The sequence below is a fragment of the Lethenteron reissneri genome, unplaced genomic scaffold, assembly GCF_015708825.2.
Source record: "Lethenteron reissneri isolate LAM-NWPU_2019-01 unplaced genomic scaffold, ASM1570882v1 scaffold_115, whole genome shotgun sequence".
NCBI classification, from domain to species: Eukaryota; Metazoa; Chordata; class Hyperoartia; order Petromyzontiformes; family Petromyzontidae; genus Lethenteron; species Lethenteron reissneri.
The window spans coordinates 65,961-127,447 of NW_026890838.1; the positions used below are offsets into that span (position 1 = coordinate 65,961).

General features: G+C 50.6%; 1 pseudogene; it reads left to right on the forward strand.

The window, feature by feature from the left end:
- The first annotated feature begins 7,341 nt into the window (after positions 1 to 7,341).
- LOC133361592 (zinc finger protein 271-like) lies at positions 7,342 to 53,319 on the forward strand (annotated as a pseudogene).
- Positions 53,320 to 61,487: the final 8,168 nt, after the last annotated feature.

Sequence of the window (61,487 nt, forward strand, 5' to 3'; positions counted from 1 at the left end):
GTCTTCGCTGGTTTAAGCTAATACTCGACCTCGAGCCCTCCGGCTCACCACCTTTTATAGTACTCGGCCCCCCAGGAGGGGCCCGTGGGGGATGCAGGTGCGGACGTCGGTGTGAGCACCTCCTCTGTGTACGGCTCTAACCACGCCCCTTGTGTTTGTTAGCCATCCATGCCCATGCACAATTACACCTCTACATCACCCCCCCCTGTACAGCTCGCAGCCGTCCCAGGCTGCAACAAAATCAGAATAAAGGTGCATCCCTCCCCAAAACTGTGTGTGCCTCGCGTAATTTTAACAAGAACAAGAACAATAACAACAGGAAACAAAAAAAAAACCCGGCGCACCTCCCCTGAATAAATACCCAATTCCGCAAAAAAACAACATATATACACGCACTCCGGATGCCCCCCCTTTCATCTGCAAGGGCCCCCCAACGGCCGACCTCACAAAAGTCTGCGCGTTTTGGCGCGCGTTCTCACGGCGGGCCCGTCACAAGGGTCCGCCCCAGCTCGCCCAGTGGCGGGTGTCGACAGTCCGGGTGCGAAAGTGTCTGGCATCGCTGCCGGGTGACCCCCGACCCCCCCGGGAGGGGTTGGCGGTCGTGGACCCGTCACTCCTGTTGCACCTGGAGATGGGACAGTGGATGTCAGGTTAGGCGAAAGCAGCGACGTCGGGGAGTCGGCGGACCCATCACACGTTTGGCCATGCGTGTGTGTGTGCGAACCACGGGGCGGTGCAATGAACGGTTTCAGCCTGGAGGGGTGCACGTACCACCGACGCCTCCCCCATTTGACGCATACACATTGCGGTCGCAAGACCTGTACGACCTCCACGGGCCCCCGCCACGGCCGTACCAATTTTGACGAGGTCGCCAGTGGCACCTGGGGACAGTGCAACCATGCCCTGTCCCCCGGTTTCCATTTGAACACATGTACCCGCCCCAGCCTAAGCCTCTCGTTCGCCTTCTGGCGGAGTTCAGAATTTTGCACGGCTGCTTCCCGCGCCTCGGTTAATTTTCTGATGTTAAATTTAACGTGTTCGGACAATGTAGACTTCGCCTGAGGCGCCGAGAGCTTCAGCTGAGCCGTCACAGGCGGGTTAGCCTCGCGGCCATACATTAAAAAGAAAGGTGAAAATCCGGTGGCCGCATGGGGAGCCATCCTGTAGGCTTGTAACACACCGGCAATGCGAAGGTCCCAATCTGTCTGGGATTCCGATACCTGCTGGGACAGCATGGACGTGATAGTCCGATGCAGCCGTTCCACCATCCCGTCAGTTTGTGGGTGATATGGGGAGGTCCGAATTTTCTCCGTACCCAAGAGGTCGCACACCTCGCGGAGGAGTTTCCCCGAAAAATTCTTACCCTGGTCAGTCAGCAGCCGTTCCGGAGCACCCTTGTCGAGGACATAGCCCTGGACAAAGGCCTCCGTGATGGCTGCTGCCGACTGGTTGGCCAGGGGCCAGGCCATGGGCCATCTCGTGAAGTATTCGACCACTGTCAATAAATACCTATTTCCCCTGGGTGTAGCGGGAAATGGCCCGAGAATATCCAGAGCAACGAGCTCGTTAATCCGGGAAACCTTTATGGACTGCAGCGGAGGGTTGGACCTCCTCGCCGGTGGCTTTCGCTGCGCGCATTGCGTGCACGACCCCAGGGGATCCCCCACGTCCTTTGCCATGCCCGGCCAGAAGAAATCGAGCTGGAGCATGGCAAGGGTTTTGTGAGTCCCCAAGTGCAGGAGCCGCTCATGCGCAGCCCATACCACCTTACCCCTCAATGCTGCAGGCACCACGAGCCGTTGGCGGCGGGATTTCCCGTCCCAGTGCATTAAAAGCCCCTGGAACAACCCCCACGAGTCAACGTTCGCCACCCCCTGACCAACCCCCCCGGTGCGACGGCGCAGAGCGAGGAGGGAGGTGTCCTCCATTTGGAGGCGTCCCCACTCCGCAACCGACAACCCCAGCAACGAATCCTTCCCTTCTTGCTCGATAGGACCCGAAGCTGAAGGCGCATCGGCGGCGGCCACGAGGACCGAATCGGTGGTCACGTTCGGGGGCCTACAACGCCCCGAATCCAAGAGGCAAGCGCACTCCGAAGTGAGTGGCAACCGCGACAGGGCGTCAGCGTTCGTGTGGCGGACGCCCTTACGATATGTGGTGACAAAGTCGTAGTCTTGAAGAATCTCCAACCATCGAGACAACTGCCCCGATGGTTGTTGAACCCGCAGGGCATACTGCAGAGCCGCATAATCTGTATGGACGGTGAAACGTCGACCGTACAGATACGGGCAGTACTGCTGAACGAAATAAACAATTGCCAATAATTCCCGACGGGTAACGCAGTACCGTTGTTCCGCCGGAGACAGTACCCGACTACCGCAAGCCACCACATGCTCTACGCCACCAATGAGCTGGGACAGCACGCCCCCAATGCCCGTGTTACTTGTGTCTGTATCGAGCAAGAAGGGTTGTGAGAAATCGGGATAATTCAACGGCGGAGCCCCCACCAGGGCATTCCGGAGGGCGCGAAAAGCAGCCTCCTCCTCCGGCCCCCAATGAAACCTGACCCCCTTGGACGTCAAGGCATGCAATGGTTTCGCGATCGTAGCGAAGTCAGCCACAAACCGTCGGTAGTACGACACGAACCCAATGAAACTCCTGACCTCTCCCACCGAGGTGGGAGTCGGCCAGGAGCTGACACATTCCGTTTTGGCGGGATCAGTGGATATCCCCAAGCGTCCAACAATATGACCCAAATACCACACCGATTCGCGGAGCAAATGGCACTTCTGCGGTTTAAATTTCAAATTGGCAGCCCGCATTTTGAGAAAAACAGCACGCAACCTCTGGAGGTGTTCATCGAATGATTTGCTAAAGACGATGACATCGTCCAAGTAAATTAAACACGAATCCCATTGCAAGCCCGCCAAGACCAGTTCCATTAACCGCTGAAAAGTTGCTGGCACAGAATGTAAGCCCATCGGCAAGCGGTTAAATTGGAAGAGGCCTTGCGGTGTACGGAAAGCAGTCTTAGGTTGGGATTCGTCATCCAGAGGAAGCTGCCAGAATCCAGAAAGTAAATCCAGGGTGGAAAAGAATCGCGCCCCCGCCAAGGCATCGAGCGACTCATCCATTCGAGGAAGCGGGTACGCATCTGCCACAGAAATTTTGTTCAATCGCCGAAAGTCGACACAAAACCGCAGTGAGCTGTCGTGTTTTTTCACCAAAACGATCGGCGCGCCCCACGGGCTGTTGGAAGGGGAAATGATATCGGCGGCTAGCATGTCATCAACGTCCGATTTGACATGATCCTTTTCGGCGGGACTCAACCGAAAGGGATTTTGGCGGATTGGCGCGCTGTCACCCGTGTCAATATGGTGTCGCAGCAATTTAGTACAACCAATATCAAATTTGTGTTGACTAAAAACGTCGGCAAATTCTTTCAGGAGAACTCGCAGCTGCGCACGCTGCGAGTCGGACAGGTGCACTGATCCCGCGCAAAGCGCATCCAGCCATCCGTCATCACAGTCCGAATGCGGTCGCGATGGAGGATCGGTGCTTACCTGACCCACGAGTGGTTCCTCATAGGGTGCCGGCGTTGCGTGTGCAAGCACGGTCTCTTGAGGAACCACGGCCGTTCGCGATCCTACATTAAGGACTGCAATGAAGGGGTCCCCATCCCCTTTCACCATGGTCTGAGCCTCTAGCAAATCGGGTCCATTGACCCCGGCCCGAGATGGTCCCAACAAGACCCCCCGATCCGCAACCCCCTCAGCAAACGGCCGACGCAACCTAAGAGGGACGAGCATCTGAGCCCCCGGGGGTACGCGCACAGTTTTTGCCACGAGCGCCTGCACGGTCGCAAACGCCCGACGCTCCGTGGTGGGGGAAGACAAAAACGTTACACGTCGGCCCGACGGGAGCTCGATGCACCCCTGGTCGATCGAGATACGAATGGGCATTTTGGCCAAGAAATCCGTCCCCAACAGGCACGGAACCGCCAGTGAGGAGGAAACCAAAACAGGCCCGGATAATTTAATGTCTCCAATGCAAATTTTGGCGCGGATTTGCCCAATGATGCCCAGCGAGCCCCCGTTAGCAGCATAGCATGGCACGTCAATGGGGAGCAAGGGACGACTTTGAACGGGAAGGATGTTATAAATCAAATCAGATATAATGGTCGCCGATGCCCCTGTGTCAATTAAAATCCGCACCTCTACCCCATCAATATGACCGACTACGACCGACGATCCCGCCGACGCTGCAACGACACGATGGGCGAGCTCCGACCACTGACCCGGTTGGAGCGCTCGCCGCATTTCAGAACAATCCGACGCAACGACCGTCGATTTGCGAGCCCTGTTCATTTCAGCGCGTGAGTGTGTGTCGGATGTGTGCATGGGCCAAACGTGTGAGGTGCCACGACTCGCCGTATTTCTCTGCTGGAGCTTGGGTGGAGACGGCGTGGCGTCCTGACGAGGTGTCGCCCCGCGCTGACGGGGAGCCCGGCATCCTGAAGCAACGTGGCCTTGAAGGCCACAGTTGTAGCAGCGTGTGAGCGCCCCAGATGGCCTGGGCTGCTCCTGGCGGCTCGGTCCATTCCGAGCCTGTGGTCCCGCCGATCTCCATTCCCCCCGCTGCTCCACCCCGCAGACCTCCTCCGATGGGAGGGTGGTAGCCGCCATGGCATGGCCGGCCACCCCCTTGGTAGCCTTGCGACGCAGGGACCGCAAGCTTCTGTGAATATGGCGCGCGACCAGCAAGGAAGACATCTCTGTGTCGTCTTGAGCCAAGACGGCGACGTCCAGCTCGTCCGCGAGGAGCAACAGCTTTTCAGCCACCATAGCGTCCACTCCCTCCTTGTCCATCCGCGGAAAAGCTGCCTTCGCCAGGGCCAGGAGAGCCGTCCGGAAGGCCAGGGGCGATTCGTTGGCGCCCCGATGACGATCGTGGAACAGCTGCCTGCAGTCCGAAGGTGGACCGTAGACAGCTGACAGCAGCTGCAGCGCCAAGTGCAGCGTGGCGCGCTTTTCCTTAGGCGCCGAGGTAAGGGTAGGCAGGGCGTCGTTGTCCAGCATCGCCGGCAGCGCGCGTAGTGCTTCGGCGTCCGTCCAGTTGGCCATCTCCTGATGAGCGATGAACCGTCTCTTGAAGCCGCCCCAGTCCCCGTCCGCGCCCACGAATTCTTTGAGAGGCGGCAGTCGCTGCTGTAACGCGACGTCCGTGGCTGCGGATCGCGCTCCGTTGTTCCCAGCAGACGTTACAGTGTGGGCGGGCTGTGAGCATGGCATCGCCGGTCGCTCCGTTATTGACGCGCTGGCCGGTGTTGATGATGTCACGGCTTGGGCTTGGCCCTCAGCAGTCACCTGACGTGGGCCGGCCCCGCCCTCTGCTCCCACTGTAGTGAAGGCGGGAAATTTAACCGCGAGCCGCGTCGGCGTGGCGGGAAACGGCGCCGCGCGTCGGCTGCCGTCGTCGTCCCACGCAGCCCCTCCAGCCCCCAGCCGCGTGATCTCCTCCAACGTGGCGGCCGCAGCGTAGAGCAACTCCGCCAGGCGGGAGTGAGCCAGCCGAAGTCCCTCGGCCGACGCATCCCTCCCTTCCTGTCGTAGCGGCGCGGGTGTACTCGGCCCCGGCTGCTCCGATCCGACCTCGGCCATCTCTGGTGCCGGTTCGGCCGAGGTGTCCTCCATCTCCGACTCCCTGGTACGTGTCGTCCCTCGTGTGTCCATCGTTGAACGTTCACTTCTGACCCCAGATGTAGTAAGTATTCAGGAGGCTTGACGACGTGGTTGGAGGCACACTTATTTATTAATACCAACTTGTGTACAGTAACGGGAATACACAGCACTTGAAGGGGTATCGTGCCCTTCACTCGTCTAACAGGGAGACACAACGTCTAACCCCGCTAACCTACGCCCGAGTCCTCCACTACAGAGCTAGGGGAGGCTACCTATCCCAGCCCTGGTCAAGCTGGGATCCCGGCACCCTGAGTCTCCAAACCGGCTCTGATAAGAACGTCAATCTGGGCTCTCGGGGCCACGCCACCGGCTTGCCCTGGTCGGCCCTGACAAGGACAGCGAGCCAGGGGAGCTCCGGGGCCTATTCTAGCTGGTCTTCACTCTTCGCTGGTTAAAGCTAATACTCGACCTCGAGCCCTCCGGCTCACCACCTTTTATAGCACTCGGCCCCCGGGAGGGGCCCATGGGGGATGCAGGTGCGGACGTCGGTGTGAGCACCTCCTCTGTGTACGGCCCAAACCACGCCCCTTGTGTTTGTTAGCCATCCGTGCCCATACACAATTACACCTCTACACCTCTACAAGTATCTCCGGAACCCATTACACATGCAGTGTAGACGTATTGTGTACACACAATGTATATACAGCGTACAAACAGTCTGCAGATACACTGTATACACAAACACACTAACAAAAACAACGACTGCCATTCGCCAATACGTGGTGGTGATGTCACCATGGCGCTTGTGCCAGGCTATGTGCATGTTAAGGCCAGGTGAAGTGTCGAACTCCCGCCAGCAGGAGGTCACAGGGCAGACTCAGGTGCCATGGTTCAACTGAGATGACTGGCCGATGCACCACCTGTGCCCCCTACTGTGCCAACAGTATACAAACACACACACGGTGTGTGTGTGTACACTGTGCATTGAGATGATTTAGAAAATCATTAAGTGCATCTTTACCATGTGGCCAGACAACCAAAGTGTCATCAACATATCTAAACCAAAAGGATGGTTTTAATGTACTCGAAGCAAGTGCTCTTGTTTCTAAGTTCTCCATGTACAGATTGGCTATAAATAACGCGATCTGACACAAAAACCTATATTATGAATAATATTGATCGCGGAAGCCTGCTACGTGTTAAATTAAGTAGAACGTGTTGTCTATTGATATTTAAGTTCCGCATTTTGATGTGACGTCACATTTATCACCCCCCTCCCCCATCGTCACACATCGTCACAAATGTCTGACCGCCCCCTCCCCAGTTGCGTGACGTCATTTATGGACGTCCCCACACACTGTTTACACAGTTTGTACACACACACACTGTATACACAGTTTGTACACACAATGTTCACGTTGTTGAGCTCACGCACACAAAGGGTCAATGTTCAATAGAGGGATCAATGGAATAGGAATCTTAATGAACTTAAACTCGAACGCCGCTCTCTGACGTCACCACTGCATTACCTCATCAGCGTGAGGGGGAGGTGAACCCCGCTAGTGACGTCATGTCACCTGCTGCCGCGTGACGTCACGAGACACCAGGAAGCTGCCGATCCGCGCGCGCGCTCACTGAGATCCGAGGTGAGAAGTTCACATCGTGGTGGTTGATGTTGTTGTTGTCGTGGTGGTTGTTGTTGTTTACTCAGGTAGAGCCTCGCTCCTCTCGGAGGGATATCAATTGAGTAGCAGCGAGTATGGAATCGATGTCCAGGTTGGAACATTACAACGCGGGGTCTAGCCATGCGGGGCCTTGCCTCCTGCCCTCGCCTGATTGCATTTGCTTTAATTCTCTGTTTAAGTTAAATTTGTCTTCATCTGGCTCACTACTCTGAAACTTTGTTTCTTTTAAGTATTTAGTTTTTTTATTATCCTACCAGGCCAAGCCCACTTGAGCTGCTATACCGCTCTTGTTTTCAGAAGCGACCTGCCCACAACAAAGTGGCTTAACAACGTGTGGAAATGTCTGTCGGTCAAGTACTGTAAACGCGTGGTGATGTTGACTCTAAATGTGGAGGGAAAACCCTGAGGATCCGGAGGAAAATCCACGCGACCACGGGGAGAGAGACGCGCAAACTCCAAACATACAGGAGGGGTCGGGATCGAACCCACCACCTCCTGTATTCCAGGAGAGGCAGTTAACATCTCCCAGCCACCATGGTGCACACTCGAGTACATGACCACAATGAGTCTCAGCACTCTAATTCAGGAGCGTTCTGCCGGGTTGGTTTTGCTGATGCACCCTTTAGACCGATGAACAACTATTTTTATATTACCAACCAAGGCTCACAGAGCTGTTAGATCTTTTGTCAGAAGCCACCTGGCCATAGATGATAGCTCAACGAAATGGCTTTTCAAGTGGAAGATTGTAGCAGCCAAATAATCTAAATGCATGTTACTAAATGTGGGGGGGAAAATCGAAGGACCCGGAGAAAAAATAATCCGAGTGAGCGAGTGTACTCATCTGTGTGAGTGTACTCCGTGAGCGTACTCTGCGTGCGTGAGTTCGATTCCAACCCTGACGCATTTATAATTGCAGTTTACTTTTTTTTCTCTCCCTGTAGTGGCATTGATTTTTCTCCACATTTAGAAACATGCATTTTGAGAATTTTGCTGCAATACATTTCCATATTTTAACCCACTAAGTTGAGCTATCATTTGTGTCCAGGTCGATTCTGAAAAAGAGCTATGCAGCTCAGATGGCCTCACCTGGTAAAATAAAAATAGTGTACTGTGTTTGAGGGTTTTCCAATTTAATTTCTTATTTAGCAGTTAAAGATTATGTTTCAGGAGGGTCCTGCATTGGACTGTTTGACCACCTCCAAATATATTTTGAGTTTGGGTTTGGGAGAAAAACGGAAAACCCAATGGAACACCAATGCCGACGGTGACGGCCGACGCCAGGATAGCGGCCACGGGCTCGAAGCGGGGGCAACCCGGCTCTTGTCCCAAGAAAGGAATCTGCTCCCCGCTGCCCTCCACGGTGGCGCATCGCCGGCGGGGCTGCACGCTGAGCCCCAACTTTTCCAGGAGGTCGGTACCAGCAATACACTCGTGGCATAACACGCTCGACACGTATAACTCCTGGTTACTCACCTGGTGTCCGAGGCGACCCTTAAGGGTGACCCTCCCCAGCAGTCCCATCCCACTTCCACTTGCAGTGTGCAGCGCACGATCCGGGGCCTGTCGGCGGCCCACTTCAACCCCGACCACGCTGCAATGTGTTGCACTCACGAGTGACATTACCGCCCCACGTGTCCAGCAGAATCCGGGTTTGCCGCCTGTTCACCTGCCCTTCCACGAGCGACGTGGCCCCCATTATTCCTGCCACCAGCTCCCGCAGCCAGTCACCCGCAGTCGCCACATTCTGGGGTGTTGTCAATATCTGCGTGGGGGTCATTCGTCACCATTATCATGACAGTTTATTTGTGTTGGGACCACGTGGATTGCACCTCTCTGTGGTCCCCTCTTTAGGGAGGCCTTGGTGTTTAACCCTGGTGCTTCTCTCGCGCGGCGATCTGGGGACTGTCTCTCACGAGATGCCCCCATTGGTCGCATAGATAGCACGCACGGGGAAGGGCGGTGGCTCCATAAGAGGCCCCTTTCCCACTCCCCCTTACCCTCCCAGTGCGCATTTGTTCGAGTTCTGCCTCTTATTGAGATACTCGCCTGGTTAGCCCCCCGACCATGGAGCGCAGCCCTCCCACCTCGGACTGGACTATCTCCGCTGTGGACTACAGCTTGGTCACATTCAGGTGTACTTGGGTCACCTCCTTGCGTACTTGGGTTACATGGCCTGTGATCTCCTATGCCGGTCTGTATCCCTGCCACCCATCCTGGGGTTGTCTCACGGGATCCCGGAGGCTCCCTCGTCCCCCCCCCCTCACCTCCTCCTCTGGAAGAAGACTTGCAATGGTGCTATCCCGTCCCAGCCGTCGGAATTCCGCACGCTCGCGAGCAAATCTCTCACACACACACGTGCGCGTGCTCGGCAAGGGTGTTAGATGGGGGATATGGGCAGTTCGCATCTGGCTGCCACCCCGTTGTGCTTGTCAGATGCTGCTGAACTTTCTCGGCGGCAAGGTCATCGATGATCTCGGCAGTGTATCCCGGCCGTGCGCTCTGTGTTAGCAAGCGTGATTTATTTTCGTGCACGCTCACGGAGATCTGAAGTGAGAAGTTCACATCGTGGTTATTGTTGTCGTGGTGGTAGTTGTTGTTTACCCAGGTAGAGCCTCGCTCATTTTCTGTCTTGTAGGGAGGCCGCTTTGGATTGCACTACTCTTCGATTTCACATTAACATGCTAATTTATTACATTAACATCACTAGCCCCGGCCACTTCTTTATGACCCTTGGGCTACACCCATTTCGAACCTTTTACAACAGTCTGCCTCAGCAGCAGACCATGCATTTTCTATCAGTGTTTTTGTTCGCATTCTGACCACAAGTACAGTGATACCTCGGTTCCCGAACTTAATTCGTGAACTGACTCTGGTCGTGAACCGAATTGGTCGTGAACCGAGGCACATTTTCCCATAGGGTTCAATGTAAATCCGGTTAATCCGTTCTGACCTTTTTTTTTGGTTTTTGAAGCACAAAAATATGAAACAAATGACAATACACATTACTGTAGTACTGTACAGTATAGTAATGTATAAAGAGAGAACACTAACCTTGCTTGAGATGACTTCTGGCATGGAGGAAGGCAGGTGGGAGGCGGTTATTGTTTGGGAGTCCAGTACAGTAAGCACTCAAACGGGTGAACTGTACAATACAGTAAGTACAGTATAGTACAGTAGTACAGTACAGTACTGCATGTGCTAAAAAGCACACCAAAAATCAAAAAGTCACTGAAAGTGTCTTCACAGTACTCACAGTACTTCTTTCTGCGTCTCTTCTTCTCTCCACGATCTTCCTACAGGAAGTCACGACCATGTGACAGCCTGGAATTAGCATAAAAATGGCCGCGGCTCCTGTTCGTGAACCGAAGCGGAGTTCGTGAACCGGAGCATATTTTTATGAAATTTTCTGTTCGTGAACCGAGTTGTTCGTGAACCGAAGCGTTCGTGAACCGAGGTATCACTGTATTGTGGTTAATGCACACATGATTCCTTGTAAAAGGTTTCAGTTTGGTGTTTTAACATCTTAACACCTGTTTCGTTGTCAGAAAAATGGGGAAAACCTATTCTCATATTTTAGTACTGCCAAAGGTCCCATGATAAAATATTGCAGTATATTAGAGGTGAGCCGTGCGTGTGTAGAAAGGACAGTAAGGAGCCGGAAGTTAATTAATTTTGTGGCAAAAATGCAGGCCTGATAATATGTAAGGATAATGTGGTAAATGAGAAAAATATAGCAGCAGCGGGGTGTTGGAGTGTGCAGGTGTTACAGGTGTTGAAGGTGAACAGGTAAGCTAAAAATTGTGTGAAAAACATAATAACTTACCCTTGAGTACGCATTGAATTTTTTATGTGTGTATGTGTCATTGTGTTGGCGCAATTTGGTTTTCAAAAAACACAGTAAGTCTGCTTTATTTATATACATTTATACTCATCTTGGAATTTTTTGTATACGGTTTCTCCACATTTATTTCAGTAATTTAGTTTATTGGGAATACAGTACAGTACTTATTTCAATTGTGATGTATATTTTATATGCAGTTTACCTAACCCCATTATTTAGGTAAGGCTTAAATGTTGAATATCGGCATTTTAGCTTTCGCACGGCACTTTCCAAAAATGTAACCTCCGCGCTATTCAAGGGGCTGTTGTATTTTCTGTCCATCAGCTATAGCACAGGTGTACGGATTTTCAGCAGGAACTAGATCTCTGCTTTTTTGGTGTAATTACAGCCTATAGTACCATAAAGAGGCTTGGGGTTTTGGATTATTTTTTGTTTTAGATATCTCTACCTCTGCTCACATTCGTTGAGGATTTTTATGATTTTAGGCAGGCCCGTCTAAAGCTGTGTGACCAGGAGTCGGATCCCTTTCCTGTTCAACATGGCTTGTGGCCGAAATTCCCTCTGGCCCCATGCATTACATTACGTAGCATTTTCAAATAATGATGTGTTTTGAGAAGCTCACAATGGCCCTATAAAAAAATTGCATTTCATACAGTAACAATGATACGCTAATCGATGCCTGGCTGAAGTCAAGGGATTGTCCCCTGCTGGACAACTTTGTTACGCATGTTGATGATCTGGTCATGGCTACTCAATGACATTGAGTTGGAGAATCTTGTTCTGTACCTGGAGAATTCCATGACGAAATGGGGCCTTGCATATGTTCTACAAAAAGATCACCTCCCTGGGAAAAGCTTGACTTAACGCTTTCGTGACTGCAGGAATTCATATTCTTTGGGTCTTTCGGTAAAGTGACGTGACTTTACCGAAAGACCAAAAGAACACCTCCCTGGGAATTTAATGTCATACAACACTGCACCTGCTCAGCTCTCCATGAATAATCAGGTAGTTCTACACGTGGTGGAGGAGCTCCTACACCTGGTTAATGTGTTCACGACCAGCTCTGGTTTGGCATCCAAAGTTTCACTTCAAATTAGTCTAGCAGCATTCTTTCATTAGGCTCTGTAACACTGTTGGAGCTGCCTGGACTTTTTATCTATTCCAATGTAATAAACCTTCAGACGGCTTCCGGAATCAGTCCTTTTTATTTTCAACTTCCACAGTTACACTTCACACACTCCCCGTTGCTGACAGACAATGGAAAGCGGGCAGACTTCCCGCCAAGTCCCCACCGCGCACGTGGCACCCAGAGCCCCGTACGCGCGTGACTCCTGCTCTTCTCGTTCCCAAGTCTGCTCCCGACTTCTCTCTCCCTCTCTCTCTTAATCCCTTCGTCACGTGGTACCCCCCAGCCAATCCTCCGTAGACAGCGTTGACCGTTCCCGATGGTTCCCTGTCAATCCCGGGACCACGCCTCTGATCCGGCTTCCCATTAGCTGAGGCCCCGATTGTCCAGGCCAATCACCCCTGCTAACATGCCGTGATCACGCCGAGGCCATGCTCCCTGGCTTACCCCTTATTGGCTACAAAGCGGGACCGGCAAGCCAATCCCCACGTGAACCCTCTATGGCTGTTATTACATCACACCCCCCCCCCCCCCCCCCCGGTGAAAAAAATCAGCCGTCTCGGCTGGGAAAAGGGTGATCAACCAATTCCGTAAAACATCTTATTAGGGCACCAAGGTGCATTTAACAATAAAGGGTGAAACGGCGTCCCCGCGCCGAACAACACTTAAAAACAGAGTCACCCATGAAAAAACCCGACATACATTAGGGCGCCCCTGCAGCGCGGTAACGACAGAGAAGAAACAGCTAGACGATCAAACGTTAACGAAACGGGAGTGATTTCGATCGCGTACGCGACGCGGGACCCTCTCCGCTTCCAGCGCATGGTCGCTTTGCCTTCAGATCGACAGGAGGTGGTAGGCTTGAAGAAGAAGAAGGTTGTTGGTTCTCGGTTATATCCAAGGCAGTCCCCGTTGGAGGGGGGGCAGCGGGGGCTTCCTCAGCCCTCAGAACCTGTTCATTTGTAGGAGGCACAACATAGTCCCCCTTGGGATCAACGGGCGTGGCAATCGGCGTAATCGGTACGGCAGAACCCGGCAGGTCAGCTAGTGGGGATGAGGGATCGACACGCGTACTAACATAGGGTTTAAGTCGCGAGGAATGAACATACCACCGACGTTTTCCGTACTAAACGCGGATACTCTGTGAGTTCCGAACATCCACCAGCGTTACGGGCCCCCGCCACGGCCTGTGCAGTTTAGGGGATGTGCCCACCGGCACCTGGGGGCAGTGGAGCCATGCCAGGTCTCCCACTGACCAAGGCATGCGAGTACGCGATCGACGCGCATACCGTTCGTTCCTTGCCTGGGCACGGGCCGTCGCACACCTGGCAGCCTCTCGCGCCTTCGTAACTTGTTCAAGCGAGTCCCGCACGTGATCAGGCAAGGAGCGGGACGGTTGTTTACTCGGCTTAACCAGTTGCACATCGATGGGTGGAACATTCTCACGGCCATACATCAAAAAAAATGGTGAGTATCCCGTGGACGCGTGTGGAACCATGCGATATGCCGCTAAGACGCCTGGTATGTGCAAGTCCCAATTGGTTTGGTTTTCACTGACCGTGTGACAAAGCATAGCCGAGAGGGTACGGTTGAATCGTTCCACCATACCATCCGTTTGCGGATGGTATGGTGCGGATGGTATGGGGAAGTGCGAATTTTCTTTGTGCCCAGCGCGTCACAAACCTCCTTAAGCAATTTAGAGGAGAAGTTCCGCCCTTGATCTGTGAGCAGCCTCTCAGGTGCCCCCTTATCCATGACATACCCGTTCAAGAAAGCGTCGGTGATGGACGCAGCCGTTTGGTCGGGTAGAGGCCAGGCCATCGGCCATCGAGAAAAATATTCCACCCTGACCAGAAGGTATTTATTGCCCCTAGCCGATGGGGGAAACGGGCCCAGAATGTCCAGAGAAACTAATTCGTTGATGCGGGACACCTCAATGGAACGTAATGGCGGTACATAGTGGTTCCGAGGCGGTTTCCTCTTCGCACAATCATGGCATGAGCGGACAAAGTCATTGACGTCTGCCGTCATGCCGGCCCAGAAAAAATCCTTTTGCATCGCGGCCAAAGTCTTCTGGACGCCGAGGTGCATCAACTTATCAGCGTGCAGAGCGCGAAGCAGGTCGTAGCGAAGCGAAGTAGGCACGACCAAGCGTGGTTGGTCAGAAAACCCGTCGGTGCACATTAACAGTCCCGACTTGCCTCGGAACATCTGCCACTTCCATCCCGCCAATTGAGCTTTTTGTTTCCCTATCAATTTCCGTAGCGGAGACAGCGAAGTATCAGCCTCCTGCTCACGTAACCAGACCGCGTGCGGCAGCCGTAAGGTATCATCGGTGTCCACCGACACCTTTTGGTCGTCCTCATTCGCTATCGCCCCCATAACCGGGCAGGGCGAGGTGGGCGGTGCCGCGCAGCGGTGCGTGCCCGTCAGGCAAGTGCACGGAGGAACGGGTGGCAGCCTTGAGAGCGCGTCAGCGTTCGCGTGACGGGGGCCCCCTTACGATATGTAATATGGAAGGAAAATTCCTGTAACGATTCCAACCACCGAGCCAATTGGCCTGACGGCTGGTCCAATTTCAAGGAGTATTGCAAAGCCGCATGATCAGTGCGAACGAGGAATTTCCTTCCATACAGGTACGGCCGGTACAATCGAACAAAATGCACAATCGCCAAAAGTTCCCGCCTTGTCACGCAATATCGCGTTTCCGCAGGGGACAGAACCCTGCTGCCGTACGCCACCACTCGCTCAACCCCGTCCTTACGTTGCGACAAAACGGCCCCAATGCCGATATCACTAGCATCCGTATCAAGGATGAACGGCTGTGAGAAGTTTGGGTAATCTAGCGTAGGCGCCGTGGCGAGGTGTTCCCGAAGTGATCTAAAAGAACTTTCTTCCTCCGCTCCCCATTTAAACCTTTGATTTTTGCCCGTTAGAACGTGTAATGGTTTTGCCAACGTCGCAAAGTTCTTAACGAAGCGGCGATAATAGGAAGCGAATCCAATAAACCGCCGAACATCACCCACGGAAGTGGGTGTGGGCCACTCTCGAACACATTTGGTTTTCAGAGGGTCAGTGGACACGCCGTTCGAGCTGACAATATGACCCAAGTAACCGATGGAGTGTTGCAAAAGGTGACATTTTCTAGGCTTAAACTTGAGGTCAGCCGCCCGCATTCTTTGGAAAACCATCTCCAGGCGTTGGAGGTGTCCCTCGAACGTGCGGCTGAAAACAATGATATCGTCTAAATATATGAAGCACGTTTCCCACTGTAGTCCAGCCAACACCAATTCCATGAGCCGTTGAAACGTCGCCGGAGCCGCATTCAAGCCCATAGGCAACCGATTGAATTAAAAGAGACCTTGCGGCGTGCGGAATGCCGTTTTGGCTTTTGACTCATCATCGAGGGGAAGCTGCCAAAAGCCCGAGGACAGATCAAGGGTGGAAAAGAATTTAGCACCCGATAAAGCATCCAATGAGTCATCCATCCTCGGTAAAGGGTACGCGTCCGCCACCGAAATTTTGTTCAACCGGCGGAAATCAACGCAAAATCTTGTACCACCATCTTTTTTCTTAACCAGAACGACGGGCGCGCCCCAAGGGCTGTTGGACGGCGAAATAATATCCGCCGCCAGCAATTCATCTACTGCTCCGCGCACGTGTTCCCTTTCCGCTGGGCTCATGCGATGCGGGTGCATACAGATGGGAGGTGTCGCACCGGTGTCAATATGGTGCGACAAAAGCGACGTGCGGCCGAGGTCCAAATCATTTCTGCTGAAAACATCCGCGTACCGTAGCAATAATGAACGCAGAGCATTCCTTTGCTCATTCGACAAAGAAGAATTTTCCCCGCATAAATCTGCGATCCAGCGTTCTTGCGAACAATCGTGTGGAGGCCCACCAGCGGGCATCCGGGCGCGCGGCGTTTCGTCACAAGAGGCGAAATCGGTAGTGGCGTGAGCCAGCACCGATCCCTCCGGAACAACAACGCGGTCAGGTCCCCCATTCAACACCTGTATGAAAGGTGCCTGACCTGGTCGCACGATCGTTTGTGCCGCCGCCAAGGAAAAAGATTTAGCTACCGAATTTGATGGGGATAATAGCACGCCCTTCGCATTCCTTTCAATTTGAAGGGGTTTTCGGTAACGCAGCGGAATGAGCATTTGCGCTCCCGACGGAACCTCCACCGTAGCAGCGACTACGGCAGTAACTGCGTTACCTGTAGGCGCACTGGCCAGCAGGGAAGGCAGGAACGACATCCTACGACCCCCCGGCATTTCCAAATAATCCTGGTCGACCCGTATTTTCAGCGGCATCCGGCGCAGGAAATCAGTACCAAGCAAGCATGGGACAGCTAGCGAGCGAGAGATCAACACAGGTCCTGCGGCGGTAATATTTCCGATAGCGATGCTCACATCTACCTGACGACAGATACCCATGCTACCCCCATTTGCGGCTACACACGCATCATTAACCCTGCGTATCCGCGACGTAGGAATGGACAACAAATGAAAAATAACATCTGAAATGATGGTGGCAGATGCGCCAGTGTCCATCAAAATACGGACGTCAACGCCGTCGATGGTACCCCGTACCGTCGACGAGCCTGACGCCGCAGCCACAACCCTGCGAGCCAATTTCTTCCACTGTGTAGCAGAGCGTGTAAATGGTGCAGGAGAAGTAAAATTATCTTTAGGAGTGTAAGAATGAGTGCGAGTGGATGAATGATGTGACACGACCTGCCGGGTGTCCGATTTGTGCCGACTCGCCCGAGGTTGTTGCAGTTCCGCAGCAGGTGGAGGAGATGGAGGTCCCCTTGGCGGAAGAGGCGACAGCAGAGGTCGGCAGCGGCAGTCGCGGGCGAAATGGCCTCGTCTGCCGCACTTGAAACACGCGGCTGTCGTCGGCCGGCGGTCGGATGACCCGGCCCCCGCACATGGACGGCCTGCGTAGTCACCACGCTGGTCGCGCAGCCGCCGTCCTGGAATCCCATGCGGAACAGCAGCAGCCAGCACGTCGTCGTCGTCGGAGCAGTGCACGACCTGTCGTGAAGACCACCCCAAGGGCGGCCCGTCGATTTCGGGTTTCCCCGTCCACGCCGCCATCTGGTCCCAGCGCTTGATGTTAAACTTAGCGTCCAGGCAGCGCGCCACCCATCGCGATGTAAGCGGTTCGTGGCCGCACACTGGTAGAGAAATGTTGAGCTCCTGAGACAACTCCAGCATCCAGCATACGGGAAAGGATGAGAGGATCCAAATGATCGGCCGTCGCGTCGGGATAGGCAGCCATGGCCAGCGCCATCAACGTCCCCAGATAAGCCAAAGGCGACTCCTCCGATCCTCGGTGATGCGACATAAATTTTCTGGTGGCTGACATCGGTGGGTCGTAAAATTCCGCCATCTCTGCGAATGCATCTCGCAGTGTCTTCTTCTTGGACGCCGGGATGGAGCGGAAGACCCCCAGAGAAACATCATCAAGCAGTGTAGGTAGCGCTCCCAGCGCCTCCTCCTCCGTCCAATGCACGGATATAAAGGCTGACTCGAAGCGCCACGTAAAAGCACTCCAATCGCCCCCGGCGAGAAATTCTTTAATCTGTGGAAGGCGATGTCTGCGGTGGCAAGCGCGCGCCGCGGGCGTCTCCGACTGCGGTTCCCGCGCTCCACCCATCGCAGGCAAAATGGCGTCTGGCGGCCGCGTGGCGGCAGGCGCGCCCAAAATGGCGGCCGACGGCTCCAGCGCAGCCGCCCCGCCAAAAACGTCGGCTTCTTCCCGCGTGGCAGGAGCAATGGCGGACTCCGATTCTTTTGTAGGACCCCTTCCCGCGGCGTCCAGCTGATCCGCAATCTGGCGACCCACGGCTGGTGAGGACGCTACCGCGGTCACCAGACTCAGCAGAATGGCGCGTAATGACTCGATCTGCTCCGCCATCAGCCGCCATCCGTCTTTCGTTCCTGCGGTGGTCGCATCTTCTCCCAGTCGACGCTGAGAGGCGTCGAGGAGAGCAGTATCAGCAGGCGGCATAGGGGCTGTAGCCCCCAACAGCTCATCTTCGTCCGTCTCGGCCTCTTCCTCCGATGGAGGCTCGGGCAGGTTCTTTTTTCTGAGGTGCTTGGTCATCTTGACGATCGTCCAAACGGTCGCAGAAGAACTTCTGACACCAATGTACAAAACCTTCTTGAGACGGCTTCCGGAATCAGTCCTTTTTCATTTTCAACTTCCACAGTTACACTTCACACACTCCCCGTTGCTGACAGACAACGGAAAGCGGGCAGACTTCCCGCCAAGTCCCCACCGCGCACGTGGCACCCAGAGCCCCGTACGCGCGTGACTCCTGCTCTTCTCGTTCCCAAGTCTGCTCCCGACTTCTCTCTCCCTCTCTCTCTTAATCCCTTCGTCACGTGGTACCCCCCAGCCAATCCTCCGTAGACAGCGTTGACCGTTCCCGATGGTTCCCTGTCAATCCCGGGACCACGCCTCTGATCCGGCTTCCCATTAGCTGAGGCCCCGATTGTCCAGGCCAATCACCCCTGCTAACATGCCGTGATCACGCCGAGGCCATGCTCCCTGGCTCACCCCTTATTGGCTACAAAGCGGGACCGGCAAGCCAATCCCCACGTGAACCCTCTATGGCTGTTATTACACAAAGCTGTGAGTGTCCATCGCCAAGGTCTAGTCCATTGCAAAGGTCTCGTCAAAAAAACAGGCAATAGTCTACATTATAGACTGCCAATACACTCGCCGAGGTTAAGAACCAGGCTACAGTCTACATTAGTCGTTTTTTTTTCTTCTATTCACTTTATTTGTATTATTATTTTCTATCTATGTGACTTTACCGAAATAACCAGAGAATATGAATTCCTGCTGTCACGAAAGTTTTAAGTCAAGATTTTCCCAGGGAGGTGATCTTTTTCTAGAACATATGCAAGGCCCCATTTCATCATGGAATTCAACAGGTACAGAACAAAATTTTATAAGAATGGAAACAGTCAGGAAATTAACACTGCACATATGCAGCTAAAGTTAGATCTGTTCATCCTCGCATTCAAGCTCATCTGAGCCTGGCTTCACACCTCTAAGTTGCAAATGAACATTAATTTATACATTTCTGCATAATACAAATAGTATTCTTTTCAACAGCCTTTGCTATGTTAGCTAATTTTTCTTAAATAAATATTCCTGTTGTAGCTAGACAACCAAAATTGTGTGCTTGGAGTTTTTGGTAAACATTAATTTTGAAGACACTAGGGTGTCCAGGCATATCTATGACCATTTGCCCTCGCATTGTGTGCCATAACAGCCCGTGTGATGAATTGGGGAATCTCTTTCACTATATCATGAAAATATGAATATGTATAGATGTGTAAGTCATGTGTGACTGTGTATATATGCATTCCTCTGTGCCTCAATACTCACATAGATGGTGTGGACATGCTTTTCTGTTTGCAGCTGACGCTCTCTCTGCAGAATTGGCCTGATGGAGCAAAGGCACTCAGCGCAGTTCAGTACAAGAAGGAAACAATGCGACCAGCATGCAAACAGCACGGATCGTACTGGAAACTTGACACAGCACCAGAGAACACACACAGGAGAGAAACTCTCAGAGTGCTGTGTGTGTGGGAAGGCATTTTCAGATTCATCTACTCTTAAACAACACCAGAGACACACACAGGAGATAAACCTTTTAAGTGCACTCTGTGTGGGAAGGCATTTACAAAGTCATCAAATCTTAAGACCCACCAGAGAACACACACAGGAAAGAAACCTTTCAAGTGCACTGTGTGTGAGAAGGCGTTTGCACAGTCATCACATCTTCAAAGACACCAGAGAACACACACAGGAGAGAAACCCTTCAAGTGCACTGTGTGTGAGAAGGCATTTTCATGGTCGTCATATCTTCAGACCCACCAAAGAACACACACAGGAGAGAAACCTTTTAAGTGCAGTGTGTGTGGGAAGGCGTTTGCAAAGTCATCAATTCTTAAATCACACCAGAGAACACACACAGGAGAGAAACCTTTCAAGTGCACTATGTGTGAGAAGGCGTTTGCACGGTCATCCATTCTTAAATCACACCAGAGAACACACACAGGAGAGAAACCTTTTAAGTGCACTCTGTGTGGGAAGGCGTTTGCATTGTCATCAAATCTTAAGATCCACCAGAAAACACACACAGGAGAGAAACGTTTTAAGTGCACTCTGTGTGGGAAGGCGTTTGCAAAGTCATCAAATCTTCAAACCCACCAGAGAACACACACAGGAGATAAGCCCTTCAAGTGCAGTGTGTGTGAGAAGGCGTTTTCAGATTCATCTGCTCTTCGACGACACCAGAGAACACACACAGGAGATAAACCCTTCAAGTGCATTGTGTGTGGGAAGACATTTTAGATTCATCTACTCTTCAACAACACCAGAGAACACACACAGGAGAGAAACTCTTCAAGTGCAGTGTTTGTGGGAAAGCGTTTGCACATTCATCAAATCTTAAAAAACACCAGAGAACACGCACGCATCAGAAAATCCACAAGAAGTGTAATCTGAAATAAGCTTGTGAAAGTCAAAGTGCTGCAATGACCCCATTGTTCATGAAACAAGAACCAGAAGACAATCGCAGCCTGGACACTTTGAAAGGTATCAAGGTGAAATATGAAGAGGCGAAAGTGAAATGTGAAGAAGTAACAGTGAAGAGCGTAGAAGTGAAGGTTAAATTTGAAGATTATTCAACTCCAAAATCGGACCTTCACATAGATGGAGGCAGTGTGAAACAGGAACTAAATTCTGACTGTGAGGCAGAGCGAGGCAACTCCCAGGAGTTTGTGGATGTGGAGGTGTGGGTGGACTTCTTAGACAATACAAAGTCAAATGGAGACCAGGTAGATGTGCAAGCTTCAGACAATTAAGCTCCAATGGATGCACCTTTGTCACAGGCCTTTCTAATGAATCTATATATATAAAATCGTGAATCTGTCTGTCTGTGTGTCTCCGGACCATACGCACTTTCATTGGACGCCGGTTGCCCCTGCCAACGGCTAGCGACGCCTTCGCCGCTTTCATTGGACCTGGCAACGGCTAGCGACGCCTTCGCCAAGGGCTGCAGTTTCATTGGACGGCGGTTGCCCCTGCCAACGGCTAGCCACGCCTTCGCCACTTTCATAGGCTCTGTAATTAATTAAATAATAGCCATTACTCAGTATTGTTCGAGCGCTAGGGGGGGGGGGGGGACCGGCACCCGTACCCAGCGTCAGCCGGGTGGGAAAATCAGGCGAGGCGGGAGGCTCTGCACGGTGCTAGGCCTCGACACCCACCACGCGAATCTAAGGTAAATTCATAAAAGTTTCACGTCCTCTACAGAGTCGTGAGGGAGGGAGAGTGGCGAGGGAGGGAGAGTGGCGAGGGAGGGACTCAGCCTCAAAACGAGTAACTGGTGTGGCGTTTTCACATCGGCACTGGGGAGACAAAGGCGGCCGGGCGTGGTGGATCCAAGTCCCGGGCGAAGCCGGGTCATGTCTATGTGTGTATGTGTTTATGTGTACGTCTGTGTGTCTCTATGTATGTGTGTATGTATGTGTTTGTGTGTTTATGTGTGTGTGTATGTATGTATGTCAGTTTTTTTATGTGTTTATGTGTATGTCTGCGTGTCTGTATGTATGTGTGTATGTACGTCTGTGTCTGTGTGTGTGTGTCTGTGTGTGTGTGTCTGTGTGTGTGCGTGTGTGGTGTGTGGGGAGCGGTAGTGTAGTGGTTAGCGTGCTGTCTGTGTGTCTGTGTGTGTGTCTGTCTGTGTGTGTCTGCGTGTGTCTGTGTGTGTGTCTGTGTGTGTGTCTGTGCGTGTGTGGTGTGTGAGGAGCGGTGGGTGTAGTGGTTAACGCTACGCTGCGCTACAAACCCGGCGAACCGAGTTCGATTCCCGCTCACGGCCACCACCGGTGACGATTATTTGAACCTCCCCTAGGTCGACTCAGCCTCAAACGATTAACTGGTGTGGTGTATTAACATCGCCACTGGGGAGACAAAGGCGGCCGGGCGTGAGTGGTGAGGGAGGGAAAGTGGTGAGGGAGGGAGAGTGGTGAGGGAGGGAGAGTGGTGAGGGAGGCAGAGTGGTGAGGGAGGGACTCTGCCTCAAAACGAGTAACTGGTGTGGCGTATTAACATCGCCACTGGGGAGACAAAGGCGGCCGGTCGTGGTGGATACAAGTCCCGGGCGAAGCCGGGTAGTACAGCTAGTATAATGTGAAGTTGAACACTCAATTTCTAGGTTCAAACTGCAGTGTAAGCGTGGCCAGTATTGGTGAACCTGTGGGTTGGGGCGATCTCTAACCAGGAGTGACTCAAGTGTTTTGTATCATATCTCATCTTAGACACTCGATGGGTGCCCATAATGGGCATCTGCCCCTGTGTGCCACAATGTGACCGTTCACTGGCCTGCATGTGGATATGAGTTTGTAAGTCGGGGGAGATGATTGATATGCCAGTCGGATTTGAACCTTGAACCTCTGCAATAAATAGAGAATGTACTACTACTTGGCTTCCCTCTGAGAGTGCTGCACATATAGGCCTCATCTCGGCAGAGATCAACTTGTAAATACGTTGCAACGTGACGCAGTACATTTCAGTATAGTAATAAAATGTTGCCAATGTGCCCTTTGATTATTTTGAATCATAATTGAAAGAATACCTGTCTGATTTTGTACATACATACAACATTTTGTGTATTAATGTCAAACATGGAATATGTGCTGTCAGGACAAAGTATCTGTTTTGGTGGTAACCTGTACAAAAACTCACGTGAGAGCTGTTATTTTTGTGATACGAGTCAAAGGGTATTTTTGTGAATCAGGACGCATCTGACTGGGGCAACTCATTGTCTTTGAAATCGGGAGCATAGTCGGATCATTCATCAGTTAAGGTATGCCACTTATAAGTTACATATAGGAGATACATTTTCCACAAGAACACTAATTATCATTTTGTATTACGTATACATTTTGTCGAACTGAGACTTGAAATGGACCTTGCCGATGAACATCAGTTGAAGCAAGCCGGACTGTTGAGACATTGTACACCAAAACCAGTCCACAGGTGGCTTGTACTGAACACATGTGTAGTGCCATAAGAGAGGAGGGGCTGCTGGGGGCTCTAAGATCCTTGGCAGATAAGCCCTCGGTGCCAGGCGCTAGGATCCCAGGCACCCCAAACAGTTAAGCCCCTTGACGCCACCAACGGGGGGAGGGGCTGTGCGTGCTTTGTGGGATATCTGGGGGCGCACACAACCCCACCCCTCGTTCGTTGGGGACGAGGCATAAAAGGGCAGCTCCCTGGCCGATCGGGGGCAGTTGCAGCTCAAGACCCAATATCAGCCAGCTTAGGACTCTGGACCCCCTCGTCCCGCTTGTCCTTTTAAGGGCCGGGACGCTGTGAGGGCCAGTGGTGGGACTCTGGGACTCCTGGCTCTACGTCCTTGTAAGGGCGAATTCCGAGGAAGCCAGAGTCCAGACCCGCACCTTGGCTGGGTCGGGTCAATTAGCCTCCCCTAGGGTAATTGCAGCCGGAGGAGCCCAGAGCGTAGCCAGAGTAGTGTATCTAGGCTGTGTACCTAGGCTGTAACAGTGTCAGGACTGTTGGAGTGTTGTATTGTAATAAAGAAGATACCTCTACAAGTGTCTCCGGAACCCATTACACATGCATTCCTAAAAGGCCGTGGTATTTACAGTTTGTGTAAAACATTCCTTTGTTTCGTGTAGAGAACGTTGAATGAAAGATGTCTGCCGATCTGTTTTTTCGCAAGGAGGTACTTTAAAGAGCACATTTGAAGGCATCGTGGATTTTTGTTACAGATTTGTATTCTAGCCTAGGTTTTATTGAATTTTAACTTCTATTTAAATAAAACTTTAGACATATCTGTCTGCATTGATATCCCACCTTGTTTACCACATGTTTACTTAAATATGTAGACGCTCCCTCTGAAGACGTCACCTCAAATTAACGAGTGGGTTACGTCAGGGCCTCCCCCTCTCTCTGGCTTGTGATGTCACCAAGAGCAGAACTCGCCTCCACGGAATCTAACGACTGCACTGTCTTGGAATGCATTTACACAGTAATCAAATCTTCACAACTGCCAGGGAACACACATTAAAAACCACTTAATGTACACTTGGAAGGCCTTTTGAATTGTTTTGAAACTGAAACACGCGTAAGGAGGTGTACAAGGAGCAGAGTCTGAGATTGACGTGTGAAATTTGAAGTTCCATAAGCCCATATTTTGTGATGCAAGGACCCAATAAAGATGGCAGCTGGGAAACGTCACCATTCGTGAAGGTGACCTGTGAAGGCTCTAGGGTTTGACTTCCAGGTCACTAATGGAGCCCGAGACAAATCACATCCATTTGTGGATGTGGAGTTTTGGGAGGACTTTTCGGACAAGGTCGAGTAGAAGCAGACAGCATGTGTGACCATAAGTGTTAACCAAAAGCATGAGACACGGTTTCCCAATGTTTATTTAAATTGTTTAATTTTTAGTTGATTTGGAATACAGTACGTATTTCCAATGTGATGTAAATTTTAGTTGACGTTTACCTAACGCCATTACTTGGGTAAGGCTTAAGTATTGAATATCGCGTTTTTAGCTGTCGCGCGGCATTTTCCAAGAACGTAACCTACGATATTCAAGGGGCGGCTGTATTTTCTGTCGATCGAGTACAGCAGGCCTATGGTACCCTAAATAGACTTGGTGCTTTGGGTTCCTTGATTTCGATGTCTCTGCCTCTGCTCACATTCGTTGAGGATTTTTATGATTTTGTGCAGGCCCATCTAAAGCTGCGTGACCAGGAGTTGGAACCATTTCCTGTTCAACTCGGCTTGTGACAGAAATTCACTCTGGCCCAATGCATTACATTTGTAATGTGAGGTTACGCCTGGATAATAATGATGGGCTCTGCCGGCCTCAGCCCGCAACCAATGGGGAGTCGAGTTAGGGGCGTGGCCCTGGAGCCGTACATTAGCTTCGGGAAAGTTCCAGGGGTGTGGCTGAGGATTGGCTGCGGGGCATCACGTGGGCCAGGGATTTAAAGGAGCAGAGAAGCCACGTGGCTGGTGCCGTGGTCCGGAGCCTGCCACATGGCGGGCCGCCGCAGTCTCTCTCTCACGCTGTCAGCCAACAGCGTGAAGGAGCAAGGGAACTGGAGGAACGAATGTGGTGGAAGCTGTGAACGAAACTGAATAAAGAATTCTCAATTGACGACGTCTCAACGGGGTTTATTACACATTACATAGCATGTTCAATAATTATGTAGTTTGAGGAGCTCACAATGGCCGTATAAATAAATTGCATTCGTCGCGGTTAAAAATAATATGCTTATCGATGACTGGTTATAGTTAAGGGATTATACTGGTAGGAACGAAGTGAACCAGCCTACAATAGATTATATCGTCCCTCCGTCCGATTACGTGTAGCAACATCGCCCCCTACTGCAAACACTTGGCAGGACCCAACAAAACCCTTTAGACTCAGTGAGGCTTTCCTGGCTAAACAAGTGTAACATTCCCTTATAATTACCTGAGATAGTTTAAAATTAACTCACAGCGGCCTAAAGCCTACAGCTAGGCCTAAAGCCTAGAACTAGGCCTCAAACTCTCCCTTCGTATCGTACCCCCGCCATTTCATTTTTTTATAGCCATTCATTTGTTCGTTCCTACCAGCCCACCCCGCAGGGACCTGTTTCCCTGCTGGTCAGCCCTGTTGCATCTGCTGATGATCTGGTAATGGCTACTCAATGAGATGGCTGGCTGAGGTGCCATCTCTTGTTTTGCCGGACACACACTCTCTCTGTGTGTCTCTCTCTGTGTCTGTGTGTGTGTCTCTCTCTCTGTGTCTCTCTGTGTGTCTCTCTCTCTCTCTGTGTGTCTCTCTGTGTCTGTGTGTGTGTCTCTCTCTGTGTCTGTGTGTGTCTCTCTCTGTGTCTCTCTGTGTGTCTCTCTCTCTCTGTGTCTGTGTGTGTCTATCTCTGTGTGTCTGTGTGTGTGTCTATCTCTGTGTGTGTCTCTCTGTGTGTCTCTCTATCTGTGTCTCTCTGTGTGTCTCTCTGTGTGTCTATCTCTGTGTGTGTCTGTGTGTGTGTCTATCTCTGTGTGTGTCTCTCTGTGTGTGTCTCTCTCTGTGTCTCTCTGTGTGTCTCTCTCTCTCTGTGTGTGTCTCTGTGTGTGTCTATCTATGTCTCTATCTCTCTGTGTGTCCCTTGCTGTATCACTTGATACAGCTGTCGTGGCTGTGACGGTTCCACCTGAAGACGGAAGCTTGTGTTGCCTCCGAAACGTCGTGATTTTTATTTTATTTTAATTTTTTTAATTTTAATGTTTTACCTACGTAGTGACTTTACCGAAAAAACCTAAGAATATGGCAATAAAAGTTGTTTAAAAGTCAAAGTCTCTCTCACTCTGTGTCTCTCTGTGTCTGTGTGTGTGTCTCTCTCTGTGTCTATCTGTGTGTCTCTCTGTGTCTGTCTCTCTGTGTGTCTCTCTCTGTGTGTGTGTCTCTCTGTGTGTCTCTCTCTGTGTGTCTCTCTCTGTGTCTGTGTGTGTGTCTCTCTCTGTGTCTCTCTGTGTCTCTCTCTGTGTGTCTCTCTCTGTGTCTGTGTGTGTGTCTTTCTCTGTGTCTCTCTCTGTGTGTGTGTCTCTCTGTGTGTCTCTCTCTGTGTGTCTCTCTCTGTGTGTCTCTCTCTGTGTCTGTGTGTGTGTCTCTCTGTGTCTGTGTGTGTGTCTCTGTGTCTCTCTGTGTGTCTCTGTGTCTGTGTGTGTGTCTCTCTGTGTCTGTGTGTGTGTCGTGTCTGTGTGTGTCTCTCTCTCTGTGTCTCTCTGTGTGTCTCTCTCTCTGTGTGTCTGTGTGTGTCTATCTCTGTGTGTCTGTGTGTGTGTCTATCTCTGTGTGTGTCTCTCTGTGTGTCTCTCTCTCTGTGTGTCTATCTCTGTGTGTGTCTCTGTGTGTGTCTATCTCTGTGTGTGTCTCTCTGTGTGTCTCTCTCTGTGTCTCTCTGTGTGTCTCTCTCTCTGTGTGTGTCTCTGTGTGTGTCTATCTGTGTCTCTATCTCTCTGTGTGTCCCTTGCTGTATCACTTGATACAGCTGTCGTGGCTGTGACGGTTCCACCTGAAGACGGAAGCTTGTGTTGCCTCCGAAACGTCGTGATTTTTATTTTATTTTACTTTTTTTTATTTTAATGTTTTACCTACGTGGTGACTTTACCGAAAAAACCTAAGAATATGGCAATAAAAGTTGTTTAAAAGTCAAAGTCTCTCTCACTCTGTCTCTCTCTGTGTGTCTCTCTCTGTGTGTCTCTCTCTGTGTCTGTGTGTGTGTCTCTCTCTGTGTCTGTGTGTGTATATCTCTGTGTGTCTCTCTCTCTCTGTGTCTCTCTCTGTGTGTCTCTCTCTCTGTCTGTGTGTGTCTCTCTGTGTCTGTGTGTGTGTCTCTCTGTGTCTGTGTGTGTGTCTCTCTGTGTCTGTGTGTGTGTCTCTCTGTGTGTCTCTCTCTGTGTGTCTCTCTCTCTGTGTGTGTGTCTCTCTCTGTGTCTCTCTGTGTGTGTGTGTCTCTCTGTGTGTCTCTCTCTGTGTGTCTCTCTCTGTGTGTCTCTCTCTGTGTCTGTGTGTGTGTCTCTCTCTGTGTCTGTGTGTGTCTCTCTTTGTGTCTCTCTCTGTGTGTCTCTCTCTCTGTGTGTCTCTCTCTGTGTCTCTCTCTGTGTGTCTCTCTCTGTGTCTGTGTGTGTCTCTCTCTGTGTCTGTGTGTGTGTCTCTCTCTCTGTGTGTCTCTCTCTGTGTGTCTCTCTCTGTGTCTGTGTGTGTGTCTCTCTGTGTCTCTCTGTGTGTCTCTCTCTGTGTCTGTGTGTGTGTCTCTTTGTGTCTGTGTGTGTGTCTCTCTCTGTGTCTGTGTGTGTCTCTCTCTCTGTGTCTCTCTCTCTGTGTCTGTGTGTGTGTCTATCTCTGTGTGTGTCTCTCTGTGTGTCTCTCTCTCTGTGTCTCTCTGTGTGTCTCTCTCTCTCTGTGTGTCTCTCTGTGTGTCTCTCTCTCTCTGTGTCTATCTCTGTGTGTGTCTCTCTGTGTGTCTCTCTCTCTGTGTCTCTCTGTGTGTCTCTCTCTCTCTCTGTGTCTCTGTGTGTGTCTATCTGTGTCTCTATCTCTCTGTGTGTCCCTTGCTGTATCACTTGATACAGCTGTCGTGGCTGTGACGGTTCCACCTGAAGACGGAAGCTTGTGTTGCCTCCGAAACGTCGTGATTTTTATTTTATTTTACTTTTTTTTATTTTAATGTTTTACCTACGTGGTGACTTTACCGAAAAAACCTAAGAATATGGCAATAAAAGTTGTTTAAAAGTCAAAGTCTCTCTCACTCTGTCTCTCTCTGTGTGTCTCTCTCTGTGTGTCTCTCTCTGTGTCTGTGTGTGTGTCTCTCTCTGTGTCTGTGTGTGTATATCTCTGTGTGTCTCTCTCTCTCTGTGTCTCTCTCTGTGTGTCTCTCTCTGTGTCTGTGTGTGTCTCTCTGTGTCTGTGTGTGTGTCTCTCTGTGTCTGTGTGTGTGTCTCTCTGTGTGTGTCTCTCTCTCTGTGTGTCTCTCTCTCTGTGTGTGTCTCTCTGTGTCTGTGTGTGTGTGTCTCTCTGTGTCTGTGTGTGTGTCTCTCTTGTGTGTCTCTGTGTGTGTCTCTCTCTGTGTGTGTCTCTCTCTCTGTGTGTGTCTCTCTGTGTGTGTGTGTCTCTCTGTGTCTGTGTGTGTGTCTCTCTGTGTGTCTCTCTCTCTGTGTGTCTCTCTCTGTGTGTCTCTCTGTGTGTCTGTGTGTGTGTGTCTCTCTGCGTCTCTCTGTGTGTGTGTGTCTCTCTGTGTGTCTCTCTCTGTGTCTCTCTCTGTGTGTCTCTCTCTGTTTCTGTGTGTGTGTCTCTCTGTGTCTCTGTGTGTGTCTCTCTCTGTGTCTCTCTCTGTGTGTGTGTCTCTCTGTGTGTCTCTCTCTGTGTCTCTCTCTGTGTGTCTCTCTCTGTGTCTGTGTGTGTCTCTCTCTGTGTCTGTGTGTGTGTCTCTCTCTGTGTCTATGTGTGTGTCTCTCTGTGTGTCTCTCTCTGTGTGTCTCTCTCTGTGTCTGTGTGTGTCTCTCTGTGTGTCTGTGTGTGTGTCTCTCTCTGTGTCTGTGTGTGTGTCTCTCTGTGTGTCTCTCTGTGTGTGTCTCTCTGTGTCTGTGTGTGTGTCTCTCTGTGTGTCTCTCTGTGTGTCTCTCTCTGTGTGTCTCTCTCTGTGTCTGTGTGTGTCTCTCTCTGTGTGTCTATCTGTGTGTCTCTCTCTGTGTCTATCTATGTGTCTCTCTGTGTGTCTATGTGTGTGTCTCTCTCTGTGTCTGTGTGTGTCTCTCTCTCTGTGTCTCTCTCTCTCTGTGTGTCTGTGTGTGTCTATCTCTGTGTGTCTGTGTGTGTGTCTATCTCTGTGTGTGTCTCTCTGTGTGTCTCTCTCTCTGTCTCTCTCTGTGTCTCTCTCTCTGTGTGTCTATCTCTGTGTGTGTCTCTGTGTGTGTCTCTGTGTGTGTCTCTCTGTGTGTCTCTCTCTCTGTGTCTCTCTGTGTGTCTCTCTCTCTGTGTGTGTCTCTGTGTGTGTCTATCTCTCTGTGTGTCCCTTGCTGTATCACTTGATACAGCTGTCGTGGCTGTGACGGTTCCACCTGAAGACGGAAGCTTGTGTTGCCTCCGAAACGTCGTGATTTTTATTTTATTTTACTTTTTTTATTTTAATGTTTTACCTACGTGGTGACTTTACCGAAAAAACCTAAGAATATGGCAATGAAAGTTGTTTAAAAGTCAAAGTCTCTCTCACTCTGTCTCTCTCTGTGTGTCTCTCTCTGTGTGTCTCTCTCTGTGTCTGTGTGTGTATATCTCTGTGTGTCTCTCTCTCTCTGTGTCTCTCTCTGTGTGTCTCTCTTGTGTCTGTGTGTGTCTCTCTGTGTCTGTGTGTGTGTCTCTCTGTGTCTGTGTGTGTGTCTCTCTGTGTGTCTCTGTGTGTGTCTCTCTCTGTGTGTCTCTCTCTCTGTGTGTGTCTCTCTGTGTCTGTGTGTGTGTCTCTCTCTGTGTCTGTGTGTGTGTCTCTCTGTGTGTCTGTGTGTGTATATCTCTGTGTGTGTCTCTCTCTGTGTGTCTCTCTCTGTGTGTCTGTGTGTGTATATCTCTGTGTGTCTCTCTCTCTGTGTGTCTCTCTCTGTGTGTCTCTCTCTGTGTCTGTGTGTGTCTCTCTGTGTCTGTGTGTGTGTCTCTCTGTGTCTGTGTGTGTGTCTCTCTGTGTGTCTCTGTGTGTGTCTCTCTCTGTGTGTCTCTCTCTCTCTCTGTGTGTCTCTTTGTGTCTGTGTGTGTGTCTCTCTCTCTGTGTCTGTGTGTGTCTCTCTGTGTGTCTCTCTCTCTCTGTGTCTTTCTCTCTCTGTGTCTCTCTCTGTGTGTCTCTCTCTGTGTCTGTGTGTGTCTCTCTGTGTCTGTGTGTGTGTCTCTCTGTGTGTCTCTCTGTGTGTCTCTGTGTGTGTCTCTCTCTGTGTGTCTCTCTCTCTGTGTGTGTCTCTCTGTGTGTGTGTCTCTCTCTGTGTCTGTGTGTGTCTCTCTGTGTGTGTCTCTCTCTGTGTGTCTCTCTCTGTGTGTCTCTCTCTGTGTCTGTGTGTCTCTCTCTGTGTGTGTGTCTCTCTGTGTGTCTCTCTGTGTGTGTCTCTCTCTGTGTCTGTGTGTGTCTCTCTCTGTGTCTGTGTGTGTGTCTCTCTGTGTGTCTCTCTCTCTGTGTGTGTCTCTCTCTGTGTGTCTCTCTGTGTGTCTGTGTGTGTGTCTCTCTCTGTGTCTCTCTGTGTGTGTGTCTCTCTCTGTGTCTGTGTGTGTCTCTCTGTGTCTGTGTGTGTGTCTCTCTGTGTCTGTGTGTGTGTCTCTCTGTGTGTCTCTGTGTGTGTCTCTCTCTGTGTGTCTCTCTCTCTCTCTCTGTGTCTCTTTGTGTCTGTGTGTGTGTCTCTCTCTCTGTGTCTGTGTGTGTCTCTCTGTGTGTCTCTCTCTCTCTCTGTGTCTCTCTCTCTCTGTGTCTCTCTCTGTGTCTGTCTGTGTGTCTCTCTGTGTCTGTGTGTGTGTCTCTCTCTGTGTCTGTGTGTGTGTCTCTCTGTGTGTCTCTCTCTCTGTGTGTCTCTCTCTGTGTGTCTCTCTCTGTGTCTGTGTGTGTCTCTCTGTGTCTGTGTGTGTCTCTCTCTGTGTGTCTCTCTGTGTGTCTCTGTGTGTGTCTCTCTCTGTGTGTCTCTCTCTCTGTGTGTGTCTCTCTGTGTGTGTGTCTCTCTCTGTGTCTGTGTGTGTCTCTCTGTGTGTCTCTCTCTCTGTGTGTCTCTCTCTGTGTGTCTCTCTCTGTGTCTGTGTGTGTGTCTCTCTCTGTGTGTGTGTCTCTCTGTGTGTCTCTCTGTGTGTGTCTCTCTCTGTGTCTGTGTGTGTCTCTCTCTGTGTCTGTGTGTGTGTCTCTCTGTGTGTCTCTCTCTCTGTGTGTCTCTCTCTGTGTGTCTCTCTCTGTGTCTGTGTGTGTGTCTCTCTCTGTGTCTCTCTGTGTGTGTGTGTCTCTCTCTGTGTCTGTGTGTGTCTCTCTCTGTGTCTGTGTGTGTGTCTCTCTGTGTGTCTCTCTCTCTCTCTGTGTCTCTCTCTGTGTGTCTCTCTCTGTGTCTGTGTGTGTGTCTCTCTGTGTCTGTGTGTGTGTCTCTCTGTGTGTCTCTCTGTGTGTCTCTCTCTCTGTGTGTCTCTCTGTGTCTGTGTGTCAATCACCCCACGTGGGCCCGGCTCATTAACATAATTTATTCATAAAAACCGCTGCTCGTTGAGGGGAGGGGATTGTGTAATGAACCCCGCTAGTGACGTCATGTCACCTCCTGCTGCCGCGTGACGTCACGACATATCCGAAAGGAGCTGCACCGCGCGCGCGCTCACTGAGATCTGAGGTGAGAAGTTCACATCGTGGTGGTTGTTGTTGTCGTGGTGGTTGTTGTTGTTTACCCAGGTAGAGCCTCGCTCCGTCTCTCTCGTAGGGATATCAATTGAGTAGCAGCGAGTATGGAATCGATGTCCAGGTTGGAACATTACAACGCGGGGCCTAGCCATGCGGGGCCTTGCCTCCTGCCCTCGCCTGATTGTATTTGCTTTAATTCTCTGCTTAAGTTTAATTTGTCTTCATCTGGCTCACTACTTTGAAACTTTGTTTCTTTTAAATATTTCTACAGTTTTTTTTATCTCACCAGGCCAAGCCCACTTCAGCTGCTATACCGCTCTTGTTTTCTGAAGCGACCAGTCCAGAACAAAGTGGCTTAATAACGTGTGGAAATGTCTGTCGGTCAAATACTCTAAACGCGTGGTGATGTTGACTCTAAATGTGGAGGGGAAAACCCTGAGGATCCGGAGGAAAATCCACGCGACCACGGGGAGAGAGAGAGACACGCAAACTCCAAATATACGTCCTTAATACAGGTTTGTTTGGGTTAGGTCGCGTAAAAATAGAAATGTGTTGGTAAACCCGACAGCCAATTGGGAAGGGGTTGTCACAAACAGCACGTGGCCAATTCGTCACTAGTGCAGCACTACACCGGCTGTGTGTTGGAGAGCGAAGCCACAACATTTACAATCTGAGTACGACGTTTCGCCAGTAATTACAACCAGCTTCAGCAGGCGACAACCAAATGCTGTGGCTTGGCTGTGTGGAAATATAAATCGGCTCACTGGGATTATAGCTCGGTATGCTAAGCGTTGCACTACCGCTCCCCACTCACGCACAAACATCATTGAAAGTATATTGATCAAACATGAGTAATGTCTTGCCATGCTGGCTTTGTTAGAATAATTGATTTCTGACAATGAAGTAGGTAAATGTGTTTTTTGTAACGGTTCTTCGGTTGTGTTATACAATCGCAGGGCTTGTTTGTTTAATAATTAGAGCAGCTTTTAAATCGTTGCCCTTGGAGAGTTTCAGGATAGACATTGTTGGATGTATTCCCATCTGATGGGTTTAATTGAATGAAGCTTAAATTTTGGCATACATGTCGACAGCAAATTGGTGAAAGAGCTCTTTGCATCTCAAGAAGATATTGAAGCCGCCGTTTCATATCATGATCCTGAAGGCAAAGACCTCCATGGCGGAAATCTTATGTTTTTTTGGCAAGCCTGTTGCTGGGTCAGTTTGGCGGAGTAGGAAATGGTAGCCATCATCACCTTGCAGGGTTTGCATCTTGGTGTTGATGACATTGTTGCAATGCTGGTGGGCCTGTCTAGTATTGTCAGACATGCAAGGAGATCTGTGAGAACAAATATAGCAGTGCAGTGGAGACACTTATGTTATGGTGAGTGCGTGGAATTGTAGTAGATAAAATGTCAAAATGAGTTTGCATGTGTGGCAAACCGAAAGTATTGAGAATGCCCCGGACTTTAACACATGGCAAGAGAAAGCGAGGGGGGGAGGTGAGGAGCGGTGGGGGGGGGGGGGTGTGCAGGTGGTATAGGTGTTGAAGGTGAGAAGGTAAGCAAAAAATTGTGCCAAAAACACACTAACTCACCCGTGAGTGTGCGTGGAAAGTTTGGGGTGTGTTGGCGCAATTTGGTTCACAAAAAATCTACACAAGCGCAAAGTCTGCTTTATCTTCATAGATTTATACTATACAATTTTTCGTCTTGGAATACTTTTTGTATACGGTGTCTTCTTTATTTCAATTGTATCATTTATTTGGAATACAGTACAATACTTAATTCAATTGTAAAATTTAGTTGACGTTTACTTAACGCCATTACTTAGGTAAGGCTTAAGTATTGAATGTCGCGCTTTTAGCTTTCGAGTGGCAATTTCCAAGAATGTAACATCCATGGTAACCTAGGGGCTGCTGTATTTTCTGTCTATTGACTACAGCAGAGGCTTACGAATTTTCAACATAAACTAAATCTCTGCATTCTTAATTAAATTAAGGCCTATAGTACTATTAAGAGGCTTGGGGATTTGGGTTGTTATTTGTATTCATATCTATGCCTCTGCTCACATTTGAGGATTTGTTTGATTTTGGGCAAGATGGTCTAACGCTGCGTGACCAGGATTCCGAGCCATTTCCTGTTCAACATGGCTTGTGACAGAAATTCACTCTGGCCCCATGCATTACATTACATAGCATATTCAATAACTATGTAGTTTGAGAAGCTCCCAAAAGTCATATACAAACCATTGCATTTGTTGCGGTTACAATGATACGCTAATCAATGCCTGGTTATAGTTAAAAGATCGCTACTCAGTGAGATGGAATTAGGGAATCTTGTTCTGTGCCTTGATAATTCCATCATGAAATGGGGCTTTGCAAATGTTCCACAAAAATAAATGACCTGCCTGGGAATTTCATGTCGTACAACACTGCACCTGCTCAACTCTACAAGTGGTGGAGGAGCTCCCATACCTGGTTAATGTGTTCACGACCAGCTCTGGTTTGGCAGCCAAAGTCTCATTTAAAATTAGTTGAGCAGCATTATTTCATTAGACTGTAACACTGTGTGGAAGGTGCCTGGACTTTTGCTCCGAACAAAGCTTTGAGTGTCTATCGCCAATGTCTAGTCCATCTGAGACCATCCCTCTCCCTGCCATACTGGCATCGCACCCGTCCCTCACCCTTCATCCTGTGGATGTTCGACACACAGGATGGCACCACTTGGCCAATTCGAGTTGGCCTGACTGAGTTGCGTGGGTCACACAGCCACGAGGCGCTTGTTTTGTGAACACAACCCCTGGGCCTGGCTCTATGGGTGATATCAATATAGAATATAAGAATGCCCCCCAATAGACTCCCCCTGGAACTCTACCAGACATGTCCCACTGGGCGAAGACCCCGGGGCTTGCCCAAGACTATGTCGCTGGGCTGGCCTGGGAACACTTTGGAATTCCCCAGGATGAGCTAGAGTCTGTCACCAGGGAAAGGAAGACCTGGACCACCCTACTCAGCATGCTGCCACCACGACCCTCACCAGGACAAGCGTTTTCAGAAACTAACGAACACAGCTGTGATTCTTCTAGTTTTACCCGGGCCCGCTCACCATCATGAAGGTCCTTAATGATCGTGAGCAGAGGGTCAGGGACTCCGAAATCACGAAAAACAACCCAGAGCCCAGGCCTACTGATGGTATCATAGGCCTTGACCAGGTCAATAAAGCAGAGATGTAGGTCTTGTTGGAATTACCTACACCTCTGCTGTAGCAGACTGACAGAAAATATGGCATCTGTGCAGGACCGCCCTTTCCTGAAACCGCATTGGTGCTCTGCAAGCCTCTCCTCGGCGTGCCTAGCAAGGCGATGTTGAATAATCCTTGCCAGGACCTTCCCTGGCACACTGAGGAGTGAGATGCCCCTGTAGTTGTTACAGTCTGTGCGGACCCCCTTCTTAAAGAGGGGAACCACCAGGGCATCCTTCCAATCCTGCGGAACCCATTCAGTGGTCCTGACTGTTGTTATGATGTCATGTACAGTGAGGGAAAAAAGTATTTGATCCCCTGCTGATTTTGTACGTTTGCCCACTGACAAAGAAATCATCAGTCTATAGTTTTAAGAGTAGGTTTATTTGAACAGTGAGAGACAGAATAACAACAAAATCTAGAAAAACGTATGTCAAAATTTGTATAAATTGATTTGCATTTTAATGAGGGAAATAAGTATTTGACCCCCCTCTCAATCAGAAAGATTTCTGGCTCCCAGGTGTTTTTTATACAGTTAACGAGCTGAGATTAGGAGCACACTCTTAAAGGGAGTGCTCCTAATCTCAGCTTGTTACCTGTGTAATAGTGTTCCAGGAGACCTTGACACCGGGGTTGGAGGCACACGTATATATTCCGTGTCGGTACAGTACAGCACTGACATACAACACTGGAGGGGGTATCGGCCCCCTCACCCGTCTAACTGGGGATACACTCTCTAGCTACGCCTAGCCTACCCCTGGGTCCTCCACTAACGGGCTAGGGGAGGCTAGCTTGCCCGACACTGGTAAGACGGGCACACGGTACCCGGAGTCCCAGACCAGCTCTTACAAGAGCACCGGCTCTGGCTCTCGGGACCACGCCACTGGCTCGATCCTGTTCGGCCCTGATAAGGGCGGCGATCCAGGGGAGTCCAGGGCTCTATCTATGACGATCTTCGGTCTTCACTGGTTAGCTTCTACATCTCTCCCTGAGCCCTCCGGCTCATCCCCTTTTATACCAAAACCCCCGCTCCGAGTCAGCCCCCCAGGCTGCCCGATGCGGACGTCGCTGGGAGCACCTTCCCGTGCACCGATATAGCCACGCCCACTGTGTTTCTTTCCCATCTGATCCCATTGTATAACAGCTCCTCCGTAACACCCCTACATCACCCCCCCCTGTACAGCTCGCAGCCGTCCCGGCTGCAACAACCAACAATAAAAGTGTATTTACCCCTTGAACTTGCGTGTGCCTCACAATTTTTTCAACAATAACAACAACAAGAACACCAACAAGAACCACAACAGCAAGAAGAGAAATAACCCGACGCACCCCCCCCCCCGAATAAATACGAATTCCGTAAGAGCACCCCATATACGATTTGCAGGAAACCACACCACACACACAACACACAATGAACACAACATATATACAATCCAATTTGCAGGAAACCACACCACACACACAACACACAGTGAACACAACATATGTACAATCCTCCGGCATCACAAAAGTCTGCGCATTTTCGCGCGTGTTCTTGCAGCAGGCCCGTCACACGGGGCAGCCCCGGATGGCGGACTGTTGGGTGGCAACCGTCCGTGTCCGAGTGAGTCACTTTCCGTTGCCGCGTGACCCTCGGCATCCCCAGGAGGGGTTGTCGGGCGTGAGCCCGTCACTCCCGGTGCACCTGGGGGCGGGACAGCCGGCAGCACGTTAGGTGAGAGCAGCGGAGACGGACCCTGTGAGTCGGTTGACCCCCCACATGTCTGGCCACGCGTGTGTGAAGTGGGAACTCGGACCGCAACGAACGGTTTCAATCTGGAGGGGTGCACAAACCACCGCCGCTTCCCCCATTTGATGCATACACACTGAGGCCGCAAAACCTGAACCACCTCCACAGGGCCCCGCCACGGCCGCACCAGTTTAGAGGAGGTTGCAAGCGGTACCTGTGGACAGTGTAACCATGCCTTGTCACCCGGTTTCCACTGCAGTACGTGCGCCCGACCCAGCCTGAGCCGCAGCCTCCCGTGCCTCTGTTAATTTAGCAATATTGAATTTAACGTGGTCGGCCAATTTAGTTTTACCCCACGGCGCGGAGATCTGCAGCTGGGTCTGAACAGGCGGGTCAGGTTCGCGGCCGTACATCAAGAAGAAGGGTGAAAATCCCATTGCCGCATGGGGAGCCATTCTATATGCTGCCAAGACCCCTTGAATTTGAAGGTCCCAATCGGTCTGTGAGTCCGAGACCTGTTGGGACAGCATCGACGTGATGGTTCGATGCAGACGCTCGACCATCCCGTCAGTTTGCGGATGATATGGGGGGGTACGAATTTTTTTGTGCCCAGGAGCTCACAGACTTCTTGGAGAAGTTTACCAGAAAAAATTTTGCCCTGGTCGGTCAGCAGCCGCTCCGGAGCACCTTTGTCCAGGACGTATCCCTGGACAAAGGCCTCCGCGATGGCTGCTGCCGACTGGTTGGCAAGGGGCCAGGCCATAGGCCAGCGCGTAAAATATTCCACCCCGGTCAATAGGTATCTATTGCCCCTGGGGGTAGCGGGGAATGGGCCCAGAATATCAAGCGCGACAAGCTCGTTGACCCTGGAAACCTTGATGGATTGCAAAGGCGGGTTAGACTCCCTTGCTGGTGGTTTACGTTGCGCACACCGAGGACATGATCCCAACAGATCCCCGACATCCCTTGTCATGCCCGGCCAAAAAAAATCTAGCTGGAGCATGGCGAGGGTTTTTTGAGTCCCCAGGTGGAGGAGGCGCTCATGAGCGGCCCACACCACCTTACCCCGCAACCCAGAAAGGACCACCAGCCTGTGTTGATGGGATCTCCCGTCCCAATGCATTAACAGACCCTGGACCATCTCCCATGAGTCGACATCAGCCCTCCCCCGCCCAGCACTTCTGACGCGACGACGCAACGCGAGGAGGGAGGTATTCTCCATCTGGAGGCGCCCCCATTCAGCAACAGTCAACCCCAAGAGGGAATCTTTTCCCTCTTGTGCAATTGAATCCGTCATCGACGTTGCGTCAGCGGCGGCCGCCAAGACCGGAACGGACATTTCACTCGGAGGCCTGCAACGTCCCGACCCCAGGAGGCATGCGCATTCGGAGGTGGTTGGCATCCGTGACAGAGCGTCCGCATTTGTGTGGCGAACGCCCTTACGGTATGTAGTTTCGAAATCGAAGTCCTGGAGAATCTCCAACCATCGAGACAATTGTCCTGATGGTTGTTGAACTCGCAGGGCGTACTGTAGTGCCGCATGATCTGTGCGGACGGTGAAATGCCGACCGTACAGATATGGGCGATACTGTTGGATGAAGTTAACAATTGCCAACAGTTCCCGACGGGTGACACAATACCTTTGCTCCGCTGGAGACAACACCCGACTACCGTACGCGACTACCCGTTCCACGCCGTCAACCACCTGCGAAAGCACGCCCCCAATACCCGTGTTGCTCGCGTCCGTGTCGAGCAAAAAGGGTGTGGAAAAATCAGGGTAAACCAAGGGAGGAGCCTTAACCAACGCGTCCCGGAGGGATCGGAAGGCAGCTTCCTCCTCCTGGCCCCAGTGGAACCGGACCCCCTTTGATGTCAAAGCGTGTAGGGGCTTTGCGATCGTTGCAAAATCCGCGACAAACCGTCGGTAATACGACGCGAAACCAACGAAACTCCTGACCTCTCCCACAGAGGTGGGAGTCGGCCAGGAGCTGACACACTGCGTTTTGGTGGGATCGGTAGCAATACCTGAGCGTCTGACGATATGTCCCAAATAACGCACGGATTCGCGTAACAAATGACATTTTTGGGGTTTAAATTTCAAATTAGCAGCCCGCATTTTGAGGAAAACCGCCCGCAACCTCTGGAGATGTTCGTCGAATGTTTTGCTAAAGACGATAACGTCATCCAAATAAATCAAGCACGAGTCCCATTGTAACCCAGCCAAAACCAATTCCATTAATCGCTGGAAAGTTGCCGGCGCTGAGTGGAGTCCCATCGGCAACCTGTTGAATTGGAACAGGCCGTGCGGTGTACGGAATGCAGTTTTGGGTTTCGAATCATCGTCCAGAGGAAGCTGCCAGAATCCCGAAAGCAAATCCAATGTGGAGAAGAATTGCGCCTCCGCCAAGGCATCAAGCGATTCGTCCATCCGTGGGAGCGGGTATGCGTCGGCAACCAAAATTTTGTTGAGGCGACGAAAATCGACGCAAAATCGCAACGAGCCGTCATGTTTTTTAACTAAGACAATCTGCGCTCCCCAAGGGCTGGTAGAAGGAGAAATGATGTCGGCGGCTAACATGTCATCAACGGCCGATTTGACATGGTCCTTTTCGGCGGGACTTAACCGAAAAGGATTCTGGCGAATTGGCGCGCTGTCACCCGTATCAATATGGTGACGCAGCAGATGAGTACAGCCCAGATCGTATTTGTTCCGACTGAAAACGTCGGAAAATTCACGCAGCAATGTCTTAAGCTTTTGACGCTCTTAAGTCCGACAGGTCCGTCGATCCCGCACAAAGCGCCTCGAGCCACCCCTCATCACTGTCCGTATGTGGTCGCGGCAGATGGGCAGCGCTCACGTGATTTACGACGGGCTCCTCACAGGGCACCGGCGTTGCGTGAGCAAGCACGGTCCCCTGTGGAACCACCACCGTCCGCGGCCCCACATTGAGGACCGCGATGAAAGGGTCCCCGTCCCCTTTAGCGATGGTCTGGGCCGGAATTAAATGAGGTCCGCTAACCCCGACCCTAGATGGCCCCAGCAGAACCCCCTGGTCCCCAATCCCTTTAGCGAAAGGCCGACGTAATTTAAGAGGCACCAGCATCTGGGCCCCCGGCGGTACGCGTACCGTTCTGTCAACGAGCGCCGGTACCGTTGCGAACGCCGTCCGACCCGCAGAGGGAGACGGTAGAAATGCCATACGTCGGCCCGACGGGAGCTCAATACAGCCCTGGTCGATTAAGATACGTATCGGCATTTTGCCCAGGAAGTCCGTCCCCAGCAGGCACGGAACCGCCAGCGAGGAGGAGACAAAAATTGGGCCCGATAATTTGATATCTCCGATACAAATTTGCGCTCGAATTTGTCCAATGATGCCCAGTGAGCCCCCGTTAGCAGCATAGAACGGAACATCAACGGGCAGCAAAGGACAGCTTTGAACGGGAAGAATGTTGTAAATCAATTCCGAAATAATGGTCGCCGATGCTCCCGTATCGACCAGGATGCGCACCTCAACCCCATCAATGTGCCCCACAACGGCTGACGACCCCGACGACGCGGCCACAATGCGATGGGCCAACACGGACCACTGGCTGGGTTGGATATTAGTCCCCACAGTGGTACGTGTTGGCGCGACGGTGTGCAATCTCGGCCCCCCGTTCGTTGCGGTGCGTGAGTGTGTGACGGGTGTGTGCGTGGGCCAAACATGAGGGGTGCCGCGACTCGCCGGGTTATGTTGGAGCTTGGGAGGAGGCGCGGCGTCCTGTCGATGCGTCGCCCCGCGCTGCCGAGGAGAGCGGCATCCCGAGGCGACATGACCCCGGAGGCCGCACTTGTAGCAGCGCGGGAGCGCTGCCGATGACGATTGCTGGTCGAGGCGGCTCGGTTCGTCCCGAGCCGGCCGTACTCCCGCTCTCCACTCCAGCTGACGGTCGATGGCGCAGATTTCCTCCGCCGGGAGGGTGGCTGCAGCCACAGCACGGCCGGTCGCCGCCTTGCTGGCCTTTCGTCGCTGCGATAGTAGGTTGGCGTGGAGGTGTTGTGCGGCCCGGAGGGAAGACATCTCAGCGTCGTCCTGCGCCACGACGACGATGTCCAATTCGTCAGCCAGCAAGAGGGTCTTTTCGGTGACCATGGCGTCCACTCCTTCGTCGTCCATTCGCGGGAAAGCCGTTCTTGCAAGCGCCAGGAGACTCGTGCGATACGCCAGGGGCGACTCCTTTGCACCCCGCTGACGATCGTAAAATAGCTGTCTGCAGTCAGACGGTGGTCCGTAGACTGCAGCCAGCAACTGAAGTGCCATCTGCAGCGTGGCGCGCTTGTCTTTCGGCGCCGAGGTGAGAGTGGCGAGGGCATCGCTGTCGAGCAGCGCCGGTAGCGCGCGGAGAGCTTCGGCATCGGTCCACTGCGCCATCTCCTGGTGTGCGAGGAAGCGCCGCTGGAAGCCGCCCCAGTCTCCATCCTCGCCCACAAACTCTTTGAGGGGAGGTAGACGTTGGTGTAATGCAGCGGCCGCAGTGGAAGGTCGCTCCCGTCACTCGTCTCGGCTTCGGCTTCGGCGTGAACGACGAGTGGCATCGCCGGTCGCACCACTGGTGACGCGCTGGCCGCTGTCGATGACGTTGCAGCCACTGTACGGCCGACGTCGGACGCGAGGCTCAGCCCGGCCACGCCCTCTGCAGCTGCTGCGGCGATGGCGGGAGAATCAAACTCCGGCTCCGTCGAAATGGCGGGAACCCGTGCTGGTCGTTGGCTGTTGTCGCTCCGTGGCGGTCCACCAGCCCCCAACCGCGTAATTTGGTCGAGCGTGGTGGCAGCAGCGTAGAGCAGCTTCGCCAGTCTCGCGTGAGCCTGCCGCAGTCCATCTGCTGACGGCTCCCCTCCATCCAGACGCTGCGGTGTGGACGTATCCGGCCCCGGATGCTCGGCGTCGCCTTCAGCCATCTCGGGCTCAACCTCTGCAGCGTTGTCCTCCGCCCCCGGTACCCTGGCACGAGCTGTCCGTCGCGTGTCCATGTTCGTGGATGATCACTTCTAACACCAGATGTAATAGTGTTCCAGGAGACCTTGACACCGGGGTTGGAGGCACACGTATTTATTCCGTGTCGGTACAGTACAGCACTGACATACAACACTGGAGGGGGTATCGGCCCCCTCACCCGTCTAACTGGGGATACACTCTCTAGCTACGCCTAGCCTACCCCTGGGTCCTCCACTAACGGGCTAGGGGAGGCTAGCTTGCCCGACACTGGTAAGTCGGGCTCACGGTACCCGGAGTCCCAGACCAGCTCTTACAAGAGCACCGGCTCTGGCTCTCGGGACCACGCCACTGGCTCGATCCTGTTCGGCCCTGATAAGGGCGGCGATCCAGGGGAGTCCAGGGCTCTATCTATGACGATCTTCGGTCTTCACTTGTTAGCTTCAACATCTCTCCCTGAGCCCTCCGGCTCATCCCCTTTTATACCTTAACCCTCCGCTCCGAGTCAGCCCCCCAGGCTGCCCGATGCGGACGTCGCTGGGAGCACCTTCCCGTGCACCGACATAGCCACGCCCACTGTGTTTCTTTCCCATCTGATCCCATTGTATAACAGCCCCTCCGTAACACCCCTACACCTGTATAAAAGACACCTGGGAGCCAGAAGCAATCAATCAGATTCCAAACTCTCCACCATGGCCAAGACCAAAGAGCTCTCCAAGGATGTCAGGGACAAGATTGTAGACTTACACAAGGCTGGAATGGGCTACAAAACCATTGCCAAGCAGCTTGGTGAGAAGGTGACAACACTATGGGAACCTCATTTGCCAGTAAAAATATGATAATTGGTTGTTTACCCTTCTATCTGGCAACAAAACTGACACCTTTTTACAAGGAGTCATGTTTGCATAGACCGCAATACCTGCAGTCATAAAACAAACAAAAGACATAACTCTGATAATGTGCACTGTCCTTGAAGTTGATTGGTCCACACCCGAGACAGCTTTCCTTAGAGCCTAGTCTCACATGGGTTGGACCAGATGACGCCAAAAGGCGCACAACTCAAAGACAATGCACCATCAGAGTATGAGAGCTCGGGGCAAGCATCTACACTATGGGAACCTCATTTGCCAGTAAAAATATGATAATTGGTTGTTTACCCTTCTATCTGGCAACAAAACTGACACCTTTTTACAAGGAGTCATGTTTGCATAGACCGCAATACCTGCAGTCATAATACAAACAAAAGACTTGCCCCGACCTCTCATACTCTGATGGTGCATTGTCTTTGAGTTGTGCGCCTTTTGGCGTCTTCTGGTCCAACCCATGTGAGACTAGGCTCTAAGGAAAGTTGTCTCCAGTGTGGACCAATCAACTTCAAGGACAGTGCACATTATCAGAGTTATGATTTTTGTTTGTATTATGACTGCAGGTATTGCGGTCTATGCAAACATGACTCCTTGTAAAAAGGTGTCCGTTTTGTTGCCAGATAGAAGGGTAAACAACCAATTATCAAGGTGACACCAGTTGGTGCGATTATTCGCAAATGGAAGAAACACAAAATAACTGTCAATCTCCCTCAGCCTGGGGCTCCATGCAAGTTCTCACCTCGTGGAGTTGCAATCATCATGAGAACGGTGAGGAATCAGCCCAGAACTCCACGGGAGGATCTTGTCAATGATCTCAAGGCAGCTGGGACCATAATCACCAAGAAAACAGTTGGTAACACACTACGCCGTGAAGGACTGAAATCCTGCAGCGCCTGCAAGGTCCCCCTGCTCAAGAAAGCACATATACATGCCCGTCTGAAGTTTGCCAATGAACATCTGAATGATTCAGAGGACAACTGGGTGAAAGTGTTGTGGTCAGATGAGACCAAAATGGAGCTCTTTGGCATCAACTCAGGAGGAGGAATGCTGCCTATGACCCCAAGAACACCATCCCCACGGTCAAACATGGAGGTGGAAACATTATGCTTTGGGGGTGTTTTTCTGCTCAGGGGACAAGACAACTTCACCGCATGTACCGTCAAATCTAGGGTGAGAACCTCCTTCCCTCAGCCAGGGCATTGAAAATGGGTCGTGGATGGGTATTCCAGCATGACAATGACCCAAAACACACAGCCAAGGCAACAAAGGAGTGGCTCAAGAAGAAGCATATTAAGGTCCTGGAGTGCCCTAGCCAGTCTCCAGACCTTAATCCCTTAGAAAATCTGTGGAGGGAGCTGAAGGTTCGAGTTGCCAAACGTCAGCCTCGAAACCTTAATGACTTAGAGAAGATCTGCAAAGAGGAGTGGGACAAAATCCCTCCTGAGATGTGTGCAAACCTGGTAGCTAACTACAAGAAACGTCTAACCTCTGTGCTTTCCAACAAGGGTTTTGCCACCAAGTTCTAAGCCATGTTTTGCAGAGGGGTCAAATACTTATTTCCCTCATTAGAATGCAAATCAATTTATAAAAAAATTTACATACATTTTTCTGGATTTTGTTATTCTGTCTCTCAGAGTTCAAATAAACCTACCATTAAAATTATAGACTGCTCATTTCTTTGTCAGTGGGCAAACGTACAAAATCAGCAGGGGATCAAATACTTTTCTCTCTCACTATGCAGCTGAAGTTAGATCTATTCATCCGAGCATTTAAGCACATCTGAACATTAATTTATGAATTTCTGCATAATACAAATAGTATTATTTTCAACACACTTTGTTATTATAGCTGGATTTTTCTTAAATATTCCTTTCATAGCTAGACAGCCGAAATTGTGTGCGTGGAGTTTTGGGTAAACATTCATTTTGAAGATACTAGAGCATCCAGGCATATTTATGACCATTGGCCCTCTCATTGTGTGCCTTAACAGCCCGCGTGATGAATTGGCGAATTATTTTCACTATATCATGAAAATATGAATAAGTATAGATGTGTATGTCATGTGTGACTGTGTATATGCATTACTCTGTGCCTTGATATTGACGTAGATGGTGTGGATATGTTTTTCTGTCTGCAGCTGACGCTTCCTCTGACTCTTCCTCTGCAGAATTGGTCTGATGGAGCAAAGGGACTCGGCGCAGCTCGGTACAAGAAGGAAACAATGCGACCAGTATGCAGACAGCACGGATCATACTGGAAGTTTGACACAGCACCAGAGAACTCACACAGGAGAGAAACCATTCAAGTGCACTGTGTGTAACAAGGCATATGCACAGTCATCAACTCTTCAGATCCACCAGAGAACACACACGGAAGAGAAACCTTTCAAGTGCAGTTTGTGTGTAAAGGTATTTTCAGGTTCATCTCCTCTGAAACGACACCAGAAAACACACAGGGGAGAGAAACCCTTCAGGTGCCTTTTGTGCGATAAAGCATTTGCAAAGTCATCATATCTTCAAACACACCAAAGAACACACACGGGAGAGAAACCCTTCAAGTGCTTTGTGTGTGAAAAGGCATTTGCAAAGTCAAAAGATCTTAAGAAACACCAGAGAACACACACAGGAGAGAACCCCTTTAAGTGCACTGTGTGTGAGAAGGCATTTTCAACGTTATCAAATCTGAAAACACACCAGAGAATGCACACAGGAGAGAAACCCTTCAAGTGCAGTGTGTGTGAGAAGGCATTTGCAACGTTATCAAATGTTAAGCACCACCAGAGAACACACACAGAAGATAAACCCTTCAAGTGCACTGTGTGTGAGAAGGCATTTGCAACGTTTTCAAATCTTCAGACCCATCAGAGAATACACACAGGAGATAAACCCTTCAAGTGCAGTGTGTGTGGGAAGGTATTTGCACGGTCATCACATCTTCACGACCACGAAAGAACACACACAGGAGAGAAACCCTTCAAGTGCACTATGTGTGAGAAGGCATTTACAGAGTCATCAACTCTTCACGACCACCAGAGAACACACACAGGAGAGAACCCCTTCAAGTGCACTATGTGTGATAAGGCATTTGCAAAGTCATCAAATCTTCAAAGTCACCAGAGAATACACACCGGAGAGAAACCCTTCAAGTGCACTACGTGTGAGAAGGCATTTACAGAGTCATCAACTCTTCACTACCACCAGAGAACGCACACAGGAGAGAAACCCTTCAAGTGCACTGTGTGTGAGAAGGCATTTGCACGATCATCGCATCTTAAAAAACACCAGAGAACGCACACAGGAGAGAAACCCTTCAAGTGCACTATGTGTGAAAAGGCATTTGCAAAGTCATCAAATCTTCAGAGTCACCAGAGAATGCACACAGGAGAGAAACCCTTCAAGTGCACTATGTGTGAGAAGGCATTTACAGAGTCATCACATCTTAAAAAACACCAGAGAACACACACTGGAGAGAAACCATTCAAGTGCACTGTGTGTGAGAAGGCATTTGCAAAGTCATCACATCTTCAGAGTCACCAGAGAACGCACACAGGAGAGAAACCCTTCAAGTGCACTATGTGTGAGAAGGCATTTACAGAGTCATCACATCTTAAAAAACACCAGAGAACACACACAGGAGATAAACCCTTCAAGTGCAGTGTGTGTGGGAAGGTATTTGCACGGTCATCACATCTTCACGACCACGAAAGAACACACACAGGACAGAAACCCTTCAGGTGCACTATGTGTGAGAAGGCATTTACAGAGTCATCAACTCTTCACGATCACCAGAGAACACACACAGGAGAGAAACCCTTCAAGTGCACTATGTGTGAGAAGGCATTTGCAAAGTCATCAAATCTTCAAAGACACCAGAGAATACACACCGGAGAGAAACCCTTCAAGTGCACTATGTGTGAGAAGGCATTTACAGAGTCATCAACTCTTCACTACCACCAGAGAACGCACACAGGAGAGAAACCCTTCAAGTGCACTACGTGTGAGAAGGCATTTACAGAGTCATCAACTCTTCACTATCACCAGAGAACGCACACAGGAGAGAAACCCTTCAAGTGCACTGTGTGTGAGAAGGCATTTGCACGATAATCGCATCTTAAAAAACACCAGAGAACGCACACAGGAGAGAAACCCTTCAAGTGCACTATGTGTGAAAAGGCATTTGCAAAGTCATCAAATCTTCAGAGTCACCAGAGAACGCACACAGGAGAGAAACCCTTCAAGTGCACTATGTGTGAGAAGGCATTTACAGAGTCATCACATCTTAAAAAACACCAGAGAACACACACTGGAGAGAAACCATTCAAGTGCACTATGTGTGAGAAGGCATTTGCAAAGTCATCAAATCTTCAGAGTCACCAGAGAACGCACACAGGAGAGAAACCCTTCAAGTGCACTGTGTGTGAAAAGGCATATACACGATCATCGCATCTTAAAAAACACCAGAGAACGCACACAGGAGAGAACCCTTTCAAGTGCACTATGTGTGAGAAGGCATTTGCAAAGTCATCAAATCTTCAGAGTCACCAGAGAACGCACACAGGAGAGAAACCCTTCAAGTGCACTATGTGTGAGAAGGCATTTGCACAGTCATCAAATCTTCAGAGCCACCAGGGAACACACACAGGGGAGAAACCCTTCAAATGCACTGTGTGTGAGAAGGCAGTTACAGAGTCATCACATCTAAAAACACACCAGAGAACGCATACAGGGGAGAACCCCTTCATGTGTACTGTGTGTGGAAGCGCATTTGCAACATTATCAAATCTTCACGACCTCCAGAAAATACACACCGGAGAGAAACCCTTCAAGTGCACTATGCGTGAGAAGGCATTTACAGAGTCATCAAATCTTAAAAGACACCAGAGAATGCACACAGGGGAGAAACCCTTTAAGTGCACTGTGTGTGGGAAGGCATTTGCATGGTCATCACATCTTCAAAGACACCACAGAACACACAGGCATCAGAAGATCCCCAAGGAGCGGAGTCTGAAATCGGCTTGTGCAAGTCCAAGTGCTGCAATGAGCTCATCCCTGCTGAAAAAAGAACCTGAATTTAATTCCAGCTTGGACGCAATGAAATGTATCAAGGTGGATTTTGAAGAGGTGAAATGTGAAGAAGTGATGGTGAAGAGCGAAGAAGCGATGGTAAAATGTGAATATGAAGATTCAACTCCAAAATCGGACCTTCACATCGATGGAGACAACGTGAAGCAGGAGGAGAATTCTGACTGTGAGGCAGAGCGAGGCAACTCCCAGGAGTTTGTGAAAGTGGAGGTGTGGGTGGACTTCTTAGACAATACAAAGTCAAATGCAGACCCGGTAGATGTGTAAGCTTGAGACAATGAAGCTCCAATAAATGCACCTTTGTCACAGACTAAAATAACACCAAAGAAAGTACTGTCTGTGAAAAGACATTTGCACGGTCATCAGTTCTTCAGATCCACCAGAGAACACACGGAGAAACCCTTCATGTGCAGTGTGTGTGGGAAGGAATTTTCAGGTTCACCTGCTCTTAAAAATCAGCAGAGAACACAGGTGTAATGATTGTGGTGTCGCTGCTGTGTACAGACGCACACGTGTGACGTCACTGCGTTACTATCACGTGGGTCTACACACACACATGACGTCATCTCGGCTGGAGGCGGGAATGACGTCAGGGCCGGTGCTGGACACGTGACCGAATCCGCGTGGGGGGCTGGGGGCCAAGGGGGACCTCGGGGGGCACGTGGACAGCAGGGGGGCTTCGAGAGGGTGCTCGAAGGGTGGCGTGGCCGGGGTTAGGCCGGGCACGCCGAGGCCCATATAAGCAGCCTCCTCAGGGGGTTCGAGGCTGCCCGTGCTGAGAATGAAGACGCCTCGTGAAGATGCCAAGAAGAGAAGACCTACAGTGAGCGGACCGCCAGCAGCCACCTGGCTGGGTCACGCTAGAGTAGCTAAGAGAGAAGTGTGTGTTAGCTAGGGTAGGTCGGTGGTCACACCCTATGTGTAAAGTAAGAGTAACTGTTGAGTCACTGTTGTGTTCATTAAGAAATGAGTGTTGTCTCCCAAGAAGTGTGTGCGCCTAATATGAACCCATTACACAGGCATCAGAAGATCCCCAAGGAGCAGAGGCTTGTGAAAGTCAAAAGTGCTGCCAGCCGCCCATCCTTAATGATAAGAACTACAAGAAAATCCCAGCTTGGACACTTTAAAATGTATCAAGGTGAAATTTGAAGAGGCATAGGTGAAATGTGAAGATGCGGCAGTGAAGAGCGACGAAGTGATGGTAAAATGTGAAAATGAAGATTCAACTACAAAATCGGACCTTCACACCGATGGAGGCAACGTGTAGCAGGAGGAGAATTCTGACTGTGAGGCAGAGAGAGGCAACTCCCAGTAGTTTGTGGGAGTGGAGGTGTGGCTGGACTTCTTAAACAATACAAAGTCAAATGGAGACCCGGTAGATGTGTAAGCTTGAGACAATGAAGCTCCAATAGATTCACCTTTGTCACATGCCTTTAATTAAAATAACGTGAAGTTGCACACTCAATTCCTAGGTTCAACCTGCAGAGTAAGAGCAGCCAGTATTTGTGGACATATGGGTTGGGTAGATATCTAACCAGGAGTAAGAGCCAATAAGCACCCAAGCATTCACTATATTATGATAATATTTGCATTAATGTGGAGCTTAATTCCCCATAATTAGATCGCATTAATTTAAATGTTTAGTGAAACCCGCCACTACGCGATTTGTTCTCCAACACACCGGTGTGCTGTACTAGTGTAGTGTTATAACGCCGATTGTTGTCCAGCAACGGCAACTGCGGTCGACAAATAGTACACACGCCAGTGAGCATATACACCGGTGTGTCGGCAGGGAAGAAGAACTGGGGCAAGGGTCACGGAAGACCCCATCTGGAAGCTCCTGGAACCTGCTAGTGGGTTCGAGAAGGGAGGCGCGGCCAGGGCGGAGCCAGGCCACACTGGGTAGCATAAAAGCAGCTGAGAGTGGGAGCTCAGGGCTGTCAGTTTTGGGAGTGGGCTCATCTCCTCGTGGCTGTCATCTTCGCTGCCTTTGTCAATGCCGGCTTCGCTGGATAGTTGTTGGCTGTCTCGGTCAGCGCCATTGGTGTTACACGGTCAGGGTTGTGTTTATGCTAGGTTTGACGACGAGGGAGTGCGATGGCAAACCTGTGAAGGTATTAATAAAGGTGCCCCCTTAGAAACCTTGTCTCCCGCAACGATGACACTACAACTGGTGTTAGGAGTGGGGTGAAGAAAATACACCTATAGTGTCATCGGAGGATGGGAATGGCGAAACATTCATCTCTCCGGCAGCCACGGGAACTGGTTACGAAGCCCATTGGCGGAGAGAGAGCGGCTGCGGATCGGCGGGAGAGTGGCGTAAAATTGGCGAGAGAGGAGCCCGATCCTTTGCGGTCATGCGCTGAGCACGCGGCATGGCCGAGGATCACCGTGTTGAGGGGAGCGCGGGGAAGTGTGGGAGTCGCTCCACAGCCAGCGGCGTGTAAAGGAGTCACGAAGGGACCCTGACAGCGATCCTCGTCTCTGTGAGAGAGCAGAGGAGCCTGGGCCGGAGACCGCGCATGTGGTGGGTGCCATTTTGCCCGTGGAGGGCTTGGCATGGCTGGCGGGAGCTATTTTGCGAAAAGCGCGGGACAGCGCTGGAGGGGCGGCAGAGTTAATGGCGCTGCAAGGGGATATTTTTGGCCTCCCGTGCGATGCCCGCACGAGATTTCTCCAGTGGAAGCGAGGGGAAGCCGAGACACCCTTCACTTTCCGGGAGGCGCTGCTGGTGCTGGGGCAGACAGCGTACCCCCAGACGGGTGAGATGGCGATCGACTCCTTGGCGGTGGAAAGGCTGCTGGCGCGGGAGTCGGGGATCGGAAGGCTTGGGGGATCACGTCCTTGAAGGTGGCCTGGGAAATTCAGGGCCACGAGGCCCGCCAGCATTGGCCCAAAGTGGAGGCTTGGCCGGGGTGTCAGCAGGGTGCCGGCAGCGCCACCGTAGCACTCCAACCTGCCGGCAACATCTTCCCAAGCTCCATGTTGCTTTCCGTGACTGCCGTGTGCAAAGTGTCAGGGGCTGGATCTGATTTGATGCTACTGCGGATTTCAGGGACGGGCCGTGCCCTTAGGCCATTGTTTTTTTGTTCCCATTCCTCGGAATCCCAAGGAATGCAAAACCCTGCCAAGGCGGGGGTGACCAGTGTCGAGGACCGGCTCACGTGAGCTATGTTCTGGTAAAGGCCGACTCTCCCTTGTAAGGTGAGATTCGGGGGGGTTGTGTATATTGTTTGGCCTGTGTTATCGGCTCTCGTGGGGGGTGGGGGGGGCGTCACGGTTATGCGGTCCCTGATGGGGTTCTTGCCCATGCCGCAGTTGCGCTTCGTGTTGGCGGTTTGTGGGGAGGTTGCCGCGGGTTGTGCTTTTTGTTGGCGGTCCGCTGTTGTGTCTATACCCTTTTTTTTTATTAAGAACAATTAAAAAAAAAACAGTTTTTTTTATTATATTTTATTTTATCTATATATCTTTTTTTTTTAATTAAACAATGAAAACAACTCACTTCTCCTCACAAGCACACCAGGAATCCATGAAACATGGAGGGCGGTTAAAATGTTGAGAATTCGGTCACAGAAAGGTCATAGACATCCAGATGGACAAAAGATGTATGGACTAGCCTCCCAAGACATCTGGAGATGTACAGATAAGGTGCAGAGTAAATAACGGTTGCAACTCGCGTTTTCTTAACGTTTTCCTTACCGAAAAGTAGAAACTTAACAAAGATAATTAACCAACAAACAATAATTTTTTTATTATTAGTATATGTTTCCTACCTACACGACATTCCTAAAAACTAAAGAGTACGAATTCCAGAAAGCTTAAGTGGAAACATAGTTACGCTTAACCTCAGGACATTAAAATATAACTCAGAATAAAACACCAATCTCTGGAGAACTAAACTTGGCGAAGCCCCAAAATAATAATGTGACGAGGGTCATTACGAATATTCATTAAACATAGACGAATGATAACCCCGATACTGAGACCGAAGGAACTCATAAAATATAATTCAAGAATAAATGTAACACACAGGACCACATAAATGTATTGCAAACATCTCCTCAGCCACCTTTGTCTTCCAGCGGGGTCTGACAAGCAAGGAGGGAGCAAAAAGGTCACGGGGGGGGGGGGGGTTTGTGCTGACATTGTTTGTTTTCTCTCGCAAGAGACGCGGAGAGAGCAGAGGGTGCTCGCGTGTTTGAGTTAAGCACGGCCACCTTTGTCTCCCCGCAGCACAAACAGATGGCCCATGAATGCTTGGAGGGTTAGGAAAGGTCGCGAGGAGGGATCGCGGGGGTGTCTGCTTCTTCTCGCTCTGTTTGTGTCTTTTTTGTTGCCCGCTCGCAAGGAATGCAGAGAGAAGGGAGTCACGTTTTGAGTTAGGCACAGACACAGCGAACAAGCAGTCTGGGTTGAGTCGTGCTCAGTCTCGCAACTCGGCGTGCGACGCGGCGTTGCGACGGGGCTCGCAAGAGAGTTGGGGCAGATCGTGCCTCGAGGAGAGATGGGACGACGAGGGGTCAGAGAGTGACCGCCTGAGAGCAATCTGTCCAAGTCACGCTCAGTCTCGCAACTCGGCTTGCGACGCAGCGTTGCGACGGGGGCTCGCAAGAGAGCTGGGGCGGTTGTGCCTCGAGAAGTGATGGAACGAGGAGTCGTCGTTCGAGTCGCAGAAGTCTGAGTTCAACCTGGGTCGGGGCTGGGTTTCAGCCGTGCTCCGGCTGGCGGAGCGTCGTGAGGACACGAAACACCGATGCCGATATCCGGTGTCGCTTCTCGCAGAACGAAGTTAAGTGCGAGTGAAGCTGGTAGCTGCACGAACAAGGGAAGCACGGAGCAGAGAGAGTGACGAGTGACGACAAGCAATCTATATATATAAAATCGTGAATCTGTCTGTCTGTGTGTCTGTGTGTCTCCGGACCATACGCACTTTCATTGGACGCCGGTTGCCCCTGCCAACGGCTAGCGACGCCTTCGCCGCTTTCATTGGACCTGGCAACGGCTAGCGACGCCTTCGCCAAGGGCTGCAGTTTCATTGGACGGCGGTTGCCCCTGCCAACGGCTAGCCACGCCTTCGCCACTTTCATAGGCTCCGTAATTAATTAAATAATAGCCATTACTCAGTATTGTTCGAGCGCTAGGGGTGGGGGGGGGGGGGGGACCGGCACCCGTACCCAGCGTCAGCCGGGTGGGAAAATCAGGCGAGGCGGGAGGCTCTGCACGGTGCTAGGCCTTGACACCCACCACGCGAATCTAAGGTAAATTCATAAAAGTTTCACGTCCTCTACAGAGTCGTCAGGGAGGGAGAGTGGCGAGGGAGGGAGAGTGGCGAGGGAGGGACTCAGCCTCAAAACGAGTAACTGGTGTGGCGTTTTCACATCGCCACTGGGGAGACAAAGGCGGCCGGGCGTGGTGGATCCAAGTCCCGGCCGAAGCCGGGTCATGTCTATGTGTATGTGTTTATGTGTATGTCTGTGTGTCTCTATGTATGTGTGTATGTATGTGTGTGTGTTTATGTGTGTGTGTATGTATGTCCGTTTTTTTATGTGTTCATGTGTATGTCTGCGTGTCTGTATGTATGTGTGTATGTACGTGTGTGTATGTGTTTGTGTGTATGTATGTGTGTTTGTATCTATGTGTGTGTGTTTTTCTGTGTATGTATGTGTGTGTATGTATGTGTGTTATGTGTCTGTCTGTGTCTGCATGTATGTGTGTGTATTGTGTATGTGTTTGTGTGTATGTATGTGTGTTTGTGTGTATGTATGTGTGTGTTTGTGTGTATGTGTATGTCTCTGTGTATGTATGTGTGTGTATGTGTTTGTGTGTATGTGTGTGCATGTATGTGTGTGTATGTCTTTGTATGTGTTTGTGTGTTTACGCTCGCATTACACAAATGTGTTGCAGCTCTAAGGCGTTCCTCGCGCAGCATTTCCGCTTTAATATTTCAGTCGTTTACTGCCGTACGCACCCTCACAGTCGTGTGTGTCTGCAGCAAGCGCGTGCATGTGTACCTATGGACGCACGCGCGTGTGTTGTGTAGGGGGAACGGTAGTGTAGTGGTTAGCGTGCTGTCTGTGTGTGTGTGTCTGTGTGTGTGTCTGTGTGTGTGCGTGTGTGGTGTGTGGGGAGCGGTAGTGTAGTGGTTAGCGTGCTGTCTGTGTGTGTGTCTGTCTGTGTGTGTCTGCGTGTCTGTGTGTGTGTCTGTGTGTGTGTCTGTGCGTGTGTGGTGTGTGAGGAGCGGTGGGTGTAGTGGTTAACGCTACGCTGCGCTACAAACCCGGCGAACCGAGTTCGATTCCCGCTCACGGCCACCACCGGTGACGATTATTTGAACCTCCCCTAGGTCGACTCAGCCTCAAACGATTAACTGGTGTGGCGTATTAACATCGCCACTGGGGAGACAAAGGCGGCCGGGCGTGAGTGGAGAGGGAGGGAGAATGGTGAGGGAGGGAAAGTGGTGAGGGAGGGAGAGTGGTGAGGGAGGGAGAGTGGTGAGGGAGGCAGAGTGGTGAGGGAGGGACTCTGCCTCAAAACGAGTAACTGGTGTGGCGTATTAACATCGCCACTGGGGAGACAAAGGCGGCCGGTCGTGGTGGATACAAGTCCCGGGCGAAGCCGGGTAGTACAGCTAGTCAACCTGTAAAAGGGCGGAGATCGCCAAGCGTCGACCAAGTGTGCAAAGCAGAGAGCGCGAAGCAGTGGAGAAAGCCTGGTCAAACGGCTGTGAGGAAGAGGACAGCACCATCGAATGCGCCGTGTGTTTGAGGGCACACCTACCAAAGACCAGTGTAAACAGACAAGACGTCACCGGGCATCACCGAGCGTCGTGCCAACTCGTCATCCAGCAGTGGAGAGAAAGAGCGCAAGAGCAGCACAACTCGGACGTCACCGGGCGTCACCGAGCGTCGTGCCAACTCGTCATCTAGCAGTAGAGGGAGAGAGCGCAAGAGCAGCACGACTCGGACGTCACCGGGCGTCACCGAGCGTCGTGCCAACTCGTCATCCAGCAGTGGAGAGAGAGAGAGCGCAAGAGCAACACGACTCGGACGTCACCGGGCGTCACCGAGCGTTGTGCCAACTCGTCATCCAGCAGTGGAGAGAGAGAGAGCGCAAGAGCAACACGACTCGGCCGTCACCGAGCGTCGTGCCAACTCGTCATCTAGCAGTAGAGAGAGAGAGAGCGCAAGAGCAGCACGACTCGGACGTCACAAGCAGAGACACGTAAGAGAGGCTCGCGGCGGCCACGCCCAACCCAGAGAAAACTTCTGGCCGCTGTTTGTATCCTCCTACACCACACAAGCTAACGACACAATTAATATTACGAGGGGACAACGCACACACAGCACGCACACGAATAAGACTTTTAAAAAATGTTTTATCTTTGCGTTCCAAAAAGGGTTGCCATTTCGAGGTGGTGCGTTCAATATCAACTGATCGTGCAAAGCAGTTGCTGCCGTCGAGTTACATGAATAATAAATGTTTTAGTCATTCATTTTCGTTAACTGCATAATTTCGCCAATGAAGAAGTATTTTTAGTCATTCATTTTCGTTAACTGCATAATTTCGCCAATGAAGAAGTATTTTTAGTCATTCATTTTCGTTAATTGCATAATCGAGTTACATGAATTTATTGACGTATACCTGCTTTCGCATAAGAGAGTGTCATGTGCTTGTTTATAATTAAAATTGCTTAACACCAACTGTCTGAGTGCTTCTATCCAAGTCCATGCAAAACTGTCTTATTCTTGATAACTGTATCCTGTGATGAGATCTGAAACTGAAGACCTAAAATAACAAACACACTAAGATAATCAGTAAATGTTTAATCGATGATAATCGTGTTATCCTGATTGATATAACTCTGGATAAACGAAACTAAGCCTAATTATCATAACTGCACACAGTAACATAATCGCAAGCATCTGCATAAATTACTACGAGTATCTCCGAGATTATCATAATTTATGCATATAATTACATACATTATCATAATTTATGCATGTTAATACACACATTAACATAATTGATGCGATTTGCGCATTTTTTGGAAAATTATTAATTTTTATTATTTTTATCAAAATTTCATAACACAACACATACAACACCGCGGGGGCGCCGGAGTGGCACTACGTGGTTATGGTTCGCAAGAGACACTGCGGTTGTGCTGTATGGTCGCAGGAAGTGTTGCAACCAAGGTTTTCTTTTTTGGGGTAAATTGTTTTTTCGTGTTGGTGGTGTTCCTCGGGGTTGCTTTGCCTGTCCACCGGTTGCAGTTGCAACTGCGGTGGACAAACAGTACACATGCCGGTGAGCATGTACACGAGTGTGTCGGCAGGGCGGAGGAACTGGGGCAAGAGTCATGGAAGACCCTATGTGGAAGCCCCTGGAATCTGCTAGAGGGTTCGAGAAGAAAGGCGCGACCAGGGCGGAGCCAGGCCACGCTGGGTACAATAAAAGCAGCTGAGAGCGGAAGCTGAGCACTGCCGGTTCTGGGAGTGGGCTCGTATCGTCGTCGCTGTCATCTTCGCTAGATATTGTGCGGCCGGATAGTTGTTGGCTGTCTCGGTCAGCGCCATTGGTGTTCCACTGTCAGGTTTGTGTTTAGGCTCGGCTAGACGACTAGAGAGAGCTCATTTATATTTAAGCAATCTAAGCAATCAAAAAAAAAAGATCAATGGAATCTTAATAAATTTAAACTCTAACCCCGCTCTCTGACGTCACCACTGCATTACCTCATCGGCGTGAGGGGGAGGTGTACCCCGCCAGTCACGTCATGTTACCTGCTGTCATGTGACGTCACGAGACACCAGGAAGCTACCGATCCACGCGCGCGCTCATTGAGATCCGAGGTGAGAAGTTCACATCGTGGTTGTTGTTTACCCAGGTAGAGCCTCGCTCCTCTCTCTCTTGTAGGGATATCAATTGAGTAGCAGCGAGTATGGAATCGATGTCCAGGTTGGAACATTACAACGCGGGGCCTAGCCATGAGGGTGCCTTGTCTCCTGCCCTCGCCTGATTGCATTTGCTTTAATTCTCTGCTGAAGTTTAATTTGTCTTCATCTGGCTCACTACTTTGAATTTTTTTTTCTTTTAAATATTTCTACAGTTTTTTTGCTCTTACCAGGCCAAGCCCACTTCAGCTGCTATACCGCTCTTGTTTTCAGAAGCGACCAGCCCACAACAAAGTGGCTTATCAACGTGTGGAAATGTCTGTCGGTCAAATACTCTAAACGCGTGGTGATGTTGACTCTAAACGTGGAGGGGAAAACCCTGAGGATCCGGAGGAAAATCCACGCGACCACGGGGAGAGAGAGAGAGACACGCAAACTCCAAATATACAGGAGGGGTCGCGATCGAACCCACCACCTCCTGTATTCCAGGAGAGGCAGTTAACATCTCCCAGCCACCATGGTGCACACTCGAGTACATGACCACAATGAGTCTCAGCACTCTAATTCAGGAGCGTTCTGCCGAGTTGGTTTTGCTGATGCACCCTTTAGACCGATGAACAACTATTTTAATGATAATTGTTTTTTACACTTCTATCTGGCAACAAAACTGACACCTTCTTTACGAGGAGTCATGTTTGCATAGACCACAATACCTGCAGTCATAATGAAAAAAAACATAACTCTGATAATGTATGCACTGTCCTTGAAATTGATTGGTCCACACCCGAGACAGCTTTCCTTAGAGCCTCGTCTCTCTCTCTGATGGTGCATTGTCTTTGAGTTGTGCGCCTTTTGGCGTCATCTGGTCCAACACCATGTGAGACTAGGCTCTAAGGAAAGCTGTCTCGGGTGTGGACCAATCAACTTCAAGGACAGTGCATACATTATCAGAGTTATGTTTTTGTTTGCATTATGACTGCAGTTATTGTGGTCTATACAAACGTGACTCCTCGTAAAAAAAGGTGTCAGTTTTGTTGCCAGATAAAAGGGTAAAATTTTTTTTATATTTTTTAATGGCAAATGAGATTCCAATGGTGTAAACTATTTTTATATTACCAACCAATGCTCACAAAGCTGATAGATATTTTGTCAGAAGCCACCTGGCCATAGATGATAGCTCAACAAAATGGCTTTTCACGTGGAAGATTGTAGCAGCCAAATAATCTAAATGCATGTTACTAAATGTGGAGGGGAAAATCGAAGGACCCGGAGAAAAAATAATCCGAGTGAGCGAGTGTACTCATTTGTGTGAGTGTACTCCGTGAGCGTACTCTGCGTGCGTGAGTTCGATTCCAACCCTGACGCATTTATAATTGCAGTTTACATTTTTTTTTCTCTCTCTCCATGTAGTGGCATTGATTTTTCTCCACATTTAGAAACATGCATTTTGAGAATTTTGCTGCAATACCTTTCCATATTTTAACCCACTAAGTTGAGCTATCATTTGTGTCCAGGTCGATTCTGAAAAAGAGCTATGCAGCTCAGATGGCCTCACCTGGTAAAATAAAAATAGTGTACTGTGTTTGAGGGTTTTCCAATTTAATTTCTTATTTAGCAGTTAAAGATTATGTTTCAGGAGGGTCCTGCATTGGACTGTTTGACCACCTCCAAATATATTTAGAGTTTAGGTTTGGGAGAAAAACGGAAAACCCAGTGGAACACCAATGCCGACGGTGACGGCCGACGCCAGGATAGCGGCCACGGGCTCGAAGCGAGGGCAACCCGGCTCTTGTCCCAAGAAAGGAATCTGCTCCCCGCTGCCCTCCACGGTGGCACATCGCCGGCGGGGCTGCACGCTGAGCCCAAACTTTTCCAGGAGGTCGGTACCAGCAATACACTCGTGGCATAACACGCTCGACACGTATAACTCCTGGTTACACACCTGGTGTCCGAGGCGACCCTTAAGGGTGACCCTCCCCAGCAGTCCCATCCCACTTGCAGTGTACAGTGCACGATCCGGGGCCTGTAGGCGGCTCACGTCAACCCCGACCACGCTGCAGTGTGTTGCACTCACGAGTGACGTTACCGCCCCCTGTGTCCAGCAGAATCCGGGTACGCCACCTGTTCACCTGCCCTTCCACGAGCGACGTGGCCCCCATTATTCCTGCCACCAGCTCCCACAGCCAGTCACTCGCAGTTGCCGCATTCTGGGGTGTTGTCGGCATCTGCGTGGGGGTCACTCGCTCACCATTATCACGACAGTTTTTTTTGTGTTGGGACCACGTCGATTGCACCCCTCTGTGGTCCCCTCTTTAGGGAGGCCTTGGTGTTTAACCCTGGTGCTTCTCTCGCGCGGGTGATCTGGCGATAGTTTCTCACGAGATGCCCCCATTGGTCGCATAGATAGCACGCACGGGGAAGGGCGGTGGCTCCATAAGAGGCCCCTTGTCCACTCCCCCTTACCCTCCCAGTGCGCATTTGTTCGAGTTCTGCCTCTTATTGAGATACTCGCCTGGTTAGCCCCCCAACCATGGAGCGTAGCCCTCCCACCTCGGACTGGACTATCTCCGCTGTGGACTGCAGCTTGGTCACATTCAGGTGTACTTGGGTCACCTCCCCGCATACTTGGGTTACCACCTCGCGTACTTGGGTCTCATGGCCTGTGAAATCTCCTATGCCGGTCTGTATCCCTGCCACCCATCCTGGGGTTGTCTCACGGGATCCCGGAGGCTCCCTCGTCCCCCCCCCCCTCACCTCCTCCTCTGGAAGAAGACTTGCAATGGTTATATCCCGTCCCAGCCGTCGGAATTCCGCACGCTCGCGAGCAAATCTCTCACACACACGCGTGCGCGTGCTCGGCAAGGGTGTTAAATGGGGGATATGGGCAGTTCGCATCTGGCTGCCACCCCGTTTTGCTTGTCAGATGTTGCTGAACTTTCTCGGCGGCAAGGTCATCGATGATCTCGGCAGTGTTTCCCGGGCGTGCGCTCTGTGTTAGCAAGCGTGATTTATTTTCGTGCGCGCTCACTGAGATCCGAAGTGAGAAGTTCACATCGTGGTTATTGTTGTCGTGGTGGTAGTTGTTGTTTACCCAGGTAGAGCCTCGCTCCTTCTCTGTCTTGTAGGGAGGCCGCTTTGGATTGCACTACTATTCGATTTCACATTAACATGCTAATTTATTACATTAACATCACTAGCCCCGGGCCACTTCTTTATGACCCTTGGGCTACACCCATTTCAAACCTTTTACAACAGTCTGCCTCAGCAGCAGACCATGCATTTTCTATCAGTGTTTTTGGTTGCATTCTGACCACAAGTATTGTGGTTAATGCACACATGATTCCTTGTAAAAGGTTTCAGTTTGGTGTTTTAACATCTTAACACCTGTTTCGTGGCCAGAAAAATGGGGAAAACCTATTCTCATATTTTGGTACTGGCAAAGGTCCCATGATAAAATATTGCAGTATATTAGAGGTGAGCCGTGCGTGTGTAGAAAGGACAGTAAGGAGCCGGAAGTTAATGAATTTTGTGGCAAAAATGCAGGCCTGATAATATGTAAGGATAATGTGGTAAATGAGAAAAATATAGCAGCAGCGGGGTGTTGGAGTGTGCAGGTGTTACAGGTATTGAAGGTGAACAGGTAAGCTAAAAATTGTGTGAAAAACATAACTTACCCTTGAGTACGCATGGAATTTTTGATGTGTGTATGTTTCATTGTGTTGGCGCAATTTGGTTCTCAAAAAAACACAGTAAGTCTGCTTTATTTATATACATTTATACTCATCTTGGAATTTTTTGTATACGGTTTCTCCACATTTTTTTCAGTAATTTCATTTATTGGGAATACAGTACAGTACTTATTTCAATTGTGATGTATATTTTATATGCCGTTTACCTAACCCCATTATTTAGGTAAGGCTTAAATGTTGAATATCTGCATTTTAGCTTTCGCACAGCACTTTCCTAGAATGTAACCTCCGCGCTATTCAAGGGGCTGCTGTATTTTCTGTCCATCAGCTATAGCACAGGAGTACGGATTTTCAGCAGGAACTAGATCTCTGCTTTTTTGGTGTAATTACGACCTATAGTACTATAAAGAGGCTTGGGGTTTTGGATTGTTTTTTGTTTTCGATGTCTCTGCCTCTGTTCACATTCGTTGAGTATTTTTATGATTTTAGGCAGACCCATCTAAAGCTGCGTGACCAGGAGTCAGGGCCCTTTCCTGTTCAATTTGGCTTGTGGCTGAAATTCTCTCTGGCCCAATTACATTACGTAGCATTTTCAAATAATGTGTTTTGAGAAGCTCACAATGGCCCTATAAAAATTTTCATTTCATACAGTAACAATGATACGCTAATCTATGTCCCCTGCTGGTCAACCATGTTACGCATGTTGATGATCTGGTCATGACTACTCA